Source organism: Fringilla coelebs, assembly GCF_963513975.1.
Source record: "Fringilla coelebs genome assembly, chromosome: 9".
NCBI lineage: Eukaryota > Metazoa > Chordata > Aves > Passeriformes > Fringillidae > Fringilla > Fringilla coelebs.
In genome coordinates this window covers 31,427,905-31,498,600 of record NC_140067.1, presented here as the reverse complement: position 1 = coordinate 31,498,600, position 70,696 = coordinate 31,427,905, and the positions used below count along the sequence as shown (strand labels likewise).

The window sequence follows — 70,696 nt, the reverse complement described above, 5'->3', positions numbered from 1 at the left end:
CTCATTACATCACAGTCTGTTAAAAATCATGTTTTGCCTTGTAGTGCTTTCTCCTAATTCTCAAAGCCAAGAGGACCACACAGTCATAGGCTGGATTTGTATGATTATGCAAAAAGAGTATTTAAGCATTAGGAACTTTAATTATGCAGAAGCTTTGCTGAGGGATTTTAAATAAAAGATTTGTGCACATTATATTATAATGAACAAAGTAAATATATTTTTAGCACTTCTATGAAATATTGCTGTAGTGAGGACAGGGTGATTCAATCAATAACAATACATGTTCTGGGGTTTTTTGTTCCTCAGATATCAGAGGAATTTGTCAATCTCTGCTAGATCCATGTAACTTTTCAGAATTTCTCAGAAAGATTGTGTGGTGTTTCCCTCACTGCCTTAAGAGCCCTGACTACAGCAGGAGAGTTGATGCAGGTAAGTGGCCACATCTGTTTCAGTCTGGTTCTCCATCACCTGCAGCCCTCAGTGAGGTGCCAGATGTTCTGCTCAGCTGGGTAAAACCTGCTTAGCAGCTCAAAAACATTTTGAAGAGCAAAAAGATAAAAAAGATACAAAAAAAAAAAGAAAAAAAGCGCATCTCACTTCTGAAAAAGTCTCAGAGCTTCTCATATATCCCACAGGCATGTTTTCTGTTGCCTTTCCTAGATTTTAAAAAGACCATTTAAAAAGGCCTCTTAGCTGGACTTGTAACCAAGGCAACAGTTATAATATTTTGAGTCCCAGCAGTTATGAATGGACTCAAAATCTGACCAAAAAAAAAGTGCTGCTTATTTTCATTTTGGGGGTCACAATAAAAATATGATTGCAACAGGCAACAATTTAGAAACCATAGATGCAAGGCTCTGGGGGTGAAGAGAGTGCCTCCTTGAAACACTTCACACTTCACATCACAGTCCCTGTTAAGCCCCTGTCTCTTGAAATTTAAATATAAGTAACCTGTATGTGCTTCAATCCTAATTCAGCAATTAATTAAATAATTTTATTTAAATGTTGCTGCTGTGTGTCCCTTTGTGAAATGCATTAGGATTCATTAAGCAGAAATTCTGTGTGTGAAATCCTGTATCATTGAGCTGGGTGAGAAAACCACATTTATTTCTAGTGCGATTTTCAGGCTTAATAAATGGTGTGAATTTCAATATGTGCTCTTGCCTTTTGCATTTGGCCATTTGAAATTTAGATCTGTGAAATGAGGAATGATTGATCTGCAGTTGTCCGGCATTCTGAGCAACTTTAATGAGCTAGCAAGCAACACTTATTTAAAAATTTTATCTCACACATTCTAAAAAGAGACAAAGAGTATATGATGTGTAAGACAGAGAGAGACAATTGCCAAGGGCTGGAGGGACAGGACACAGGGAACGGCTGCCAGTGCCAGAGGGCAGGGCTGGGTGGGAGATTGGGAATAAGGAATTGTTCCCTGGCAGGGTGGGCAGGCCCTGGCACAGGGTGCCCAGAGCAGCTGGGGCTGCCCCTGGATCCCTGGCAGTGCCCAAGGCCAGGCTGGACACTGGGGCTGGAGCAGCCTGGGACAGTGGGAGGTGTCCCTGCCATGGCAGGGGTGGAATGCGAAGAACTTCAAGGTCCTTCAAATCCAAACTATTCCATTATTCACTTCAATGATCCTAAGATATTATAATTTAATATCTGATTGCAGATTGCAGTTTAATAAGCACTGACACTATTTTCCACGTGACTTCCAGAGAGGAGTCTCGTGCCCCAAATCCATTGATTTGGAGGTAGGTCTGGAGAAACAAGGAGGGGGCACACTTGGTTTCTTAATATGCCTTCACTGTGGCACTGTGAAACTATTTTTGGCTAAACTATTCATTAGGTTGTTTGAGTGCTGTCATTCACAAAGGATGACCACAGCACTACAGTTTGCTCCTGTCCCTCATAAAAATACGGATGTGTGCACTCAAAAAAGTGCAGCAGTTGCTTTTCAGCTTTGGATGACAGACACATGAAATAATGACACATTTCCAGTCATGTACTTCCACACTCTCTTCCTTATAAAAGTCTATTTTATAGACCTTAACATTTACAAAAGAAAAAACATATGAGAACAGAAGAGCAAAAGGAAAAGCACTGAAATAAATCAAAAAGTAAGTAGCTCCTTCATAACCGTGGTCTTAACTGGAAAGAAAAGCCCTAATGACAAAGAAACATGCTTTTTGCTAAGTGCAGGTTTTTTCTGAATCATATTATCAAGCATAGCTGTTCACAGAAAAACATAAAATGCTGAAATAACAGTAATGACAGAAGAAATTTGCTTCTAGCTAGGTCTGACTCTCTCCAAGGAAGGAATCAGTAGTCATTCCCTATTTCTGGTTTCCCCTTCTTTACCAGTGGCCAGGAGTTGGGGTTTTTTTTGGTTTGGTTTGGGGTTGGTTTGGTTTTTTTTTTTTGGTTTTTTTTTTTTTGTGTTTTTTTTTTTGATTTGTTTTGTTTTGTTTTGTTTTTGGCAAAACCCCACAAGTGTAACACGAAAGTGGCCTTGTTTTGTCAAACAATTTGCTTTAGTCTGGATGGGGATGAGCAGCATCCCTTGTCAACCAGCATTTTGACTTTTGTGTGCTGCTAATCCTGAGCACAGCAACGGCAGAAAATTGTGGGCTCTGTTGAGTGCTCTTCAAAATGACTGGTTTTACTTCCTTTTTGGATTATAATTTATGGATTTCGATAATTACATGCACAGACTTGAATCTCAATTATCTCATCATTACACTTGGACAACACTAAATATTACAGCCAAAAGCTGAAAACCTTTCTTTAGAAACTACTGCTGAGTTACATTTCAGCAGTTTCAAATTATTTTTTCTGTATTGTGATGAAAATAATATCTGTTTTGGCCCTAAATATGTACAGATAAATCTCTTTTGGGGCAGTACTTCACTGAGGTGTGGAGAGCCTGTGGGGACAGGGTTGCTGAGCATTTTTTCCTCCAGACCTCATCTGCTTCTTCTATTTATTTGTACAACATGGGAAAGCTTTTCTAGGACCAAACATTTTTCAGGAAAATCTATGGATTCAATTTTCCATTGTAGTCTCCTGACACTGTGAAAGGAACATGAACTGATGGATACAGTTGTTTTCTCAACCCTGAAGACTTTAAGAGATCCCAGGCTTCCTCTTGGCCTGCAAGGGATTACCTGGTGTTTCTTCTGGAGTTGTGGATCCTTGTCCAGCCTTTCCACAGCTCCATATGACATTCAACACTTCGGCTCTTGCTTCTTCTGAAGCAACTCTCTTTCGTGAATAATAAAACTCACTGTAGAAGAGATAAATTAGTATGAGGCAAATTGGAGGGGGGCAGGAGGGAGCTGCTTCCATAAGAAATATGACATGATTAAACATGCAGCACATAAATCATGGGCCTGCTTAACAAAAATGAAAAATGTCTCATAGTGCCATATTTGGGATATTGGGAAGAAACTCTAGAGACATGGCCAGGGGCACCTCCCACTGTCCCAGGCTGCTCCCAGCCCTGTCCAGCCTAGAGATCTATACTTATCCCTTATAATTATAAGACAACTATAAATCTCTTCTTTTGCTTCTAGGAGGGAGACATACACCAGACTGAGCATCTCAAGCATCCCAGCCAGTGGGGAAAGACAGAGAGAAATGCAGCAGGGAAATCAAGACAAACAGGAGGCTGTGTCTTCCAAAAATTTGGCAGATCCCAGGGCAAATGCCCATGACCTCTCACTTTATCTGAATAAAGTTACAGACTTCCTCTGTCTCCTTTTTGGAAATAAACCTCTGGTGTTTGTGGGTTAGTCTTCCTGACACTGTGACCCCAGGGAAAGAACAAACCAAGTCCAGATGTTTTTTATCCCAAATTAATGATCCAAGTCCCAGCGGGGAATTCCAGGGAATCAGAAATTATGGCCCAAATGACTGAAAAAGATGAAGAAAACCAGCTGGAGCCAGGAGAGACAATGGCAAACAGGGAATTAAAGGGCTTTTGCCTTAAAATGAAGACATAAAAATGGGGAAACCCTGAACCCCACAGAGATCCTCAAAACCGTCCAGAGACCGAGACCCCACCCCCAAAGTCATACAGGGACCCCCAAAGCCACATGGAGATCCCCCAAAACTACCCCGGGATCCCCTCAGCCCTCTGAACCTCCCAAACCGAAAAGTCCCTCCAGGGAGATGGGTCTCCCTGGAAGGGTTTTGGGGCTCCTGATAAATGACACAGAAAAGAGAAATTCTCAGTTGCCCTGAACATGCTGGATGGAGTTTAAGACAACTGGCAAAAAAAGCTGAAAGGATGCAAAGGCATGCACAGAGGATCTCAAGCACAGCTGGAGCCAGTGGACAAATCAGTAATGAGGAATATAGTGGGTTTTTGTCAAGTTACATAACAAGAAATAACAGTGCACGCTCAAGGAAAACGTTCAAGGAAAGGTCACATGGAATATGGAAGCATTCCGTGAACACGACCACCAGAGACCTGTTCATGGTCCCTCCAGAACCATACCCTGTGGCAAAGTTTCACCACACTCATCAGACTAAAGCAGAAATCCTTCAGTGTGTCCCGTGCAGATAAAGAGCGCCTGCTTTCTAATGCTTCAAATTGTGTTACAAAGTTTTCTTTGCCAGCCAATTTTGGTATCATTCCCTTGGACGGGCTTACGGATCTAAGGGGAGCTGAGAGAGCCCTGGCGGGATTTCGGGGTCCTTGGGAGGGTTTGGAGTTTCTAGGGGAGATTTGGGTGGGTCCATGGGAAGACTGGGGGACTCTGTCAGTGGGATCCCAGCTCTCTGCCACTTTGACCACCCCGAGGGCATCCCAAACCACATGGGGACCCCCTCGACCGCCAGGTCCCTTCTAGGATGCCCAGAACCACACCAGCCTCCCCCCACCCCACACCTTTCCCCGGGGATCCCGAACAACCTCTGAGATACTCAAAACCACCCCAGTGACCCTGCCCCCCAGAACTCTCTGGGCATCTCCCAGCACCCCCAGACCCCTCCAGGGACCCCCATTTATACTGCAGGGCCTCCCTCAGCGCCTCCAGAGCCCCCCAACCCCTCCGCCACGCCCAAAGCCCTCCCGCGGACCCCTCCCCGCTCCCGCCGCACTCGGGGGGCGCCTTCCCCCGCCTCCCATTGGCCGCAGCGCCCGTCCGTCTCCATCCTGAACCAATCAGCGCCCGAGCTCGGAGCGCTGGGGCGAAACAAAACGAGAGGGCGGGCGATGGAGCGGGCGAGGCCTGAGGGGTCCGGAGGGGTCCGAGGGGGGAATTTGGGGATCTCGGGAGGGGACCCGCGTCACTTCCCGCATTCCTCCCGCTGAGGCTCAGCCTGGAGCAGCGAACGGAGCGTCCGGTGCAAAGGAGGTGGGAGAGCAGCCCGTCCTCAAGCGCTCCTCGGGATCCCCAAGTGCCCCCTGGAGGCCCCAGTCTGCTCCCCCGTTCCCTCAGTGTTGTCCCGGACTCCAAGTGCTCCCCAGAGCCCCAAAGTGTCTGCCAATTCCCTCCCTTGCACCAGCGTTCTCCAAGAGCGCCTCGAGGACCCCCCAGCTAGCCCACCCGATCCCAGCTGATGCCCCGGACCCGCCATTCTGCCCAAAAGTGCGTCCCGCAGCCCCTCAAATTCCTCCCGAGCCAGCCAGCCCCGCGGGGTCAGTGCAGGGTCGGCATTTCGGGGATACTCGCCCCTCCCCAAGCCAGGCCAGCTCAGGCCCCGCCCCCGCGGGCCTGGCTTGTGGGCACGTGACTCCCGTGAGGCCCCACAGCCAATCAGGAGCAGTGCATGTGATGCCCTACAGGGGGCGCCATGGCACGAGCCACTGGGTGAGGACCCAGAGGAGCCTATGAGGGCCATAAGCGTTGCTTGAGGGCCATGGGGTCACTTGTGGGCAAGGAGCCCACTTGAGGGCCATGGGGTCACTTGTGGGTCATCGGATCATCTGAGAGTCATGGAGGTCACTTGTCAGCCAGGGAGTCACTAGAAGGCTGGGGGCTACTCAGGGTCATGAGGCACCTTTGTGGGGCTGGGGGGCATTTGTTGGTCAGAGGGGTTACAGGTGGTCCTGGATGTGCCCTTGTGGGCTAAGGTGGTCATTTGTAGGCCAGGGGCAGTCACTTGTGGGGCAGGGGTCACTTGAGGGCCTGAGGGGGCACTTGTGGGTTGGGGAGACACTTCTGGCTCAGAAAGTCCCTTGTGGGGCTTGGGGAACACTTGTGGGACTGTCACCCCCCGTGACATGCAGCCCCCCAGGCCCTCTTGGAGACCTCCTCCTCCTCTGGATGCTGCAATGCCACTGCTGAGATGTAAGTGGACGCCTTCAGTAGGACATCCCCACCCCCAAATTTCAGAGCTCTGCCCCTGTGCCTCCCCCAAGTCCCCCTAACTCCCCATTTGCTCTCCCTTCCCTCCCCCAAGGCCATCGAGACCCTCTTGGAATGCCCACCTGGGCACCCCCAGCCCATGGTGGGACCAATAAAGCAATGATGCCCAAAATTGCACCAGGAAGGTGGGGAGACCCCCAAAAATCCCTCTCTTACCTCCCCCACCTTTGGGATTGCCCCCAATCCCTTCTGCCTCCAAATGTCCCCAAGAGCATTTGGGGGCTTCTGGGAGCTCAAAAGCGGCTGTTGGTGGGGTGCTGGTGTCTCTAGGGGTCCATGGGGGTGTTTGGAGGGGCTCTGGGGCTGAGGAAGGGATTTGGGGGGTTGTATGGGGAGTACTGGAAATAAGAAGTGGTTGGGAGTGCACTGGGTGTCTCTAAAGGATCTAGAAGAGGCCTGTGGGACTTTTGGGGAGACTCTAGGGGTTTTGAGAAAAATCTGTGGAAGGTATTGGGGGTCCAGGTAGGGCTTTGGGAGATCTTTAACGGTCCGTGGGTCTGTGGGACGTTTTGGAGGGCCCGGGACAGCGTCGGGAGATCTGTGGGGACTAGGAAGTCTATAGGGGCACCTCGGGGTTTATTGGGCATATCGGGACGGGGAACCCCCAAACCCGCGGGAATGGGGCTACCTGTCTTCTTCACCTTCACACGGCCGAGGTGGCGCCGGGGGGTTCTGGTGTCCCTCCGCCCCTGAGGGTGCTGGGGGGGGTCATGGGGGCATCAGAAGCTCCCCCTGAGTCCCCCAAAATCCCTCGTGCCCCCCGCCTCCCATTGTCCGCTGGTTCCGGCCAGTTTATTCACTTCCTGGACTACAACTCCCGAAAGACCGCGGGGCCCCGTAGGACGCCCATGGAGCCGGGACTGCGGTTCCCGTCATGCCCCGCGGCCCGTGAGGGTCCCCTCAGAGCCGGGACTGTCCCCCAAGTACCGTCCCAGCTGCTCCCCAAGTGCTTCCCTGAACCCTAAGTGCCCCCCGGGGCCCCGTAAGCACCCCCAGTTTCCCTCTCCTGCCCCTCAAGTGCCCCTCAGGGTCCCGAAGTCCGCCCGCCGCCCGTCCCCTACTTGTCCCCAAAACGCCCCCTGTGTGTCCCCTCGGACCCCCAAGTCCTCTCCAACTGCCTCCGCGCCCCCTAAGCGCCCCTCCAGACCCTTTAATGGTCCCTCAAGCACACCCAGCTGGTCTCCAAGCGCCCCTCGAGTGTCTCCTGGGAATTGGCGCGATGACAACAACGTAGAGAAAGACCCTGATACTATCACAGTATCAGCAACAGTTCAGCCTTTAATTAAACTTTGAATCAAAACTGCAATTGCCGATGTGGAGAATGGACAGGCCCCCGCACTTTTTCATGCAACTGCCGTGGTCTCTCTTGGACCCAGGAAAATTGCAGGAAAAACCTTCCTGCATGTTGCGCACATCAAAATTTCATGGGAATCAGGAATGGAGTCTGTGTGGTGAACTTCCCTGACAGGGGGAGATAAATCCTGTCAGATGAAGAACAGGCCGAGAGGACTTTGGCGACCTGGAGTACACACTCCTGTAGCCCACCCTCCTCCAAACCCCAGAAACCCCCTCCATCCCCTACAGACTCCCCAGTAGATCCCAAATACCCTCAGCATCCCCTCAAAATGCTCCATAGCTGCCCCTCCGTGAACACCCTATAAACCCTGAGGGTCCTCCCAAACCTCCCTCTACAACTTCCTGAGGCCCTCGAAAATAACCCATAGATCTGCCCAAACCCCCAGCACTCCCCTGCACCCCCAGAAGGGACTAGCCCAGGTGGCCACAACAGTGTCAGGAACTGCCTGAGCCGCTCTTTGGGCTGATATGTATGTAGGTGTAAATCTTATAGAGAGATAAAATATAATATAGAAAGGGGCCTCCAGGAGAGCTGGGGAGGGTCTTTGTCAGGGGACAGGATGAAGGGTGAGGGTTTTCACCTGCCATAGGGCAGGGTTAGATGGGATATTGGGAAGAAATTCCTCCCTGTGACGGTGGTGAGACCCTGTCAATGGTTGTCCGGAGAAGCTGCAGCTGCTCCATCCCTGGAAGTGTCCGAGGCCATGTTGGACAGGGCTTGGAGCAACCTGGGATAGTGGAAGATGTCCCTGCCTATGGCAGGGGGTGGATTGAGATGACCTTTAAAGTCCCTTCCAACCCAAACCAGCCTGGGATTCTAAAAGTGGGGGAGGTTTGGGGTAGGCAACCTTGGCTGACCCCAGGTGCCCCCCCCAGGCTGCTCCATCACTCATGTTTCAAGAAGAGACAGCAAGAGAAAACCTGATGAGAAAGATCCTGGGGGAGATGGGTTGACGGGGGTGTGAGTCTCTCAGGAACTGCTCCAGCCCTTTTCAGTCCCTCAGGTGGAGGCACTTGGGCCATGATTCCTACCCAATAGTCATCCCAGTGGGGGAGAAGGCAGGTTCAGCCTCTTGATTCAGACTGTCCTGATCCCTCTGCTGAGCCTTTCTGCTCTCCAGCAGATCCACACTCCCACACAAGTCGGTGTCATTTGTCAACTTAGTTTGACTTCCACTTAATCCCCTCATCCACATCATCAATAAAGATGTTGAACAGGACTGGACCCAGCACTGACTCCTGGGGTCACCCACAAGTAATGGGTGCTATGGAGAGAGTGGCAGCTTCAGACAAGCCCTGTCTTAAGCTAAGATTTTTAGGTACAGCTTGAATTAGGTGGCCTGCACCTAAAGCACTCTGGCTTGCAAGTTCTCAGCGTGGCAGATCAGGTCTATTATGAAATTAGTTATTTATTGAATAGACAGGAGATAACAGATAAAAGGTCTTGAGCAGAGTTACTTACTACGTGGTATAAATCAAAAGAACTACTAGTAGATTACATAAAATGGTGCACCACATTAAGGTACCTATATCAAAGCTAGGTGTTGCAGTGTGATGCCATAGTTTGTCTCAGATATCCCAGTCCTTTCCCAGGTGCCAATCACCTCTCCTTCCCCCCACCCTGACCCCTGCTGAGTGCTGTCTGTCAATCCTGGCATTCCAGAAGGGTGTTGAGTGATTGGCAGAGTTCAAAAGATGCTCTTCATCCCTGGGAGCCATTGGCCCATCCAGGTGTCCCTTTTCACCTGAGACCTGCCCACCCTGCACCTGGTTGGTGGGATCCCTACCCCTTCCCTCTCCCTAGGGTTAAAAAAGCCAGCAACCACACGGTTCGGGAGGTTCTGTTAGAGCTGCTACGGGATTCAGAGGCATGTGGGCCAGAATAAAGCTCTGGATTGGAACCCTCTAGCAGACCCTGACTCCTTTTCCTTCACCTCGCCTTAAAGCTTCTCTCACAGAGGCAAACCGGAGCTCCGGCATGTCTCTAGTGCCCAGCTGCAGTATCCAGCATAGCCAGAGGTGTCTCTGAGGTGAAAACACCGCAGTTGCCGCCTTTTGGTCAAGCAGCAGAGGCCAGTCAAGCCTAGACGTGTCTGGCTATATTGGTAAATATTCCAATAGCTAGGAAAGAAATAGTAGAGATTAGGAGTCAATGTAACTTACCACCAAACTGGCACAGAGTATGCATGGAGTCCTTTCACTCAACCCTCGAGAGAGGAAGCACAAAACCAGCATCCACACTTTAGGGGGAAAAGCCCCACATATTTCCAGGGAATGTGCAGAAGGCTTCTACTTTGTGAAAGTTTAGTGTAGCTTTAATAGATTTTGAAGTTAAGTGCCTCTCAGAAATTCCAGTTTATTTTTCCACAATCTTGCTTGGACAGCAAGATGTTTATTGTCAGCTAGAAGTGTCACTTCCATGGCACCCAAATAAACACGAGACAAGTGGTCTTGAGTGATTTATTTCACCAATTAGCAAGCTCTTGTGGCAGGCAACATGTCCTGCTGCACTGGCCCCACCTGGATTTAGTTCCATTCCTCACCACTCTCTGGGCTTGGGCATCAGCCAGTTTTCCATCCAGCAAACAGTTCCCCTGTCCAATCCATGAGCAGCCAGCTTCTCCAGTGTCAAAGGCTTTACTGATGGCTATAAATATACATCCACTGCCCCTCCCTCACCTACTGAGTGGGTCATTCTGTCACCGCCTGCAGACCCTTGGCCTGGGCGGGAACGACCTGCGGCCCTTGGCAGCCGTGGCATTCCAGGGCCTCCCGCGGCTTTGCCGGCTTTACCTGGACCGCAAGCGGCTGCTGGAGGTGAGCGTGGCCGCATTGCAGCCGGTGCAGGTGGCACTGGGCGTGCTGGAGCTGCGTGCCAATGCGCTGCGCTACCTGAGCCGACACCTGCGGCAGCTGCCGCCTTTCCGCCGCCTGTGCAACCTCTGTGACCTGGAGCTGCAGGTGCAGCAGCCGTATGGGATGCGTGTGGTCCCACAACGCTTCTTCCAGGGCCTCGTTGCCCTGCGCTCGCTCTGCCTGTCTCAGAACTCGCTCTCGGCCATCCCTGCCGATGCCTTCCATGACCTGGCACAGCTGCAGTGCTGCAGCCTGAATAGCTGCCAGTAAAGTCCAGGGTAAAGAAGCAAAAAGGGCCTTTGCCAAATACCGACAGATGTTGAATTCAGCTGTGTGGTAACATATTCGGGTCCCGGGCACACACACACGGAGGGTCCAGGTTTCTGTCTCCCCAGGGGCCCGGGGTCACCCTGGTCTCGTGGCAGTACAAAGATAACGGCCCATCGGGGAATAGGGAGGAAGTGGCTCAGGGATGCAGGAACAGACATAGGAACGGGCCAAGGAGCCAATGGGGTCTTACCGGCTGTTTGAGGGAAGCTTCTTGTGTTTCCCCAACCCAGGGCATGCCCCAGGGTCTCCACTGCAGTACCTGATGCTGGCTGGCAGCAGCGGCGGGATGGGCCACCTGCCCACTGCCATCTTCAACAACCTGAGCCAGCCCTGCAGCCTGAGCCTGGAGAGTGCAGGACTGCGCAGCCTCGGCCCTGAGGTCTTCCGCAAGCTGACACGACTGAAGGAGCTGCGCCCGGCCAAGAAGCAGCTGCGCACATGGGATGTGACTCTGGCCATGGATTTGCTGCTTTAAAATGTTTTACTTTCCATAAGCTGTCTGGGCTGTGTTATGCAAGAGTTCATTGTTTCACCTTTTATAAATACACAGATTATGATGATGCTACTTATTAATTTCCCTTGCAGCACATCTGGAAGACAGATACTTTCTCTCCAGACTAACTTGTGCAGAATTTACACTTCCCTTGCTCATAATTTTCCTTTGCTGGGCTACTCCCAGTGAACATCACCAAATCCCACCAGACCAGTCTTGACTGCATTAAAATAAAATTAAACTCTCAATGTTATTTTTCTCTAGGATTTTAAGGTTTATAAATCCCCTGTTCTGAAGTGATATGAGGTGTGGCAGGCAAGACCTAAAGGGTTTAGAGAAAAAACAGCATTTTTCATATGTTTTTTATGAAAAATAAAATATTTTCACTCAGACATTGCAGGCTCTCCCTGCTGCTGCAGCGTTTGGGGAGGGAATCTGGGGACGTCCAACAGGTCCTGACACCTCATTTTTCCTTAAGTGAAGGTTCTGAAATGGCAAAGGAAAACATTAGAAGCTGAGGAAAACTACCCAAATAGTGGTTGCTGAGGCTCTTGCCTGTGTTTTGGGCAATGAAAAAACAGTTGGGGTTAGAAGGGCCTCTGGAGATCAGCCAAAAAAATATCCTGGTCTGGCACAATCACCTCACCTCAGAATGGTTTGGGACCTCAAAGCGTTTGGGAGGTGAAACCTATTTTGTGTCCCTGAAGGGATGGATGGAGTTTTCTCCAGATTTGAGTTTAAAGGAAACAGAACTGTGAGTGTTTGTGAAAAACACATTCACTCTCTTGTGAAAATTTTAGAAGTTTCATAAAGGACAATAAGGGACAAGGACCATAGAGCAAAGGTTATTATGGCCGAGTGCATCTTGGCACTCAGCCAAGACCACACTGTCACCTTTAGGGATACCCCTTAAATATCTTTTCCCTTACATCAGCCTGTTGCATATTCATAGACTCCTATGTATATCCAATAACTAGTTGACATTTTCCAGGAACTATTTTACATGGCCCCTCCTTTGGTCCACCTTTTTAGAGCATGTGTGTTTCTTGCTGTGATTTTGACTGCTTCTAATCACTTCCAGTTTGGGCCTTGGTCCATGCTTTCTTCAGATGGTGAGTTCTGATAGTTGGCATATCTGTAGAATGTGTCCTCATCCTGTGTTCATTGGATGTTATCCCATCCAAGCAGGCATTTTAACACAAGCACCGCTCTTTCACTACTGTGTCTAAGCTTAATTGACAGTAGAAATACAAACGATATCTTTATAACAAAGTTATTGTAACATCACACGTATCAAATCCATTTTAATATTTGCAAAAAGCTAATATTATCATTTGCCTCTATAGCAGTGTTGCACTGCTCTCAGCTGGTTTTTGTTCTCTCAGCCCTGTGGGATGTGGCAGGACAGGTGAGGTTCTTCCCTGCCCACCACTCCCTCAGCCCACCTGCTGAGTCCTTCTGAAAGGCTGCCAAGGGAGCGACCCACTTCACTCCCCTCATCCATCCGGGAACTCTTCCCCTCATGGAAGGCAATTCGATCGGTTCCGTGCTCTAATTTTATGGAGTCCAGTGGCGAACCTTCTCCCTGCCTTCCTCCTGGTTTATCTCATGCGCCTTTTCCTGGTTTATTCTCTGTTGCTCTGTCCTGCTCCCTGTGCCGTGAGTGTCAGATGGGGTGGGGGGCGGGGGGAAATTGTCAGGAGACAAAGACCACTCACCCCTGAAGTGGCTGCCAGAACTCCTGTGCCACGCCAGGAATGGGGAACGGCCTCGGTGTGGGGATTTACCAGAGGCAGAACCTTTAGAGCCACTTGCTCTAAAGTAGCAGACATAAGCCACGACAGGGAGCAGGCAGAAGAGAAGGGAGGAGGCTGTCTTGAGGTTCCAGAAGGAACAGTTTATTCCAGGGGAAGGGAGCGGGACAAAAAGCCCCGAACTCTCTTGTGCAAGGGGTTTGGTACAGATACAAGTCAGAGGGAGGATACAAACAGCTAACCAACAGGGAATCCTCAGCGGAGGAGTGAGGGAATTACTCAAGTGTCTGGGGCCCATTGGGCTAGGAGGGTGGAGAAGATGGGTCACATGGGCCAGTGGGGCTTGGAGGAGTAGGGGAATTCCAAAGGGGTGTTGCAGGACAGGGACTGGCCTGAGCTTAAAGAGGCAGGGAAGGTTCGGGAATCAAGGGCGGGGTTGCCTTGACAGGTAAGGAAAGAGCTGGAACAAGAGGTGGGGAATGGCATGAGGGACAGCTTTGAGGGAGGGTAAAACCCAGGGGTAAAGCAGCTCGGGGGAACATGGGGGTACAACAGAACAAACCACTTAACAAGGAATCAATAAAATAAATTCAAACTGCTACAACCCCAATGTTCATGTGGCAACAGAGAGCTTTATTTCCCAAGCCCTTGTTTATACAGGGCATTTGAAAAATCCCATCTGGACACTTTCATAGGTCAGAACTATATGCCCCTTCAGGTCCTGGCCAAGGAAATGCCTGCAGCCTTGGGAGAGATGTGACTGGGCGAGGCCCCTGTCAGTCAAACCAGGGGCTGGTTGGTTTGTCTGTCACAAACCAGCTAAAATATGGTAACACTGTGCCATCATTCATCCCTGTGCCATCTCTCCTCTCTGTATCCCTCTGTCCTGCTCACTGTCATTCCTCCCTGTAACTAGCAGAAGGAACTTTCCCCCAGTTGTCCGTGTGCCGTCATCACTTGAGAATTGCTCCTGCTTTCGCAGAATCACAAAATCCGTTTGGTTGGAAGGGTCCAGTGGATCATCTGGTTCAACCTTCCTGCTCAGGCAGGATCATCCCTGGGCACATGGCACAGGACTGTGCCCAGACCTACACTCCCCTGTAGATCCAGATGAGGTTCAGTGGACACAAACCATGTGATGGAAGTTCCTACTGAGATGCCATCACCATATACCAACTCATTGGCAGTGATGTCATGGAAAGGAGAACAAAGAGTTGATAATTTGGTTACCAAACTCTCACAATACGAAGCAAGTATCTTTTCCACCCTATGGGCCTGCATCTTGTCTGTGGAAAAGACCTCCAGCGACTGAAAGAAGTGCCCTATGCCCCACTAGCATAGACTGGACTCTATAGGGGGCAAGTGCCCCCTGCTCAAGAGAGAGGGGCACACCACAAGGTAACCTGTGGTTTTACTTGCCTGGCCATGGTGAAGACATACGGAAGTGGGATGGAAAAGCCACCTCTGCTCTGGCAGCACAGGTATGTGAGTTGAGAGGAAAAATTCACCACCACAACAAACTCTTCAAGGAAAAATGCCACTCAGTTCCCACTGGGCAAGTCCTCAGGCAGAAGTGAAGGGCTGAGGTTCCTTCTGACCCTCTGGAAGGGACCTCCAGGTCATATTTACAAGAAGTGAGCACCAAGTACCATGATCAGAGCTAGAGGGGACCTGGCTCCAGGCAGGTGTGGGGAAAGGACAGTGGGGTCAGTTGGACTGTGTGGATCCATGGCCTGGCACAGCAGAGCCACAGGAGCACAAGGCTTTCGTTGACACCGGTGCACAATGTACCCTCATGCCAACAAACAGGGGCAGAATGCATCTCTGATTCATGCATCTCTGGGATGGCAGGGGATCCAAACAGGGACTGTACTGGAAGCTGAAGTGCTCCTGACTGGGCATGAGTGGCAGAAAAATGCCATTGTCACTGGCCTAGAGGCTCCATGTATCCCTGGCACAGATCACCTCAGGAGAGGTATTTCAAGGACCCGGGAGGACACCATTGGGCTTTGGGAGAGCTGCTGTGGAGACAGAAGAAATTAAGACAGCTGAATCCCTTGCTTGGTCTTTCAGAGGACCCTTCTTCTGTGGGAGTGCTGAGGCAGTTGAAGAACAGCAGGCACTGATAGCCAGCACAACAGTGTCCCATTGGCAACACGGCACCGACTGGGACTTCAGCACCCATGGCACAGATGGGAAAACCAGGGCACTGGGAACAGCCAGGGCTCGGGAAAGGCAGGTACTGCCTGACTCACCTGATCTCCTGCTGTGCCCAGGTGACCCTGCTGGGTGTTGGACACGTGTGGGTGTGTCTGTCTGCAGCTCAGCAAAGCCTTTGGCACTGCCTCCATCTCCCTGCCTCTCCTGGAGCACCTGCAGCTTGCGGCTGGGACAGGTGCCTCTGGCTGGGAACACCTGGCTGGTGTCCAGGCCAAGGAGGAGTGGGAATGGGGCCACAGCCAGCTGGGGCTGGGCACTGCTGGGGTTCCCCAGGGCTCAGTGTTGGGGCCGGTCCTGTTCAACATCTGGCCTGGGTGGACAACTAGGGGCAACCGGGAGGTTTGATGGGGTCAAATAAGGAGTGTGGTGGGAAAACTACTGGGAAAACTGTGGGTTAACTGGGAGGTCTGCGAGGCTATGCCCTCAAGAAACCCCAAAGCCCACCATGGGTTCATTAATGCCCCAATCTGCTGCTCCCAGTGGATTTCATGGACAGTTGTAATCGTTGACTGACCCCCACTGGGTACTGGGAGGCGCAGGGAGCTACTGGGACCATGTTTGGAGCCAACTGAAGACACACTGGGAGCAAATGGAAAATGCTGGAACCATGTTGGGGGTACTGGGACCATAACTGGAGCAACTAAGATCCTACAGGAGGGGACAGCTGGAACCACGCTGGGTTCATAGTGGAACTGTCTGGAACCACACTGGGGTGCAACTGGTATCATACTGGGAGGGACTGGGATCATAGTGGGGTCATTCTAGTAGGGACAGGAATTGATTAGGACCGTTGGGGGTGTGACAGGGATCATACTCGGAATCGTTGTGATTGTCCTGGACTCACACTGGGAGTGGCTGGAAAGCACGAAAATCACACTGCAGGGGACTGGAATCATACTGGGGTCAAGCTGGGAGTAAATGGAGCCATGCAGATGACCGGGAGCAACGGGAACCGACCAGGACGAATAGAGAGCCCGTCCTGGCACCGCACGGGGACGGGAACTGAGAGCACCCCGGGAGCGCCAAGGCGCGGGGCGCCTGGGGGCGGGGCCATGCAGAGTTATGCTAATGAGCCCTCGGGGGCGCGGCACCATCGAGTCGCGGAGTGCGGCGGCGCGGGGCGGTCGCGCGCCCCGATAGGCGCGCGGCGGGAGGTGACGTCAGGAGCGCGGAGGGACATTTGAACGGCGCGGCGCGGCAGATCGCGGGAGTGCCGTGGGGACACGGACGCCTTGGTCCGTCCTGACTCTCCTTTCCGCAGCCGCCGGCTCCGCTTCTGAACTCGGCCTGACTCTGCGGTGGACTCGGCCACGCCATGCCCCGTCCCAAACCCAGCCCCCGACGGCGCGGAGCTCCCCCACCGCCCCCGCCGCCCCCGCCGCGGACACGCAGTGAGTATGGGGCGCTGGACTCCCTTTACAGACACCCTTTATGGACCCCCCACACCGAGCCCCCTTTCAGGCCCCCCTCTAGAGCACTCCTATGGACTCCCTCTATTGTTGTCCTCCGCCCCTAGCCTGTGCCCTCTATATCCCTATATGCTTCCATCACCTACAGTCACTCCACACTCCCTCTCCCCTATAGCCCGCCTACCCCCATACTCCCTGTCCCCTATTGCTCCCCTATATCGGCCATCACTGTAGCTCTCTATAGATCCTTTACACCCACAATGTCCCCACAGACCCTTACAGATCCCTTACAACCCCCACAGCTTCCCCCTTTCCCCCCGGCGCCTGTAGCCCCCCCCATAGATCCCCGGTAGCCCCCTGTGTTCTGCCAGGTCCTATAGATCTCCTGTTCCCCCCGCGTTCCTTCAGAGCTCCCCGTCTGTGCCCCGCAGACTAAATAGATCCCCTAAAGCCCCCACACGCCCCGTTGTGATGCCCCCGCAGGGCGCCGCCCAGGCCAGCGGGCATTGCAGGAGATCCGCAAGTACCAGAGCAGCACCGGTCTGCTGCTGCGCCCCGGCCCCTTCGCCCGACTGGTGAGAACCTCCCTCATCCCGAAAATCCCCAGACAAAATCCTATTTCCCCCACAGAACCTCCCCAGCACCCACCATGGACTCCCAAACTCCCCTGAGACCACATAGATCAGCTCAGATACTCATAAAATCTACTTTGGGACCCCCAAACCCCTCCAGGGACCCCCCCCCAATTTCACCCCAGAACCTCCAACATTGTCTGGGATCTTCCAAGCCACTCTGGATCCCCTCTCCTGGGATCCCCAAATCCAGGACACCCCAGATCAACCCTTTTGGACCCTGCAACTTCCCCCAGAGCCTTCAAATCCACCCTGGGACCCTTCAGCTCCCCATAGGACTCTCCCAAACACCCACTGGAACCCTTCCAACAATCCCTAGGACCCCTTCAAATCCAACCCCAAATCCACTCTGGGACCACTGAAATACAACCTGGAACCCTCCAATCTCCCCTTGGACCCCATCCCAAAAACCCACTGAGGCCCCCCAGGGCCCCCCCTCCACCCTGTTCGAGCCCTCCCCATGTCCTTGTCCTCGCCATCCTCGTGACATGGTGGGCCTGTCCTCCCCCAACATCCTTGCATAACCCCCAATGTCATTCCGTGGTTCCAGACATCCTTTTGTCCTGCCACCTTCAGAGGCTGCATGGATTGGGTGTTCCCTGTGCCCCTCCTGCTGTGCTGGCACTGTCCCCCCCATCCCATCGGGGTGTTCCCATGTTCCCATGGCTGAGGGTGTTTTCAGGATGTTCCCAGAGTGGTATTTCCCCCTTGCCTCCCACCTGGGAAGATCCACGGGTGTCCCCATCTTGATGCTCCCACATCCCCACTCCCCAGTGTATCCCCAGGTTCCTGTCCCCTGTGTTCCTTTCCCGGGGGTGTCCCCAGGGCAGTGTCTCCAGGGTGACAATAAGGGTGTCCCCTGGCCCCTGGGATGTCTCCAGGGTGTTGCCACGGTGGTGGCCCCAGCCCGGAATGTCCCCAATGCCCCCATATCCCCTCCGTGTTGTCCCGCTGTCCCCGCACTCCCTGTGACCCCGCTGCCCCCCTGTGCTCCCCTCCCCGTGCCCTCCCTGCCGCAGGTGCGGGAGATCTGCCTGCTCTTCACCCGCGGCGTTGATTACCGCTGGCAGCGCATGGCCCTGCTGGCCCTGCAGGAGGTAGGGTCAGGGGCCCGGCCGTGGGGCAGGGGGGTCTCAGAGGGACTGGGGGGTCCTGTGGGTCCTGCAGGGGTGTCCAGGGACTTAGGGGGGTGGGGACGGGGCTGAGGGCGATCTCATGGGTGCTGGGAAGATTTCCATGGGGGCTGTGGGTGCTGGGGGTGTCTCTGGGGGGCTGGGGAGGTCCAGGAAGGTCTCTTTGGGCACTTGGATGAGGCTGAGAGGTTTGTTGGGTGTGTGTGATGGGCGCTGAGGGGGGGTCTAGGAGGGTCTCCACTGGCTGGGGGGAGGGTCTGTGGGTCCTGGGACAGGGTTCCATGGATGTTGAGAGGGTCTCTGGGTGTGGGGGGAGGGGGGAGGGTCCCTTATTCCTGGGGTCTGTTGGGGATTGAGGATGGGTCACTGGGCGTTGGTCCCCCCTTAACACATTAACAGGCACAAGGAGCTTCGGTCACCCATGGGTGGGTTTGGAGGGACCCTGCCCCCCGGGTGTGTGTTTGGGGGGGGGTCTCTAACCCCGCGGGCAGGTGTGGGGGTTGGGGCACGCTGGGGGGCTTTGGGGACCCTTCCTCAGGTTTTGGGACACAGGCAGCAGAGGCCTTCATGGTGCGGCTGTTGGAAGACTCGTACCTGTGCTCGCTGCACGCCCGCCGAGTCACCCTGTTCCCCAAGGATCTGCAGCTGGCCCGGCGCCTGCGGGGAGCCGAGGCGGGGGGCATCTGAGTGAGGACCCCTGGGGTCTGTCCTGACAATCTCACACCCATAATCTTACTGGCATCTCCTATGGGACAATCGTGCTGAGACCGCCCACCGTGGGGTCCCCCAAGCCCCCCACCTGGACCTACCTCAGGATCTCCAACAACCCCTTCAGGGACCCATCCCAGGGGGGAGGTCCCCTTCCTTTGTTCGGCACCCCTCAGATTATTGACGACCCCTACCCATCACCCCCCTGGAACTCCCATCACCAGCATGCCAGCCCCAGGAAAACCTACCCAGAACCTCCACCCTAGTGGAGACCCTCCCAGTTCTGCTGTACCCCAATAAATGTTTGTGACCTCTAGATGCTGATGTTGGGGAGGATGGAGGGGATTTGGAGGTGAGGCACCGCAGGGGGGAACTCTGGAGGGGAGGAGAACCTGCAGGGAGAGGGCCTCTGAGAGTATTTTAGGTGAGGGCACAAGGGAAGGGGGACAGGAAGCTCTTGGGGTCTCAGGGGTTCTATGTCTAGTGCTGGTGGGGGGATTCCAGGGGGTGGTGCTCAGGGGATTCGCTGTTTGAGCAGAGGGCAGGGCTGTGGCAGGGCGCTCACAGGTGCCTCGAACGTGGGTAGGGTTGCCTGCGGGGGCCGGGGTTTGGTGCCCCCCGTGAGGGTGGGGGTCTGGCGGGCTCCGTCCATGGGTCGGGCTCTGGGGTGGGGCCTCAAGGGGGTCCCCTCTATGGGATGGGTGGTGGTGGGGAAGGGGGCCCCACTTTGGGGGCGGGGCACGGGGTTCTGGGCGCTCCCAGGCTGCTGTTCCGCTGCTGCCGCTCGGGGCTCTGAGCGGGGAGGGGCGGGCCCGCACCTGAGGACACGGCAGGGACCCCAGAACGGACCCGCCCAACCCTGCCCTGGGACCCCAACCCCCCCTTCCTCATGCCTTGGAGAACCCTCCCGAGCCTCAGAACCCAAAACCTACCCTGGGACCTCAAACCCCCTTAAACCTGCCCATCTATGCCATCCTTGGGGTACCCTCTGAGCCCCCCAAACCTCAGGGACTCCAAATATCCCCCCTAAAATCCCGACCTAGCCCCCACCCACCTGGTTTGGGATACCTCCAGGTTTGGGGGTCTCCTCAACCCTCTTTTTTCCCCAGACAGGCCAATGCTGAGTTTGGTGGGGAATATTTTTGTTACTGAACTTTCAAAGAAAGTTAACAACACAAATTGTGGATGAAATAAATGGGCAGGAGATCTTTCTCCTTTTGATGCCTTTATTGAAAGCAATCAGCTCAGGATGGGGGCACCCAACAAGTCCGCGGTTTCTCCGCCGCCGCTATTCAGGGGTGACTCAGAGAAGGAGCAAAGAGCAGCAGCTTTGTCCCCTGAGGGGCAGAGCTGGGGGTACCGTCCTCATGAAGGTGCTAGGGTATACCCGGGGTCCTCACTTGCGCTGTGGTCTTCTTCAGCTAGGGTGAGGGGCTGACCGAGGCTTCCAGCATCTCTGCAGGCTTGGAACTCTGTTCTTGACATCTAGACCCCGTTCTAATCTCCTAATTTTGATTTGGCTGGTTGCTTTTGGGGGTTTATTAGATGAGTTTGGGGGTTTTCACTCCGTTGCACCCTGGGTCTGGGATTTATTTATGTGTCTCTTGATGTTGCCCTCCCTTCTCAGTCGTTTACCTGGCCCAGGCAAGGTGATACTGATGCAATACAGCGTTATCGACCACATTAGCATATCAACCTGTCGGGGTGCCATGTCCCGGGAAACAGCGGGCTACGCCCAGCAGCTGTCCCTGCAGGAAAGGGGCTCAGGGTTGGTCTCTGTGCCCCCCGTGCTATCCCCGGGGTGCCCCCTCCCCGGCTCAGTTGGGCCCCGTTCCCCGGGGGTGGCAGCCCGCCGTTCCCGGACGGGCCGGTCCCCGCGGACACCGCCCGTGGGGGCTCCCCCGGGACCCGCGCTGGGCAGGGGCCGCTCTCCCGCTCCCGCATCATCCCCGGCCCGGGCGGGACCGCGCCGAAGGTGGGGGTCGGGCCCCACCATTCCCGGGCAGTCCAGCAGCTTTGGAGAATAGGTAGTTAAAAGTATACTGTTAACAGAACATTACAACACGTAATGGGCCAGCCAAGGTGATACTGATACAATACAGCGTTAACGACCATATTAGCGTATCAATCTGTCGGCGTTGCCGGCACTTGGGAGACAGCGGACTACGCCCAGCAGCTGTCCCTGCAGGGAAGGGACTCGGGGGTTGGTGCCTTCCCCCTCCCCGGCTCAGGTGGGACCCGTGCCCCATGGGGGGGGCAGCACGCCGCTCCCGGGATGCTCCCGGGACGGGCCGGTCCCCGCTGACACCGCCCGCGGGGGCTCCCCCGGCCCCGCCGGGACCCGCGCTGGGGAGAGGCCGTTCTCACATCATCCCCGGCCCCACCGGGACCCGCGCTGGGGAGGGGCCGCTTCACATCATCCCCGGCCCCGGCGGGACGGCGCCGAAGGTGGGGGTCGGGCCCCACCACTCCTGGGCAGCCCCGCAGTCACTGAGAACAGGCAGCAAAAAGTACCTTGTTAACAGAACATTACAACAACTTGAAATTATAAACTTTCAATAGGACTCCCACTTGGCAGTTCTGGCTTTTAGTCGTAAACTTTGCAATCTAAAAAAATGGATAATCCTTTTCTTATTCATAACAATTGGTTAATCCCAGCTGTTCACGCGTCTAAAATAGACTGCTGATTGAATCATCTAATTTTTCAAACGTCTTGCTGTGATCATCTAGCCCACCCATGACTTCTCTTTTTTCTCATTTTCCCGAGCTCGAGGACAAACTTGCTGAGTCCTAATGACTCTTCTTCTCGTATCTTTTCCAAGGATATACAAACCCCATTTCTGAATATGTCCATTATTCATTGTTTGGGAACGTGTCCATTGTCCATTATTACCAGCAGGCTGGATTGTGCATCAGCTGAATGTGGCCATCGTCTTGCAAAAACTCCTCAACCTGCAAAAAATCCTCGATAAGGAGGAATCTCAACTTCTACTTTATAAAGTGCTTGTCCACTGCTGTTGCTGCTTCCCATATTTTCAGGGGGGGTCTCCTGAGTTTGAGTACCTCCATGGGTAGGGCGCTCTCCTAATTTGATTTCTGCAAAGTTTAGTACAGCAATGATTGTAGATGTGGTACTGGTGTTCAAATACCAGTAATAATCATAAGCTACAACTGTCTGCTTGGCTCTTTCCTGAGCCAGACCCTAAGACTTGGCTCAGTTGGTTTGAGTATGGTGCTCATTACAGCACAGTTGTTGGCTCAATCTGTGTATGGCCCATTCACTTAACAGTGATGACCTTTGTGGGTCCCTTTACACTCAGAATATTCTGTGATCTGTGACATAATGGCAATGCCAACAGCAAACATTGGCTAAACACTGGCAAGTTCTATGAGACTGGAGTGTGTTAAAATGATCACTGGCCACTATCTCGGACAGGAGAGATAGGAATGTGACTGAGTGTTGGTACCTTTTTTCTTTTAATCTGTCAGCACCCCATCAATGCCCAAGCACACGGTGCTTACGGTGCTTACGTTGTGGCTGTTAGGCTTGCAGTGTTGGGTACTTCAACTCTTAGTGGGGCCAAATTGGCCGGAACTTCAGAAATTCCACTGCTCCCTGGGGCAAATACCCAGCACGGGGACACACTAGCAGTTTGGATCAGGGAGTGCAGGTGCCATGTGGAGTCAGCACAGTCTCTGGATTCCTTTTAGGGTTTGGGCTAATGTTCAAACATTAACATTGACTCACTGCCATTAAGCAGACAACAGATTTAAACATTCAGAACATCAAAATCCTAAATATTGTCATTTGTATCTTTGATTGCAAAGCAAGTAGCCAATATTCACCTCTCATCCAGGACCCATAAATTAACCTTAGTAGCTTGACAGATAACATTTGCTCCATTTACTAAAGTGATTTTAACTCAGCGTCTGGGTCATACACCCAGCTTCTTGGCATCCGGCTCCATTAGAACTGAATGCTGTGCTGAATGTAATTAATCATTAACAAGAGCCAACTGGAATCTGGATGTATGGGTCATTAGTATGTATTGATAGGGTTCCACTTGTTGCATTTCAGTCTCAGTTGGCTTGTCCCTGGAATGGTTTTGCAAATCAGCCACCTGAATGGACTCTGGCACAATACAGGGTGAACTGGTAGCTTGCTTAAGCCTCACCTATGCGGTTTCTTTCAGTTTTCATCTTTTCTCCTTTTCTTCCAGGAGCTGTTTCTGCAATTGTTCAGTTCTCAGAAACAGGGTAAGTTCCTCTCTCAGGTCTTGTTTCTTCTATAATTTTCCCTATTCAAATTCTAAAATAATTGTCTTTCCTTACACTCTGCTAAAGCAAGTACAGTCCTGAGATGATCTTTCTTGGTCTTAAGTGTAAACATTTGGATTCTCAGCTTTTCTCCTGTCTCCATCTCAGAAGCCAGTGGTAACTTTGACACCTCATTTTCTGTGTAAGTCTTATTTTTGGTGAGCTTCATTAAATGTTTGCAGCTGCCAGCCCCCAGCTCACTGAGGATGGCAAAAGTTGTTTCTAAGACTCCAGTTAACAACATTAGCCTGTGGGACCATGGTAATGATGTCTCCCAGGAGTTCCCATTCCTACATCAACATCTTTATCCTGCTTGTGGCAAAAGAGTGCAACTTTCCTCTTCCCCAGGCACTCCATTCCGGGCACTACATTCTCCACAACAGCAGTGGATAATTTATCACATCTCGAGAAATTACTTTCTGCAAGCCTTTCACTCAAACTGCATTCCATCATGCACTGGGACCCTGCTGCTCCCTTTTGGGAAGTCTGCTTCCTTGGTGCAATTTCAATCTCCTGATTGTTATTCTGTTTACTAATTGTTAATTGAAACCCATCCTTCTGCCCGAGCTAATTAGCCCTGAAGATCTCTTTGCCCACCATAAGGGTCTTTTCCCTTGTCTTCCTCCCTGTGGGGTTAACACTTGCTTCAAGTGATCCTGAAATTCTGCCGCAGTGTTTTATCACGTCCAGCAAAACTCTGACCATGGCAGACACATACTTGGTTAACCAGTGATGTAAGTGAGGGCTGTCCTGGAACATCTGTCATTCATCATTTGCAAAAACACTGCCTTCTGTACACTCTCTGTCCCATGATCTATGGTTGGGGTCTCAATCCTAAACCAATCACTCCTCTCTAATGGATTTAACCTCCTGCTCAACAGGCGACACTCTGAGTGTAAGACCACAGTTTTCTCTGGTCACTCACTATTAAAAACACTTCTGGCCTCCAGAAGCCTTGGGCCTCCGCCTCAGAGAAAAGATTTAATCACCCCTGCCAGAGGTACTCTCCAAACATATCCTGTTTCTGATTACTATGTAAGTCTGCTACACTTTTCCTGGAACTTTGCTATCTCGGCTGCTGTGTACCACATTGTTTTAGTAACAGCGTGCAGACACTGATTGTCATAGAAGGTTTCATCTTTAATTTGGGGATGTCATGTGATTTGCTCATTATCAGATGTACTGCTGCTTATAGGGTCCTTAGAGACATCAAAGAACCTTTCTGTCCCGTCCACTGTTATGAACAGAAAAGGGTTATCCATTTTTTTTAGATTGCAAAGCTCACAACTGAAACCAATAACTGCTAAGTGGGAGTCCTAACTATTGATGGTTTATAATTGCATGTTGTAATGTTCTGTTAACAGCATACTTTTAACTACCTGTTCTCCAAAGCTGCTGGACTGCCCGGGAGTGGTGGGGCCCGACCCCCACCTTCGGCGCGGTCCCGCCCGGGCCGGGGATGATGCGGGAGCGGGGGAGCGGCCCCTGCCCAGCGCGGGTCCCGGCGGGGCTGGGGGAGCTCTCACGGATGGTGTCAGCAGGGACCGGCCCGTCCCGGGAACGGCGGGCTGCCCCCCCCAGGGCACGGGGCCCAACTGAGCCGGGGAGGGGGCACCCCGGGGATAGCACGGGGGGCACAGAGACCAACCCTGAGCCCCTTTCCTGCAGGGACAGCGGCTGGGCGTAGCCCGCTGTTTCCCGGGACACGGCACCCCGACAGGTTGATATGCTAATGTGGTCGCTAACGCTGTATTGTATCAGTATCACCCTGCCTGGGCCAGGTAAACGACTGAGAAGGGAGGGCAACATCAAGAGACACATAAATAAATCCCAGACCCAGGGTGCAACGGAGTGAAAACCCCCAAACTCATCTAATAAACCCCCAAAAGCAACCAGCCAAATCAAAATTAAGAGATTAGAACGGGGTCTAGATGTCAAGAACAGAGTTCCAAGCCTGCAGAGATGCTGGAAGCCTCGGTCGCCCCTCACCCTAGCTGAAGAAGACCACAGCGCAAGTGAGGACCCGGGACTGGCCGGCAGGAAGGCACGGGTATACCCCAGCACTCTAGTGAGGACGGTACCCCCAGCTCTGCCCCTCAGGAGACAAAGCTGCTGCTCTTTGCTCCTTCTCTGAGTCACCCCTGAATAGCGGCGACGGAGAAACCGCGGACTTGTTGGGTGCCCCCATCCTGAGCTGATTGCTTTCAATAAAGGCATCAAAAGGAGAAAGATCTCCTGCCCTTTTATTTCATTCACAATTTGTGTTGTTAACTTTCTTTGAAAGTTCAGTAACAAAAATATTCCCCACCAAACTCAGCATTGGCCTGTCTGGGGAAAAAAGAGGGTTGAGGAGACCCCCAAACCTGGAGGTATCCCAAACCAGGTGGGTGGGGGCTAGGTCGGGATTTTAGGGGGGATATTTGGAGTCCCTGAGGTTTGGGGGGCTCAGAGGGTACCCCAAGGATGGCATAGATGGGCAGGTTTAAGGGGGTTTGAGGTCCCAGGGTAGGTTTTGGGGTCTGAGGCTCGGGAGGGCTCTCCAAGGCATGAGGAAGGGGGGGTTGGGGTCCCAAGACAGGGTTGGGTGGGTCCGTTCTGGGGTCCCTGCCGTGTCCTCAGGTGCGGGCCCGCCCCTCCCCGCTCAGAGCCCTGAGCGGCAGCAGCGGAACAGCAGCCTGGGAGTGCCCAGAACCCCGTGCCCCGCCCCCAAAGTGGGGCCCCCTTCCCCACCACCACCCGCCCCATAGAGGGGACCCCCTTGAGGCCCCACCCCAGAGCCCGACCCATGGACGGAGCCCCCCACCCTCACGGGGGCTCCAAACCCCGGCCCCCGCAGGCAACCCTACCCACGTTCGAGGCACCTGTGAGCGCCCTGCCACAGCCCTGCCCTCTGCTCAAACAGCGAATCCCCTGAGCACCACCCCCTGGAATCCCCCCACCACCACTAGACATAGAACCCCTGAGACCCCAAGAGCCTCCTGTCCCCCTTCCCTTGTGCCCTCACCTAAAATACTCTCAGAGGCCCTCTCCCTGCAGGTTCTCCTCCCCTCCAGAGTTCCCCCTGCGGTGCCTCACCTCCAAATCCCCTCCATCCTCCCCAACATCAGCATCTAGAGGTCACAAACATTTATTGGGGTACAGCAGAACTGGGAGGGTCTCCACTAGGGTGGAGGTCCTGGGTAGGATTTCCTAGGGCTGGCATGCTGGTGATGGGAGTTCCAGGGGGGTCATGGGTAGGGGTCGTCAATAATCTGAGGGGTGCCGAACAAAGGAAGGGGACCTCCCCCCTGGGATGGGTCCCTGAAGGGGTTGTTGGAGATCCTGAGGTAGGTCTAGGTGGGGGGCTTGGGGGACCCCACGGTGGGAGGTCTCAGCACGATTGTCCCATAGGAGATGCCAGTAAGATTATGGGTGTGAGATTGTCAGGACAGACCCCAGGGGTCCTCACTCAGATGCCCCCCGCCTCGGCTCCCCGCAGGCGCCGGGCCAGCTGCAGATCCTTGGGGAACAGGGTGACTCGGCGGGCGTGCAGCGAGCACAGGTACGAGTCTTCCAACAGCCGCACCATGAAGGCCTCTGCTGCCTGTGTCCCAAAACCTGAGGAAGGGTCCCCAAAGCCCCCCAGCGTGCCCCAACCCCACACCTGCCCGCGGGGTTAGAGACCCCCCCCCAAACACACACCCGGGGGGCAGGGTCCCTCCAAACCCACCCATGGGTGACTGAAGCACCTTGTGCCTGTTAATGTGTTAAGGGGGGACCAACGCCCAGTGACCCATCCTCAATCCCCAACAGACCCCAGGTATAAGGGACCCTCCCCCCTCCCCCCACACCCAGAGACCCTCTCAACATCCATGGAACCCTGTCCCAGGACCCACAGACCCTTTCCCCAGCCAGTGGAGACCCTCCTAGACCCCCCCTCAGCGCCCATCACACACACCCAACAAACCTCTCAGCCTCATCCAAGTGCCCAAAGAGACCTTCCTGGACCTCCCCAGCCCCCCAGAGACACCCCCAGCACCCACAGCCCCCATGGAAATCTTCCCAGCACCCATGAGATCGCCCTCAGCGCGTCCCCACCCCCCTAAGTCCCTGGACACCCCTGCAGGACCCACAGGACCCCCCAGTCCCTCTGTGACCCCCCTGCCCCACGGCCGGGCCCCTGACCCTACCTCCTGCAGGGCCAGCAGGGCCATGCGCTGCCAGCGGTAATCAACGCCGCGGGTGAAGAGCAGGCAGATCTCCCGCACCTGCGGCAGGGAGGGCACGGGGAGGGGAGCACAGGGGGGCAGCGGGGTCACAGGGAGTGCGGGGACAGCGGGACAACACGGAGGGGATATGGGGGCATTGGGGACATTCCGGGCTGGGGCCACCACCGTGGCAACACCCTGGAGACATCCCAGGGGCCAGGGGACACCCTTATTGTCACCCTGGAGACACTGCCCTGGGGACACCCCCGGGAAAGGAACACAGGGGACAGGAACCTGGGGATACACTGGGGAGTGGGGATGTGGGAGCATCAAGATGGGGACACCCGTGGATCTTCCCAGGTGGGAGGCAAGGGGGAAATACCACTCTGGGAACATCCTGAAAACACCCTCAGCCATGGGAACATGGGAACACCCCGATGGGATGGGGGGGACAGTGCCAGCACAGCAGGAGGGGCACAGGGAACACCCAATCCATGCAGCCTCTGAAGGTGGCAGGACAAAAGGATGTCTGGAACCACGGAATGACATTGGGGGTTATGCAAGGATGTTGGGGGAGGACAGGCCCACCATGTCACGAGGATGGCGAGGACAAGGACATGGGGAGGGCTCGAACAGGGTGGAGGGGGGGCCCTGGGGGGCCTCAGTGGGTTTTTGGGATGGGGTCCAAGGGGAGATTGGAGGGTTCCAGGTTGTATTTCAGTGGTCCCAGAGTGGATTTGGGGTTGGATTTGAAGGGGTCCTAGGGATTGTTGGAAGGGTTCCAGTGGGTGTTTGGGAGAGTCCTATGGGGAGCTGAAGGGTCCCAGGGTGGATTTGAAGGCTCTGGGGGAAGTTGCAGGGTCCAAAAGGGTTGATCTGGGGTGTCCTGGATTTGGGGATCCCAGGAGAGGGGATCCAGAGTGGCTTGGAAGATCCCAGACAATGTTGGAGGTTCTGGGGTGAAATTGGGGGGGGGTCCCTGGAGGGGTTTGGGGGTCCCAAAGTAGATTTTATGAGTATCTGAGCTGATCTATGTGGTCTCAGGGGAGTTTGGGAGTCCATGGTGGGTGCTGGGGAGGTTCTGTGGGGGAAATAGGATTTTGTCTGGGGATTTTCGGGATGAGGGAGGTTCTCACCAGTCGGGCGAAGGGGCCGGGGCGCAGCAGCAGACCGGTGCTGCTCTGGTACTTGCGGATCTCCTGCAATGCCCGCTGGCCTGGGCGGCGCCCTGCGGGGGCATCACAACGGGGCGTGTGGGGGCTTTAGGGGATCTATTTAGTCTGCGGGGCACAGACGGGGAGCTCTGAAGGAACGCGGGGGGAACAGGAGATCTATAGGACCTGGCAGAACACAGGGGGCTACCGGGGATCTATGGGGGGGGCTACAGGCGCCGGGGGGAAAGGGGGAAGCTGTGGGGGTTGTAAGGGATCTGTAAGGGTCTGTGGGGACATTGTGGGTGTAAAGGATCTATAGAGAGCTACAGTGATGGCCGATATAGGGGAGCAATAGGGGACAGGGAGTATGGGGGTAGGCGGGCTATAGGGGAGAGGGAGTGTGGAGTGACTGTAGGTGATGGAAGCATATAGGGATATAGAGGGCACAGGCTAGGGGCGGAGGACAACAATAGAGGGAGTCCATAGGAGTGCTCTAGAGGGGGGCCTGAAAGGGGGCTCGGTGTGGGGGGTCCATAAAGGGTGTCTGTAAAGGGAGTCCAGCGCCCCATACTCACTGCGTGTCCGCGGCGGGGGCGGCGGGGGCGGCGGGGGCGGTGGGGGAGCTCCGCGCCGTCGGGGGCTGGGTTTGGGACGGGGCATGGCGTGGCCGAGTCCACCGCAGAGTCAGGCCGAGTTCAGAAGCGGAGCCGGCGGCTGCGGAAAGGAGAGTCAGGACGGACCAAGGCGTCCGTGTCCCCACGGCACTCCCGCGATCTGCCGCGCCGCGCCGTTCAAATGTCCCTCCGCGCTCCTGACGTCACCTCCCGCCGCGCGCCTATCGGGGCGCGCGACCGCCCCGCGCCGCCGCACTCCGCGACTCGATGGTGCCGCGCCCCCGAGGGCTCATTAGCATAACTCTGCATGGCCCCGCCCCCAGGCGCCCCGCGCCTTGGCGCTCCCGGGGTGCTCTCAGTTCCCGTCCCCGTGCGGTGCCAGGACGGGCTCTCTATTCGTCCTGGTCGGTTCCCGTTGCTCCCGGTCATCTGCATGGCTCCATTTACTCCCAGCTTGACCCCAGTATGATTCCAGTCCCCTGCAGTGTGATTTTCGTGCTTTCCAGCCACTCCCAGTGTGAGTCCAGGACAATCACAACGATTCCGAGTATGATCCCTGTCACACCCCCAACGGTCCTAATCAATTCCTGTCCCTACTAGAATGACCCCACTATGATCCCAGTCCCTCCCAGTATGATACCAGTTGCACCCCAGTGTGGTTCCAGACAGTTCCACTATGAACCCAGCGTGGTTCCAGCTGTCCCCTCCTGTAGGATCTTAGTTGCTCCAGTTATGGTCCCAGTACCCCCAACATGGTTCCAGCATTTTCCATTTGCTCCCAGTGTGTCTTCAGTTGGCTCCAAACATGGTCCCAGTAGCTCCCTGCGCCTCCCAGTACCCAGTGGGGGTCAGTCAACGATTACAACTGTCCATGAAATCCACTGGGAGCAGCAGATTGGGGCATTAATGAACCCATGGTGGGCTTTGGGGTTTCTTGAGGGCATAGCCTCGCAGACCTCCCAGTTAACCCACAGTTTTCCCAGTAGTTTTCCCACCACACTCCTTATTTGACCCCATCAAACCTCCCGGTTGCCCCTAGTTGTCCACCCAGGCCAGATGTTGAACAGGACCGGCCCCAACACTGAGCCCTGGGGAACCCCAGCAGTGCCCAGCCCCAGCTGGCTGTGGCCCCATTCCCACTCCTCCTTGGCCTGGACACCAGCCAGGTGTTCCCAGCCAGAGGCACCTGTCCCAGCCGCAAGCTGCAGGTGCTCCAGGAGAGGCAGGGAGATGGAGGCAGTGCCAAAGGCTTTGCTGAGCTGCAGACAGACACACCCACACGTGTCCAACACCCAGCAGGGTCACCTGGGCACAGCAGGAGATCAGGTGAGTCAGGCAGTACCTGCCTTTCCCGAGCCCTGGCTGTTCCCAGTGCCCTGGTTTTCCCATCTGTGCCATGGGTGCTGAAGTCCCAGTCGGTGCCGTGTTGCCAATGGGACACTGTTGTGCTGGCTATCAGTGCCTGCTGTTCTTCAACTGCCTCAGCACTCCCACAGAAGAAGGGTCCTCTGAAAGACCAAGCAAGGGATTCAGCTGTCTTAATTTCTTCTGTCTCCACAGCAGCTCTCCCAAAGCCCAATGGTGTCCTCCCGGGTCCTTGAAATACCTCTCCTGAGGTGATCTGTGCCAGGGATACATGGAGCCTCTAGGCCAGTGACAATGGCATTTTTCTGCCACTCATGCCCAGTCAGGAGCACTTCAGCTTCCAGTACAGTCCCTGTTTGGATCCCCTGCCATCCCAGAGATGCATGAATCAGAGATGCATTCTGCCCCTGTTTGTTGGCACGAGGGTACATTGTGCACCGGTGTCAACGAAAGCCTTGTGCTCCTGTGGCTCTGCTGTGCCAGGCCATGGATCCACACAGTCCAACTGACCCCACTGTCCTTTCCCCACACCTGCCTGGAGCCAGGTCCCCTCTAGCTCTGATCATGGTACTTGGTGCTCACTTCTTGTAAATATGACCTGGAGGTCCCTTCCAGAGGGTCAGAAGGAACCTCAGCCCTTCACTTCTGCCTGAGGACTTGCCCAGTGGGAACTGAGTGGCATTTTTCCTTGAAGAGTTTGTTGTGGTGGTGAATTTTTCCTCTCAACTCACATACCTGTGCTGCCAGAGCAGAGGTGGCTTTTCCATCCCACTTCCGTATGTCTTCACCATGGCCAGGCAAGTAAAACCACAGGTTACCTTGTGGTGTGCCCCTCTCTCTTGAGCAGGGGGCACTTGCCCCCTATAGAGTCCAGTCTATGCTAGTGGGGCATAGGGCACTTCTTTCAGTCGCTGGAGGTCTTTTCCACAGACAAGATGCAGGCCCATAGGGTGGAAAAGATACTTGCTTCGTATTGTGAGAGTTTGGTAACCAAATTATCAACTCTTTGTTCTCCTTTCCATGACATCACTGCCAATGAGTTGGTATATGGTGATGGCATCTCAGTAGGAACTTCCATCACATGGTTTGTGTCCACTGAACCTCATCTGGATCTACAGGGGAGTGTAGGTCTGGGCACAGTCCTGTGCCATGTGCCCAGGGATGATCCTGCCTGAGCAGGAAGGTTGAACCAGATGATCCACTGGACCCTTCCAACCAAACGGATTTTGTGATTCTGCGAAAGCAGGAGCAATTCTCAAGTGATGACGGCACACGGACAACTGGGGGAAAGTTCCTTCTGCTAGTTACAGGGAGGAATGACAGTGAGCAGGACAGAGGGATACAGAGAGGAGAGATGGCACAGGGATGAATGATGGCACAGTGTTACCATATTTTAGCTGGTTTGTGACAGACAAACCAACCAGCCCCTGGTTTGACTGACAGGGGCCTCGCCCAGTCACATCTCTCCCAAGGCTGCAGGCATTTCCTTGGCCAGGACCTGAAGGGGCATATAGTTCTGACCTATGAAAGTGTCCAGATGGGATTTTTCAAATGCCCTGTATAAACAAGGGCTTGGGAAATAAAGCTCTCTGTTGCCACATGAACATTGGGGTTGTAGCAGTTTGAATTTATTTTATTGATTCCTTGTTAAGTGGTTTGTTCTGTTGTACCCCCATGTTCCCCCGAGCTGCTTTACCCCTGGGTTTTACCCTCCCTCAAAGCTGTCCCTCATGCCATTCCCCACCTCTTGTTCCAGCTCTTTCCTTACCTGTCAAGGCAACCCCGCCCTTGATTCCCGAACCTTCCCTGCCTCTTTAAGCTCAGGCCAGTCCCTGTCCTGCAACACCCCTTTGGAATTCCCCTACTCCTCCAAGCCCCACTGGCCCATGTGACCCATCTTCTCCACCCTCCTAGCCCAATGGGCCCCAGACACTTGAGTAATTCCCTCACTCCTCCGCTGAGGATTCCCTGTTGGTTAGCTGTTTGTATCCTCCCTCTGACTTGTATCTGTACCAAACCCCTTGCACAAGAGAGTTCGGGGCTTTTTGTCCCGCTCCCTTCCCCTGGAATAAACTGTTCCTTCTGGAACCTCAAGACAGCCTCCTCCCTTCTCTTCTGCCTGCTCCCTGTCGTGGCTTATGTCTGCTACTTTAGAGCAAGTGGCTCTAAAGGTTCTGCCTCTGGTAAATCCCCACACCGAGGCCGTTCCCCATTCCTGGCGTGGCACAGGAGTTCTGGCAGCCACTTCAGGGGTGAGTGGTCTTTGTCTCCTGACAATTTCCCCCCGCCCCCCACCCCATCTGACACTCACGGCACAGGGAGCAGGACAGAGCAACAGAGAATAAACCAGGAAAAGGCGCATGAGATAAACCAGGAGGAAGGCAGGGAGAAGGTTCGCCACTGGACTCCATAAAATTAGAGCACGGAACCGATCGAATTGCCTTCCATGAGGGGAAGAGTTCCCGGATGGATGAGGGGAGTGAAGTGGGTCGCTCCCTTGGCAGCCTTTCAGAAGGACTCAGCAGGTGGGCTGAGGGAGTGGTGGGCAGGGAAGAACCTCACCTGTCCTGCCACATCCCACAGGGCTGAGAGAACAAAAACCAGCTGAGAGCAGTGCAACACTGCTATAGAGGCAAATGATAATATTAGCTTTTTGCAAATATTAAAATGGATTTGATACGTGTGATGTTACAATAACTTTGTTATAAAGATATCGTTTGTATTTCTACTGTCAATTAAGCTTAGACACAGTAGTGAAAGAGCGGTGCTTGTGTTAAAATGCCTGCTTGGATGGGATAACATCCAATGAACACAGGATGAGGACACATTCTACAGATATGCCAACTATCAGAACTCACCATCTGAAGAAAGCATGGACCAAGGCCCAAACTGGAAGTGATTAGAAGCAGTCAAAATCACAGCAAGAAACACACATGCTCTAAAAAGGTGGACCAAAGGAGGGGCCATGTAAAATAGTTCCTGGAAAATGTCAACTAGTTATTGGATATACATAGGAGTCTATGAATATGCAACAGGCTGATGTAAGGGAAAAGATATTTAAGGGGTATCCCTAAAGGTGACAGTGTGGTCTTGGCTGAGTGCCAAGATGCACTCGGCCATAATAACCTTTGCTCTATGGTCCTTGTCCCTTATTGTCCTTTATGAAACTTCTAAAATTTTCACAAGAGAGTGAATGTGTTTTTCACAAACACTCACAGTTCTGTTTCCTTTAAACTCAAATCTGGAGAAAACTCCATCCATCCCTTCAGGGACACAAAATAGGTTTCACCTCCCAAACGCTTTGAGGTCCCAAACCATTCTGAGGTGAGGTGATTGTGCCAGACCAGGATATTTTTTTGGCTGATCTCCAGAGGCCCTTCTAACCCCAACTGTTTTTTCATTGCCCAAAACACAGGCAAGAGCCTCAGCAACCACTATTTGGGTAGTTTTCCTCAGCTTCTAATGTTTTCCTTTGCCATTTCAGAACCTTCACTTAAGGAAAAATGAGGTGTCAGGACCTGTTGGACGTCCCCAGATTCCCTCCCCAAACGCTGCAGCAGCAGGGAGAGCCTGCAATGTCTGAGTGAAAATATTTTATTTTTCATAAAAAACATATGAAAAATGCTGTTTTTTCTCTAAACCCTTTAGGTCTTGCCTGCCACACCTCATATCACTTCAGAACAGGGGATTTATAAACCTTAAAATCCTAGAGAAAAATAACATTGAGAGTTTAATTTTATTTTAATGCAGTCAAGACTGGTCTGGTGGGATTTGGTGATGTTCACTGGGAGTAGCCCAGCAAAGGAAAATTATGAGCAAGGGAAGTGTAAATTCTGCACAAGTTAGTCTGGAGAGAAAGTATCTGTCTTCCAGATGTGCTGCAAGGGAAATTAATAAGTAGCATCATCATAATCTGTGTATTTATAAAAGGTGAAACAATGAACTCTTGCATAACACAGCCCAGACAGCTTATGGAAAGTAAAACATTTTAAAGCAGCAAATCCATGGCCAGAGTCACATCCCATGTGCGCAGCTGCTTCTTGGCCGGGCGCAGCTCCTTCAGTCGTGTCAGCTTGCGGAAGACCTCAGGGCCGAGGCTGCGCAGTCCTGCACTCTCCAGGCTCAGGCTGCAGGGCTGGCTCAGGTTGTTGAAGATGGCAGTGGGCAGGTGGCCCATCCCGCCGCTGCTGCCAGCCAGCATCAGGTACTGCAGTGGAGACCCTGGGGCATGCCCTGGGTTGGGGAAACACAAGAAGCTTCCCTCAAACAGCCGGTAAGACCCCATTGGCTCCTTGGCCCGTTCCTATGTCTGTTCCTGCATCCCTGAGCCACTTCCTCCCTATTCCCCGATGGGCCGTTATCTTTGTACTGCCACGAGACCAGGGTGACCCCGGGCCCCTGGGGAGACAGAAACCTGGACCCTCCGTGTGTGTGTGCCCGGGACCCGAATATGTTACCACACAGCTGAATTCAACATCTGTCGGTATTTGGCAAAGGCCCTTTTTGCTTCTTTACCCTGGACTTTACTGGCAGCTATTCAGGCTGCAGCACTGCAGCTGTGCCAGGTCATGGAAGGCATCGGCAGGGATGGCCGAGAGCGAGTTCTGAGACAGGCAGAGCGAGCGCAGGGCAACGAGGCCCTGGAAGAAGCGTTGTGGGACCACACGCATCCCATACGGCTGCTGCACCTGCAGCTCCAGGTCACAGAGGTTGCACAGGCGGCGGAAAGGCGGCAGCTGCCGCAGGTGTCGGCTCAGGTAGCGCAGCGCATTGGCACGCAGCTCCAGCACGCCCAGTGCCACCTGCACCGGCTGCAATGCGGCCACGCTCACCTCCGGCAGCCGCTTGCGGTCCAGGTAAAGCCGGCAAAGCCGCGGGAGGCCCTGGAATGCCACGGCTGCCAAGGGCCGCAGGTCGTTCCCGCCCAGGCCAAGGGTCTGCAGGCGGTGACAGAATGACCCACTCAGTAGGTGAGGGAGGGGCAGTGGATGTACATTTATAGCCATCAGTAAAGCCTTTGGCACTGGAGAAGCTGGCTGCTCATGGATTGGAAAGGGGAACTGTTTGCTGGATGGAAAACTGGCTGATGCCCAAGCCCAGAGAGTGGTGAGGAATGGAACTAAATCCAGGTGGGGCCAGTGCAGCAGGACATGTTGCCTGCCACAAGAGCTTGCTAATTGATGAAATAAATCACTCAAGACCACTTGTCTCATGGTTATTTGGGTGCCATGGAAGTGACACTTCTAGCTGACAATAAACATCTTGCTGTGGAAGCAAGATTGTGGAAAGATAAGCTGGAATTTCTGACAGGCACTTAACTTCAAAATCTATTAAAGCTACATTAAACTTTCACAAAGTAGAATTCTTTTGCACATTCCCTGGAAATATGTGGGGCTTTTCCCCCTAAAGTGTGGATGCTGGTTTTGTGGTTCCTCTCTCGAGGGTTGAGTGAAAGGACTCCATGCATACTCTGTGCCAGTTTGGTGGTAAGTTACATTGACTCCTAATCTCTACTATTTCTTTCCTAGCTATTGGAATATTTACCAATATAGCCAGACACGTCTAGGCTTGACTGGCCTCTGCTGCTTGACCAAAAGGCGGCAGCTGCGGTGTTTTCACCTCAGAGACACCTCTGGCTCTGCTGGATGCTGCAGCTGGGCACTAGAGACATGCCGGAGCTCCGGTTTGCCTCTGTGAGAGAAGGTTTAAGGCGAGGTGAAGGAAAAGGAGTCAGGGTCTGCTAGAGGGTTCCAATCCAGAGCTTTATTCTGGCCCACATGCCTCTGAATCCCGTAGCAGCTCTAACAGAACCTCCCAAACCGTGTGGTTGCTGGCTTTTTTAACCCTAGGGAGAGGGAAGGGGTAGGGATCCCACCAACCAGGTGCAGGGCGGGCAGGTCTCAGGTGAAAAGGGACACCTGGATGGGCCAATGGCCCCCAGGGATGAAGAGCATCTTTTGAACTCTGCCAATCACTCAACACCCTTCTGGAATGCCAGGATTGACAGACAGCACTCAGCAGGGGTCAGGGTGGGGGGAAGGAGAGGTGATTGGCACCTGGGAAAGGACTGGGATACCTGAGACAAACTATGGCATTACACTGCAACACCTAGCTTTGATATAGGTACCTTAATGTGGTGCACCATTTTATGTAATCTACTAGTAGTTCTTTTGATTTATACTGTGTAGTAAGTAACTCTGCTCAAGACCTTTTATCTGTTATCTCCTGTCTATTCAATAAATAACTAATTTCATAATAGACCTGATCTGCCCCGCTGAGAACTTGCAAGCCAGAGTGCTTTAGGTGCAGGCCACCTAATTCAAGCTGTACCTAAAAATCTTAGCTTAAGACAGGGCTTGTCTGAAGCTCCCACTCTCTCCATAACACCCATTACTTGTGGGTGACCCCAGGAGTCAGTGCTGGGTCCAGTCCTGTTCAACATCTTTGTTGATGATGTGGATGAGGGGATTAAGTGGAAGTCAAACTAAGTTGACAAATGACACCGACTTGTGTGGGAGTGTGGATCTGCTGGAGAGCAGAAAGGCTCAGCAGAGGGATCAGGACAGTCTGGATCAAGAGGCTGAACCTGCCTTCTCCCCCACTGGGATGCCTATTGGGTAGGAATCATGGCCCAAGTGCCTCCACCTGAGGGACTGGAAAGGGCTGGAGCAGTTCCTGAGAGACTCACACCCCTGTCAACCCATCTCCCCCAGGATCTTTCTCATCAGGTTTTCTCTTGCTGTCTCTTCCTGAAGCATGAGTGATGGAGCAGCCTGGGGGGGGCACCTGGGGTCAGCCGAGGTTGCCTACCCCAAACCTCCCCCACTTTTAGAATCCCAGGCTGGTTTGGGTTGGAAGGGACTTTAAAGGTCATCTCAATCCACCCCCTGCCATAGGCAGGGACATCTTCCACTATCCCAGGTTGCTCCAAGCCCTGTCCAACCTGGCCTTGGACACTTCCAGGGATGGAGCAGCTGCAGCTTCTCCGGACAACCATTGACAGGGTCTCACCACCGTCACAGGGAGGAATTTCTTCCCAATATCCCATCTAACCCTGCCCTATGGCAGGTGAAAACCCTCACCCTCCATCCTGTCCCCTGACAAAGACCCTCCCCAGCTCTCCTGGAGGCACCTTTCTATATTATATTTTATCTCTCTATAAGATTTACACCTACATACATATCAGCCCAAAGAGTGGCTCAGGCAGTTCCTGACTAGTTGTGGCCACCTGGGCTAGTCCCTTCTGGGGGGTGCAGGGGAGTGCTGGGGGTTTGGGCAGATCTATGGGTTATTTTCGAGGGCCTCAGGAAGTTGTAGAGGGAGGTTTGGGAGGATCCTCAGGGTTTATAGGGTGTTCACGGAGGGGGAGCTATGGAGCATTTTGAGGGGATGCTGAGGGTATTTGGGATCTACTGGGGAGTCTGTAGGGGATGGAGGGGGTCTCTGGGGTTTGGAGGGGGTGGGGGGTGGGCTACAGGAGTGTGTACTCCAGGTCGCCAAAGTCCTCTCAGCCTGTTCTTCATCTGACAGGATTTACCTCCACCTGTCAGGGAAGTTCACCACACAGACTCCACTCCTGATTCCCATGAAATTTTGATGTGCGCAACACGCAGGAAGGTTTTTCCTGCAATTTTCCTGGGTCCAAGAGAGACCACGGCAGGTGCATGAAAAAGTGCGGGGGCCTGTCCATTCTCCACATCGGCAATTGCAGTTTTGATTCAAAGTTTAATTAAAGGCTGAACTGTTGCTGATACTGTGATAGTATCAGGGTCTTTCTCTGCTTTGTTGTCATCGCGCCAATTCCCAGGAGACACTCGAGGGGCGCTTGGAGACCAGCTGGGTATGCTTGAGGGATCATTAAAGGGTCTGGGGGGGCGCTTAGGGGGCGCGGAGGCAGTTGGAGAGGACTTGGGGGTCCGAGGGGACACACAGGGGGCGTTTTGGGGACAAGTAGGGGACGGGCGGCGGGCGGACTTCGGGACCCTGAGGGGCACTTGAGGGGCAGGAGAGGGAAACTGGGGGTGCTTACGGGGCCCGGGGGGCACTTACGGTTCAGGGAAGCACTTGGGGAGCAGCTGGGACGGTACTTGGGGGACAGTCCCGGCTCTGAGGGGACCCTCACGGGCCGCGGGGCATGACGGGAACCGCAGTCCCGGCTCCGTGGGCGTCCTACGGGGCCCCGCGGTCTTTCGGGAGTTGTAGTCCAGGAAGTGAATAAACTGGCCCGGAACCAGCGGACAATGGGAGGCGGGGGGCACGAGGGATTTTGGGGGACTCAGGGGGAGCTTCTGATGCCCCCATGACCCCCCCCAGCACCCTCAGGGGCGGAGGGACACCAGAACCCCCCGGCGCCACCTCGGCCGTGTGAAGGTGAAGAAGACAGGTAGCCCCATTCCCGCGGGTTTGGGGGTTCCCCGTCCCGATATGCCCAATAAACCCCGAGGTGCCCCTATAGACTTCCTAGTCCCCACAGACCTCCCGACGCTGTCCCGGGCCCTCCAAAACATCCCACAGACCCACGGACCGTTAAAGATCTCCCAAAGCCCTACCTGGACCCCCAATACCTTCCACAGATTTTTCTCAAAACCCCTAGAGTCTCCCCAAAAGTCCCACAGGCCTCTTCTAGATCCTTTAGAGACACCCAGTGCACTCCCAACCACTCCTATTTTCCAGCACTTCCCATACAACCCCCCAAATCCCTTCCTCAGCCCCAGAGCCCCTCCAAACACCCCCATGGACCCCTAGAGACACCAGCACCCCACCAACAGCCGCTTTTGAGCCCCCAGAAGCCCCCAAATGCTCTTGGGGACATTTGGAGGCAGAGGGGACTGGGGGCAATCCCAAAGGTGGGGGAGGTGAGGGATTTTTGGGGGTCTCCCCACCTTCCTGGTGCAATTTTGGGCATCATTGCTTTATTGGTCCCACCATGGGCTGGGGGTGCCCAGGTGGGCATTCCAAGAGGGTCTCGATGGCCTTGGGGGAGGGAAGGGAGAGCAAATGGGGAGTTAGGGGGACCTGGGGGAGGCACAGGGGCAGAGCTCTGAAATTTGGGGGTGGGGATGTCCTACTGAAGGCGTCCACTTACATCCCGGCAGTGGCATTGCAGCATCCAGAGGAGGAGGAGGTCTCCAAGAGGGCCTGGGGGGCTGCATGTCACGGGGGGTGACAGTCCCACAAGTGTTCCCCAAGCCCCACAAGGGACTTTCTGAGCCAGAAGTGTCTCCCCAACCCACAAGTGCCCCCTCAGGCCCTCAAGTGACCCCTGACCCACAAGTGATTGCCCCTGGCCTACAAATGACCACCTTAGCCCACAAGGGCACATCCAGGACCACCTGTAACCCCTCTGACCAACAAATGACCCCCAGCCCCACAAAGGTGCCTCATGACCCTGAGTAGCCTGCAGCCTTCTAGTGACTCCCTGGCTGACAAGTGACCTCCATGACCCTCAGATGATCCGATGACCCACAAGTGACCCCATGGCCCTCAAGTGGGCTCCTTGCCCACAAGTGACCCCATGGCCCTCAAGCAACGCTTATGGCCCTCATGGGCTCCTCTGGGTCCTCACCCAGTGGCTCGTGCCATGGCGCCCCCTGTAGGGCATCACATGCACTGCTCCTGATTGGCTGTGGGGCCTCACGGGAGTCACGTGCCCACAAGCCAGGCCCGCGGGGGCGGGGCCTGAGCTGGCCTGGCTTGGGGAGGGGCGAGTATCCCCGAAATGCCGACCCTGCACTGACCCCGCGGGGCTGGCTGGCTCGGGAGGAATTTGAGGGGCTGCGGGACGCACTTTTGGGCAGAATGGCGGGTCCGGGGCATCAGCTGGGATCGGGTGGGCTAGCTGGGGGGTCCTCGAGGCGCTCTTGGAGAACGCTGGTGCAAGGAAGGGAATTGGCAGACACTTTGGGGCTCTGGGGAGCACTTGGAGTCCGGGACAACACTGAGGGAACGGGGGAGCAGACTGGGGCCTCCAGGGGGCACTTGGGGATCGCGAGGGGCACTTGAGGACGGGCTGCTCTCCCACCTCCTTTGCACCGGACGCTCCGTTCACTGCTCCAGGCTGAGCCTCAGCGGGAGGAATGCGGGAAGTGACGCGGGTCCCCTCCCGAGATCCCCAAATTCCCCCCTCGAACCCCTCCGGACCCCTCAGGCCTCACCCGCTCCATCGCCCGCCCTCTCGTTTTGTTTCGCCCCAGCGCTCCGAGCTCGGGCGCTGATTGGTTCAGGATGGAGACGGACGGGCGCTGCGGCCAATGGGAGGCGGGGGAAGGCGCTCCCCGAGTGCGGCGGGAGAGGGGAGGGGTCCGCGGGAGGGCTTTGGGCGTGGCGGAGGGGTTGGGGGGCTCTGGAGGCGCTGAGGGAGGCCCTGCAGTATAAATGGGGATCCCTGGAGGGGTCTGGGGGTGCTGGGAGATGCCCAGTGAGTTCTGGGGGCAGGGTCACTGGGGTGGTTTTGAGTATCTCGGAGGTTGTTCGGGATCCCCGGGGAAAGGTGTGGGGTGAAGGGAGGCTGGTATGGTTCTGGGCATCCTAGAAGGGACCTGGCGGTCGAGGGGGTCCCCATGTGGTTTGGGATGCCCTCGGGGTGGTCAAAGTGGCAGAGAGCTGGGATCCCACTGACAGAGTCCCCCAGTCTTCCCATGGACCCACCCAAATCTCCCCTAGAAACTCCAAACCCTCCCAAGGACCCCCAAATCCCGACAGGACTCTCTCAGCTCCCTTAGATCTGTAAGCCCGTCCAAGGGAATGATACCAAAATTGGTTGGCAAAGAAAACTTTGTAACACAATTTGAAGCATTAGAAAGCAGGCGCTCTTTATCTGCAGGGGACACACTGAAGGATTTCTCCTTTAGTCTGATGAGTGTGGTGAAACTTTGCCACAGGGTATGGTCCTGGAGGGACCATGAACAGGTCTCTGGTGGTCATGTTCACGGAATGCTTCCATATTCCATGTGACCTTTCCTTGAACGTTTTCCTTGAGCGTGCACTGTTATTTCTTGGTATGTAACTTGACAAAAACCCACTATATTCCTCATTACTGATTTGTCCACTGGCTCCAGCTGTGCTTGAGATCCTCTGTGCATGCCTTTGCATCCTTTCAGCTTTTTTTGCCAGTTGTCTTAAACTCCATCCAGCACCTTCAGGGCAACTGAGAATTTCTCTTTTCTGTGTCATTTATCAGGAGCCCCAAAACCCTTCCAGGGAGACCCATCTCCCTGGAGGGACTTTTCGGTTTGGGAGGTTCAGAGGGCTGAGGGGATCCCGGTGTAGTTTTGGGGGATCTCCATGTGGCTTTGGGGGTCCCTGTATGGCTTTGGGGGTGGGGTCTCGGTCTCTGGACGGTTTTGAGGATCTCTGTGGGGTTCAGGGTTTCCCCATTTTTATGTCTTCATTTTAAGGCAAAAGCCCTTTAATTCCCTGTTTGCCATTGTCTCTCCTGGCTCCAGCTGGTTTTCTTCAGCTTTTTCAGTCATTTGGGCCATAATTTCTGATTCCCTGGAATTTCCCGCTGGGACTTGGATCATTAATTTGGGATAAAAAACATCTGGACTTGGTTTGTTCTTTCTCCAGTGTCACAGGGCCAGAGGGTACCAAGGGGACAGCGATTCTGGGAGTTCAGTGATATTGGGATGATTGCTATTGGACTTGCACCTGTTGTGACATCCCTGTGGGTTCCGCACCTGTCACGATGTACCTGTCACTCACGTCCATCAAGATGTCCTGTGAGTTCCACTCCTATTGTTTTCCATCTGTGACACGATCCAGCTGCCTGTTCCCAAATTCTCTGGAAGTGTGAGTCATGCCCCCTTGCCTGCTTCCCCCTGCCCCCATCCTGAAATTCTGCTGAATCTGCCCAAATCTGTATGGTTTGGCTGTGGCTTGGTTTTTTTTTGGGGTATAAAAAGAGTGACTTTGGGACAAACACTCTGTGTCTGAAGGGGCCTGGGAATTCAACTGCCGAGGGGCTGGTGAGTGGGGAAGAGTGGGGAGGCTTCATTCCACATTTATTCCTGGTTTTCCTTATTATTTGGTGATGGGCAGAAATTGTGGATTTTTTCTGCCCAAATTTCATATTTTTTTACCCTTTCCCAATTTTATGACTTTTGCCCCCATATCCCCACAAGTTTCATAATTTTAACACTTTTTCTTTCAAAATGTTGGATTTTAAACACGTCTTTTCCCATTTTTTAAATTTTTTGCCCATTTCCTCCCGAATCTCAGGGGTTTGTCCTTTTGTTGCACTTTTCTCCCAGATTTCAGATTTTTTTTGTCCTCATCATACCCAAAATTTGGTGGGTTTTTTCTTCACCTTTTTGAGGACAAATTGAGCATTTGGAGGGTTTGTGTGGGACAAGGTGAGTGAAGGGTTTTCCTGGATGTTCAGCCCCATTTTGATCTGAATTTGGGGGATGTTGGGCAAAAAAATACCCATTTTGACTGAAACTGTGAGGATTTGGGGAAAAATGAATCCTTTCCATGAAGTTTTAGTGTGGATTTGGTAGAAATGGGGTATTGAGGTGGCATCAAGGGCAGGGGTTATTGTGAAGGCTGTCTCAGCATTTTAACCCCATTTTGATGTGAATCCAGGTGATTTTAGTTAAAAGTTATCTGTTTTTGGAGTGAATCTGATATAGATGGAGACTGATGTGGCCTCAAGGTGGGGAGCAGGATGGGGGGGAGGGATGTTTAATCCCTGTTAATGCCATTTTGACCAAGAAGGGGGTGGGATTGGGGGAAAAAATATATTTTGACCCAAAATGGGATAGTTTGGGAAGACAAACCATTTTGATCCAAACATGGAGAATTTTGGACAAAATTTTTAGAGTTTCAAGTGTTTGGAGTGGATTTGGGGACAGAGGGGGCCAAAATAAGCCCCAAGAGTTTTCCGTGGGCTGAAAAAGGGCCTTTTTGGGTAATTTTGGGGGTTGTTTGAGGCTTCTGGAGACACCCCAGGGCTCACATGAACTTTTCCCATAAAATAACAGTTTTTAGTGATTTTTAGTGTTTTTCATAGGGATGGGTCAACATGGGATATGGTGGCTCCTCCTTCCCTTCTGTGGTAAGTAAAACTCCTGGTTTACACACAAAATCCCCAGATTTCCTGGATTTTGTATCTATTTCCAGGCTTTTTAGCACAGAAAATGAAATCCTAAGTCCCTGGGTTTGTTTCTGCCTGAAAATTCCTCTCTTCCCTCATTTTGCATTTTCTCCAACAACCTCTCAGTTGTAGATTTATTATTTTTAACCAAAAAAAATCTTGAAATATTTTTAAATCCAAAAGCCTTTAGAATATTCTTTTTTTAATGGATGGCTCAGTAATTTCATGGGAAAAATCCCCTTTTTCCTCACTTTCTGCAGGAAAAAAAACCAAATGTGCACTTTGTCCTGATTATTTCGGTTTACTTTTTGGGGTTTTTGTGGGTTTGTTTTTTTGTTTGTTTGTTTTGTGTGTGTGTGTCTGTCTGTTTTTGTTTGGGTTTTTTTTTAGCTAAAATTCTAATGATTAGTTTTAGTGTTTTTCCAGGACAAAACCCCAAGATTTATATGCTAGAACTGTATTTTCTTACAGGGAAAAAAGATCTATTTTTGAAAGATTGTTTTAAAATGAAAAAAAAGTTCTTTTATTTGCTCCTTTTAAATAAAAGAAGTTGTTCTTAAGGGAAAAGAAACCCTTTTATTCCTTATTTTCCTGTCTTTTTTCTAATTTTCACTAAAACCTTTTATCAACCCATTTTTTAGGGAGTGTTTTAAGGAAAAAACCTTTTAATTACCTTAATATTTTCTTGGTTTTTTTTTTTGTTTAATTTTATTTTGAAAATTTATTCAATAAGGAAGAAAAGCCCTCTTGAACTCTATTTTAGGTTTCAGGTTTTTTAAAGAAAAAAACCTCTTTTACTCTGTTCTAATTATTAAAATTCCAATTCGTCATTTCCCTCTTAATGTTTCTTCAAAATCCCCCTTTTTAAAAAACACAGCTCTTATTCTGTATTATTTCCGAAAGCCCCCTTTAATCCAAATTTTTTATTTAAAGTTAAACCTCACTATTCCTTATTTTTCCCCCAAAACACTTAAATTCCATTAAAAAAATCACCAGAATTATTTTTTTAATCCAACATCCCCATTTTCCTATTTTTTAAATTTTAAAAAATCCTTTTGATGGGCTTTTATAAATACACTGAGTTTATCAATTTTCGTCTCATTTTCTGGGTTTTTTTCCTGACAATCTGAAGATTTTTTTTTTCCCTTTTAATTTGGAGAAGATACCCACTCTTTTAAATCTGTTTTGGGGCAAAAAAAGGCTATTTTGTTGTTTTGTAGCATTAAAAAAAAATCCTTGAAAAGATTTTTGATCATTTTAAAGTGTTTTTGTTTAGTCTTCTTTTATATATTTATAGATATATATTATATATTTTAATATATGCCTTTTATCTTATACAAAATAAATAAAATTCTAATTTGCTAATAATAATATTAAATAGTGTAATTGAATAGCATTCAATAGAACAATAATTACTTATTATTACTTATCTATATTTTTACATGTTGTGGATATATTAATATACACACACGACAACAGTTCTATATGAATGTAGAATATAATCTCTACTGTAGTTGTATAAAAACTACAAATTCAGTATAAAATTATTTTAAAGTTTATATGGATGTACAAAACATGTGAACTATATTTTCTATTTCTAATATATTTTCTCTTCATATATTACTGCATTTATTAATATAGCAGAATATATATTGCTATTATATAGAACTATAAGTTACTAAGAGATAATTATAAACTAAAAAATAGATATAATTACTACAAATATAATTATATAATACAATTAATAATTATTTTACAATTTAATATGATTTAGAGTTTGGAATAATATATGAATGACATTGTTATTGTATTATATTGTAACAGTATGTAATTTATGCATGTTATATTTAGTAACATAATTATACATTATATTCTGTGTGACAATGTAATAACTACTATTACAGTTGTTACATTAATTACATATAATGATATATTATATTGCAATATAGTATAATATAATGGTATATTCATTCTATTCCAGTCTCTAATATATTCTCTTCTTTTGTAATTTTGCTTCTTACTGCTTATTTTTGCTTGAATTTTGCAATTTTTTTCCCAAACTGTTTTTATGAAAACAAGAAATAAAATTATTTCAAATCATTATCTGTACAATTTTATAGAGAAAATATAAATCATCTGCTGTTGTAGATGTTACATTATAATTATAAAAATAACGTGTACATTTTTTTCTACTATTATTAATACTGAAATAAATTCAATAGCCACAGTGTTTATTATTGTATTATTTCAATTATTTTTAATGTTTATGGATATGGATTAAATATTTGCTGATATTTCTATCAAAATTAAGTACAAAATAATAGAAAAAATGCTACTATTTATTTAAATGTAAGTATTGTATATCACAGTTTTATAATTAATAGATCTGTAAAATAATAACAGAAAATTATATAACTTAGTTATATAATGGATAACAAGTATAATAATACAGTAACAGGCTAAAATGTAATTGTTGTATTTTCACTGATATATGAGTCCTATATTATTAATATTTTATCAGTGTGCTAATAAGTAGTAATATACTGAAGTATATTACATGATACTAGTAATATATCATGAACACAGGGTATAATAATATAAATATCTAGTAATATTGCTGTATTAAGGAATAGTATTTTATGTAATTAATATTAGTTCATAGTACAACATTATTTCATATTTTTAACACATTTATGTATTTTAATAACTTGTTAATAGAATACAAATGTTCTTTATTAACATAACAAGCTGTAAATAGAATTTCTATTATGATTATATATAAAAATGCACTCTATAAATTGGATACTGCAGTCATACCTTTAATGTAATTTCAGTACAATTCCTACTCTAAAAGAGGAAAATTGATATATAAACACATACAGAACTGATATAAAAATATAAAAGCCCCCTTTATTTGACCCCCTTGGTTAACATAAAAATTAACCAAGGCCCTCTTTTCCCCCTCTCTTTTCCCAGCACTCTCCAGTGGCAGCTACCGGGGCCGGGAGTTCCTGGCTGTGTTCCCACAGAACGACGACGAGTCCCCCAGTGCGTACCTGCAGCTGCTGCTCACCTCCTATGGCCCTGCTGACACCCAGGTGTTGGTGACACTCCCCGGCGGCTCTGTCACTGAGAACATCACCCTGAGGCCAGATGTCACTGTGCCCTTACCCCTCCCTGCTAACCTGGAACTCACTGGAAGTCGCACTTCCCATAAAACCTTGGTGGTCCAGGCCAGCGCTGACATCTCCGTGGTGTCTGTCAGCACCAAGGGCTACACTGTGGGTTCCGCTGCCCTCCTACCTATGGAGAGCCTGGGCACCAGATACTATGTAGTGACACCTGTTGGGAACTACACTTACGGCCTGACTGAGTTTGTGGTGGCCGCTGGCGCCACAACCACCGCTATCAGCATCACCACCACCGCCACTTTCCACTATGCTGGGGCCACCTACATCCCTGGTGCCGTGCTCCGCCTATTCCTGCAGCCCTACCACAGCCTGCAGCTCCAGAGCAGCCAGGACTTCACTGGCACAGTTGTGGTGGCCGACACCCCTGTGGCCGTCCTCAGTGGCCACACGTGTGTCAAGGTATCTGCTGGCTTTGACTTTGTGGTGGAGCAGCTCCTCCCAATGACAGTGTGGGGGAGGAGCTATGTGGTGCCGCCCAACCCACTGCAGACAGATGCTGACTTCGTTTATGTGGTGACAGATGAAGACAACACCATCACCTACAACACCGGGAGTGGGAATGCCACTGTGGCCATGGCAGCAGGAGAGGTGCAGACATTCATGCTGAACCATAACTCCTCTCTGTACATCAGTGCGGTGGTGGCAGTGCAGGTGGTGTTTTTCTTCAGCGGGTCGTCTTGGCAAGATCCCTTCCTCCTTGTTGTCCCTCCTGTCACTGCCCATTGCACTGCGTTCCGCTTCAGCAGTGTGCCAGGCCAGTATAACCATGCCATCCTCATTGCACCCACCACTGCCACTGCCACCACCACCCTCAACCATCGGCCAGACAACACCGTGACATGGCAGGCCATTCCTGACACAGATTTCTCCTGGGCCAGCATCACTGTGAGTGCAACAATGCAGAGTGCTGAGAACTCGCAGGTGCCCATTGGGCTCCTGGTGTTTGGGTTCCAGAGTCACACTGGATATGGTTTTCCGGGGCTCTGTGCTGCCAGTGAGTACAGTTAGTCCATTGTTGTGTTACCCCACTGGTTGGGTGTTGTGCAGTTGCCCATTCATGGGTTTTCCCCTTTTTTTCAGTCCCCACACCACTCTCCTGTGAGGATTTGGTATGCGAGGAGAGGTGTGAGATGGTGGATGGACAACCAGAGTGCATCAAGGAGACTTTCTCTACCTGTTGGCTTGCTGGTGGGCCACACTACCGCAGTTTTGATGGAAAAACCTTTGATTTCATGGGAACATGTGCCTACACCTTGACCACCATCTGCGATCCTGATCCCACCCTTCCTGCCTTCTCTGTTGAGGTCACAAAGAAGGAAAAGGAGAACTCCAAAGTTTCCTCCATCGGCTCCATCACCATCCATGTCGACAATGTCACTGTCACTGCTGTCCAGTCAGAAAATGGGATGGTGAGGGTAAGCAAAAACCATAATAATTTCCCAATTTTTAAAAATTTTACTGAAATTACATATTTAGCAATGATCTTGAAGGTCTTTTCCTAAATAATTCCTGGATTTGCTGGTGTGCAGGTAACCCTTGCATGAAACACTTCTAGTCTTCTTGAACTCTATGCCCAATTTGGATGGATTTTGGTTGTTTTGATGGTTGTTGTTGTCCTCCAGGTGAACAACCACCGCTCGCACCTTCCCATCTCCCTTTCCCATGGGAAACTCCGCATCCACCAGAAGGGTAAATCCATGTTGATCCAAACAAATTTCAAGCTGAAGGTCCTCTACAATTGGGATGATCATATAGTGATCAAACTTCCGGCTGCTCTTTCTGGAAAAGTCTGTGGAATGTGTGGGAACAACAATGGGAATCCCCATGATGATGCTCTCTCACCTGATGGAAAACAAGTGTGGGATATTGTGGAGTTTGGGCAGAGCTGGAAGGTGACCAGTGAGAGTGGCCACTGCCAGGACACCTGTGATGGTGACTGTGGGCGGTGCAGGTGGGACCAGGTGGTGACATACAAGGCAGAGACCTGGTGTGGGAAGTTGTCTCAACATTCTGGGCCATTCCGGTTGTGTCATGACACTATTAGTCCTAATATCTATGAGAAGAACTGTATCTACGACCTGTGTGCCAATGAGGGGCATCGTGACGTGCTGTGCCATGCCTTTGAGATCTATGCTGATGACTGCCAGGAGGAGGGGATCAATGTTTCCGATTGGAGGACAACAGTGGGATGTCGTGAGTAGAGGATGGTTGGGTGGAAATACTCCTTGGGGTGGGCGGAGCCTAAATATTGTGGGACTAAAGATCCATGGGATCATGGGTTGGGAAAGGTTATGGCAGCAGATCCAAGCAGGAAATCCATGGAAGTCCAGGGAGATTCCAGAAAGTCCATGTAGAAAGTCCACAAAGTCCAAGGAGTCTCTAGAAAGTCTGAGCAAGAAGTCCTCAGAGAGTTCAGAACGTCCCGGTGGAAGACCTAGAAGTCCATGGAGACTCCAGGATATCTGCATAGATAGTCAAAGAAGTCTGTCTCACCATGTGCCACCCCACCCTGACTACTGTCTCCCTCCCTCCAGCTCTCACTTGCCCGCCCAACAGCACCTACAGCACCTGTGACCGCGTCTGCCTCCCTACCTGCAACATCCCCGCTGTGTCATCCAGCTGTGCCGCTGTCACCACCTACATGGACACCTGTGTGTGTCACGAGGGCCTTGTCCTTGATGCCAACACCTGCATTCCCCCCTCCGAATGTGGCTGTGTCTTTCGGGGCCTCTTCTATGGCCTTGGTGAGGAGTTTTGGGGTGACCTCACTTGCACCCAACGCTGTGTATGTGATGCGGAGCAGCGGCAGGCAGTGTGCCGGGATTCTGGTTGTGGCACTGAGGAGGAATGCCGGGTGGAGGAGGGGATCCAGGATTGTTATCCCAAAAGTTTTGGGGTCTGCACTGCTGTTGGAGCCACCCACTATGAGACCTTTGATGGCAAGAGGTTCATCTTCCAGGGGACATGTATCTACCTGTTGGTAGGGTTGTGTGAGGACACCCAAAATTTGGTGGGATTCCAGGTGTTGGTGCAGAATGGCCACCAAAGTGACAACCTCATGTCGTCCATCACCGTGGTGACAGTCAAAGTCTACAACAAAACCATCAGCATCAGCAGGGAACATCCTGGAAAAATCATGGTGAGTTTAGGAAACGATGCCTTCTTTTTTCACTACATTCTCTACCTTGTCCCAAACCTCATCCCATTGACATCTGAAATGTAATAAATCTACATCATTTGGCTGTTCCAGATCAAGGAGTGGTTGATCAACCTCCTCTTGGGACTTGGTCCTTCTCATTCTCTTAAATCCAAAATTTAATTAAATTGACACTTTTGGTTGCTCTGGCTGTTGAAAATAGCTTTCTGTCGGTCTGCAAATTCGATCAATATTTATGGTTTTCTCCCCAGATTGATGAGCAGTTGGTCAATCTCCCATATCACTACAGTGAAAGAAAGATTGTTGCCTATCGCCACGGGCAGGATGCGGTGGTAGTGACCGATTTTGGACTCATTGTCACCTATGACTGGTACAGCCACGTCACCACCATGGTGCCCAGTGGCTTCACCAGTGCCCTCTGTGGGCTCTGCGGGAACTACAATGGCGCTGCAAGTGACGACATGATGATGAGGAACAACCATGTGACATCAGACCCAGATGCCTTCGGGAGAAGCTGGAAGGTCATGGATGTCCCAGGATGTGGTGAGATGTCAACAGTGGAGTGTTCCAGCACTCTTGCACCTTCCCGGATGCAGCAGGAAGACTCTGAGATGGGGTGTGAAATCATTTTGGAAGTGGATGGACCTTTTAGAGCATGTCATAGTCATGTTGATGGCCACCAGTACTTCCAGAGCTGCATCCATGACTCCTGCCTGCTCCCTGTTCAGGAAGAAGGGATGTGTCCAATCATTGCCCTCTACGCCACCGCATGCCAGGCTGCTGGTGTGTCCATCGGGACGTGGAGGACAGATAATTTCTGCCGTAAGTTGGGACAATGGGAGGGTTTTTCCTTCAGCAGTATTCAAAGGATCCTCAAGTCTGCTCCAAATTCATGTATGAGCAACCCAGAGGTGTATGGGCATCCAGTGGGAATTCCACCCAAAGTCTTGGTTGATCCCATAATCCACCCAAAATAATTCCTTCCTAAGAAAGAAGTTGTCTCATCTGGAATAAATTTACCCCCTCAAAATCTCCAATTTCCTGGTGTTGGCTAAAAAGTGGATAATTTAGAGGGAGAACCACCAAAAAATGTACCAAAAATAGTGGAATTGGGTTAAAGGGATTCAGCCTGGAGATCAGTGGAGGACCCAGTGTGGAGTGATCCCATTCTTTGAGTGAATGTTACATTTTTCTCCATAGAAATGTGGGAAATCAGGTGGTTTAGTGGAAGAATTCCTATTGAAATGGACTGGGATATTCCTTATGGATGGTCATTGGATCATCATCAGATACTCATTGGATCGTCATTTGACAATGCCCCTTGTCACATGCACAGGGATGAAAATTGAGTTTGTCATGGGCTAAAAAACTCTGTATTTGGTGAAGTTTGCACCTGAATTTCAGGAATGTTTCCAGGATTTGGCTTGGAATTTCCTGATTCCTTATGAATCCCATTGTTTCCTGGCAGATATTCCCTGTCCTTCCAACAGCTCCTATGAGCTCTGCTCCCACACCTGCCAGCACACCTGCGGCGTTGACTCTGCCACATGCCGCGGGCGGTGCCGCGAGGGCTGCACGTGTCAGGATGGCTTCATGCTCAGCGGTGACGAGTGTGTCCCCATGTCCCACTGTGGCTGCAGCCACCATGGAGTCTACTACAAAGAGGGGGAGACATTCTACCCCACAGAGTGGGAGATGTGCCAGTGTCTCTCTGGTGGCACTGTGGAGTGCCAAAATACTTCCTGTCCTGATGGTGGCCATGGGAAGGTCATCAGTGATGTCCTCCAGTGTCCCTTGCAGGTGACCAACACCTGTGTAGCCACAGGTGCCCACACCTATGTTACCTTTGATGGGATGGCCTTCAACATGACTGGTACTTGCTCCTACGTCCTCACCCAGACCTGCACAGGTGACAATGTGACATCATTTATTGTCACAATCCAGAAGGAGGCATGGCAGAAGGGGAAGGTCTCCAGGATCCAAGCGTTGTCTGTGGAAGTCTATGGGGTCACCTTGACCTTGAAACAAGGAAAAAGGGCAGATGTCATGGTAAGGCATTTTATGTTCCAAATCTCATGGGATCCCCTGAAACTGGGTTTCTTTATTGAAGGGACACCTCAGGCCATCTCCAATCCCAGTCCAACTTTTCTTTCTAAGCAAGATCTGTAAATGCATTAAAACCTCGGTTGGAAGTTGTTTTCCCTAAATTTTTCGTTCTACCTCAATCAATCCTGAAACTCTGTTTCCTTGGGGAGGGGAGCCCTCACCCCATCTCCAGGTCTAATCCATTCTCATCCAACTTTTTCTTCCAAATGGGATCCACAAACCTGTCAGAATATTGTTTGGAAGGTGTTTCACCCAAATTTTTGGTCCCACCTGCTCACTGGAGGACTCTTCCTTCTCTCTCCCAGGTGGATTCCATCTCCCACCACCTCCCCACCACCCTGAGCGAGGGACAGGTCCAGGTGTACCCACATGGGACAGGTGTCCTGCTCCGCACTGACTTCGGCCTCCTTGTCCAGTATGACCTCGTCCAGCACGTGATGGTCACGGTCCCCCAGACCTACATGGGCCGCTTGTGTGGCCTCTGCGGCAACTACAATGGCCAACGCAGTGATGATTTCCAGCTTTCCAGTGGCCAGCTGGCTCCAGATGCAACAGCCTTTGGATCTGCATGGAAAACAACAGATACACCTTGCAATGACACCTGTCCCAAGGATGGGTGTCCCACCTGCACAGAGGAGAAAGTGGCAGTCCTCCAAAAACCCAACTACTGTGGCCTCCTCACGGCCCCCGAAGGTCCCTTTGGCTCCTGCCATCGCATCATTGACCCCATCCCATATTCCCAATCCTGCATCCATGGCCTCTGTATGACGGGAGGGGACACACAGGTCCTGTGCCAGAGTATCCAGAGCTATGTCACTGCATGCCAAGCTGCTGGTGTCACCGTGGGGGCTTGGAGGACATCATCCTTCTGCCGTGAGTTTGGGATGGCACAGGGGCAAATGTCCTCTGTTTGGAGTTGGGAAGATATCCAGCTGATACTGGAATTTGGGGGGGTCCAGGTGGGGAATGTTCTGTGTTTGAGTCGGGGTGACAGTGGTGACATGCAGGACATGGGATGAGGGTGATGGGATGAGCTTTAAGGTCCCTTTCAACCCAACTCAATACATGATTCCATGAAAATTCCAGCGCCCACCTGCCCAGCCAACAGCACCTACTCCCTTTGCACCAACACCTGTGCCAACATCTGCACCGGAAATACCACCACCTGCCCGCAAACCTGCACTGAGGGCTGCCAGTGCCACCAGGGTTCTGTCTTTGATGGACTCAGATGCATTCCCAAGGATTACTGTGGATGCTTTAGGGATGGGGAATACTATAAGGTAGTTTTTCTGGCCTTTTTTCCTGTTTTTCTCTCATATTTCTCTGCATTTACATCTGTTTTCATGGTGTTTTCTTTTTTTTCCCTGCTTAATGTATTTATATTTTAAAAATTAATTTCCCCCCATTTTCACTATTTCTTATCCATTTACACCTTTATTTCTTGCATTTTTCCCTATTTTTCTTTATCTTCCCAGCATTTTCCCCTTTCCATCCTCCTATTTTTATGCCATATTTTCCCTGCATTTCCTTTCTTTTCCCCTATTTTTAGGCAGTTACATCTTTTTTTCTTGCCTGTATTTTTCTCTGTGTTCTGCATTTGCATTTCTTTTTCTGCATTTTTTCCATTTTCCCTATATTTATTATTTTCCCCAGAATTTCCCCCCTATTTTTATACATTTATGTAGTTTTTTCCTGCATTTCCCCTTTTTTCCCTATTTATAGGGAAGGTATGCATGTACATCCCTTTGCCTAGCAATTTGTTCACTGTTTTCCCTATTATTCTGCATTTATGTCCTTTTTTCTGCATTTTTTCTTTGTGTCTCCTATTTTCATGGATTTCCCTTTCTCCCTTCTCCCTCCCTGCAGCCCCATGAGATGCTTTTCCAGGATCACTGCCAGCGCCGTTGCACCTGTGTCCCTGGCCAGGGACTTACCTGCCATGACCACGCTTGCACTGAGGATGAATCCTGTGAAATCCGGGAAGGGGTCTTGGGATGCATCAAAAAAAGTGAGGAAAAATAAGGGAAGAAGGGGGTTTTAGATGCAAAGTGGATCTGGGGGAGATTGAAGGGTTGACTGGGGAAAAGAGGGAAGGGGATTTGGAGGGAACAGAATTCTGTCTCTAAGGGTCAGGGGTGGGATAATTCTTTCCGTGGTTTCTCCCAAGGTTTCTCATATGTTTTGCTTCCTTATCCCATGATGTTTCCCATGGTTCCTTCCATCCTCCCATGTTTTCTCCCATCCCATGGCTTCTTCCATGGTCTTTCCCATGCTTTTTCTCATTGTTTTTCCGTGCTATGATTTCTCCCATGGTTTGTTCCATGGTTGCTCCCATAGTTTCTTCCATCCTGTGATTTTTCCTATTCCATGGTCTTTCCCATCTTGCATTTTTCTCTCTTATGTGACTTCCCCCCACTTTCTTCTCCATCCTTTTGCCCAACCCATGGCTTCCCCCAATGTTTATCTCCTATTTCACTCAGCCCATGGCTCATCCTGCTCTCCCTCCCCTCCCAGACCCCTGCAAGTCCCTGCACTGCCGCCCCAAGGAGCGCTGCCGTCCCCGCGGTGCCCAGTCTCGCTGTGTCCCAGTCCTGGTTGCCACATGCTGGGCATGGGGTGACCCACACTTCCGAACCTTCGATGGCCTTGACTTTGACTTCCAAGGAACTTGCACCTACACCATGGCTGAATCACACGGGAATGACCCTGGGCTGGTACCCTTCAGGGTCCAGGCCAAAAACGACATCCGTGGTGGGATCCAATCTGTGTCCTATGTCTCCTTAGTCCATGTTGACGTCTATGGACAACGCATCTCCTTCCACCAGAATGAAGATGGAAGAGTCCGGGTGAGTTGGGTGGAAATATGAGAATGTGGGATTTTCCCAGCTTTTTGCTTCATCCCTACCTACTTCATCCAGCAGTACCAATGTTATTTTGGGATAAATCAGTCAGATTGTGAGGCTGATTGTTGAAATATGGGGATATTTTGGGAACAAAATATTTGGATATGTCAGGAACAGAATGTTGTGATAAGATTGGAATATGATGTTGGAATCTGTTGGGAATAAAATACTGGGATATGTCAGCAAAAAACCAAGAATAAGATGTTGAGATAAACTGGGGTAAAATGTTGGTGTTTCTAGGGAATAAAATATTAGGATGTTTCAGGAATAAAATGTTGGGATGCAGCAGGAATAAAATACTGTGGAGTGTTTGGATATTCTTGGAATAAAATATTGGGTCATTGTGGGAATAGAATGTTGGGGCATGTCAGTAATAAAATATGGCAGGAATAAAATGTTGGGATATGTAAGATGTAAAATGTTGGGATATGATGAGATTTAGTGTTGGAATATGCTGGGAATAAAGAATTGGGATATGTGAGGAATAGAATATTAGGATACATTTTGAATAAAATATTGGTGTATGTTGAGAATAAAACATTGTTATAACTGGGAATGTTGGGCCATTGGCAGGTGAACGGGGAGGTGACGCTGCTCCCGGTGCTCCTGGCAGACGGGAAGGTGCGGGTCCGTCCCAGTGGGCTCCGTGTTGCTCTGGAGACAGATTTTGGTCTCCGGGTCTCCTATGACTGGAACTGGCACCTCCTGATTGACCTCCCCAGCAGCTACTTTCGCCACGTCCGTGGCCTTTGTGGGAATTTCAACCTCAAGCCCCTTGATGACATCCCTGAGGCTGGTGACAACATCACTGCCATTGTCACATGGGCTAAAAACTGGAAAAGTACTGACTCCGAGGTCGATGACCCAATTTGTTGGGATTATTGTGATGGAGCATGCCCAGTGTGTGATGAGAAGAAGAAGGTGCTTTATGGCGGGAACCACTATTGTGGGATCATCAAAAAATCCTTCCAGGGGCCCTTCAGAGCATGTCATGACATAGTGAAGCCTCATGATTTCTATCGCAACTGCCTGTCTGACCTATGTCTGAGTGATGGGGCGAGGTCAATCCTCTGCCAGGTGCTGGAGACCTACGCGGCGACGTGTCGGAAGCATGGGGCCATGGTCCATGACTGGAGGACACCATCAGGATGCCGTAAGGGCTGGGGTTTTCTTTTAGAGGGGAAGGAGCCAGAGTGGGGGAGGAGGGGAATGGAGTGGGATGCATCCTGGGTTGAAGCCTTCAAGTCCCTCAGCTGATCCTTAGAAGTTCTCCTGGTGCTCCAGCTGCTTCTTGTGTCCCAGAACCCACCCCATCTTTCCAAGAATTCATCCTATATTTTCAAGATCTTTCCCACATGTTCCAGGCCTTTATCATTGTGTTCCAGACCTCATCTGTGCATTCCAGACCCCATCCCACAAGGCCCAGACCCTTGCCACATGGCTGAGACATCATCCCACTTGTCCCAGCCTCTTCCATCATTTCTCAGACCTTCCTCGCAATCCAGGCCCTTCTTGTTTTCCAGACCCTTCCCTATGTTCAAGACCCTTTCCCAATCCTCACCTACTGTGTTGAATGCTGTACACTCCCCTAATCCCTCCCTCATCTCAGTTTTCTCACTCTGCAGCCTTACCTTGCCCTGAAAACAGCCACTACGAGGCCTGTGGCAATGCCTGTCCAGCCACCTGCTCCGACTGGGACAGTCCAGCTACCTGTGACCAGCCCTGTGTGGAGACCTGTGCCTGTAACACCGGCCACGTGCTCAGTGGTGGGCAGTGTGTGCCGGTGTCCCACTGTGGCTGCACCCGTGACGGCCGCTACTACCGTCCTGGCGAGGAGTTTTGGGGTGATGACACCTGTCGCTCCAGGTGTAGGTGTGACATGGAGCTGGGAATGGTGGTGTGCGAGGACTCTGGGTGTAAATCGGGTGAGGTGTGCGCGGTGGTGAAGGGCGTGCGGCAGTGCGTGGCCAACAGACGTTCCATCTGTGTGGCAACTGGTGACCCCCACTATACCACCTTCGACGGGCGCCGCTACGACTTCATGGGTACCTGTGTCTACCTGTTAGCTGGGCTCTGCTCCACTGATCCCACCCTCATCCCCTTTGCTGTCACTGTGGAGAACAATCACCGCGGCAGCCACCTGGTCTCCTTCACCAAGGTGGTCACCATGGAGGTGTACAACATGACCCTCAGCCTCAGCCAGGAACATCCCCAAAAGGTCAAGGTAGGGATGAAGGAGATGATGGGGGTTGTTCAGAGTCATTGCACGGCATCTGGTGAGGGCTCAGGGTCATGGTATGGTCCTCAGGTGCACTTCAAGGTCATCGCATGACACCTGGGTGGAGTTTCAAGGTCCTTGTAAGGTGTTTAGGTGGGTTTCAAAGTCATTTCAAGGCATAGTTGGGTTTCAAGATTCTTGCATGGTGTTTAGATGGGTTTCAAAGTCATTGGGGTGGCACCTGGGTGGGCTTCAAAGTCATTGCATGGTGTCTTTGTGGGCTACAAAGCCATTGTGTGACATCTATGTGGGTTTCAGGGTCATTCCATGGCATTGGGTTAGGTTTCGAGGTCATTGTATGGTCTTCAGGAGGATTTCAAGGTCATCATGTGGTATCTAGGTGGTCTTCAAGGTCGTTCTATGACACCTGGGTGGGTTTCAACTTCAATGGGTGACCTTATGCCACCTGCAACTCTCTTGTCAGGTTGATGGTGTCCTGTTGAACCTTCCCTTCACCCACAACCAGCTCCAGGTGTCTCTCCGTGGTGTCCACGGCTTCATCACCACTGAGATGGGCGTCACAGTCACCTTTGACTGGTACAGCTATGCCCGTGTCATCATTCCCAGCACCTACGCTGGTGCTGTCTGTGGCCTCTGTGGCAACGCCAATGGTGACCCCCATGACGACTTTGTCACCCGCGAGGGCCACCATGCTGACAATGACACCCATCTGGGGGACAGCTGGAAGGTCAGCGATGTCCCTGGGTGCTCAGCTGTGTGCAGTGAGGGCTGCCAGGTGTGCACCGACGCCCAGAAACGTGCCTACCGTGGGGACAAGCACTGTGGGCTGCTGGGGAAGAAACGGGGGCCCTTTGCCGCCTGCCACAACATCATTGACCCCACCCCTTACTTGGATGACTGTCTCTTTGACGCCTGCCTGTATGAGGGACATCAGGACACCGTGTGCCAGGCCATTGCCAGCTATGTTGCTGCGTGCCAGAGCCAGGGCGCTGCCGTGCGTCCGTGGAGAACGGCTGCCTTCTGCAGTATGGGGGGACCTGGGGGACTTGGGAGAGTACGGCGGTGTTTCGGAGGGCAGAGAGGGACACAGGGGTTGGGCAAGGAGTTTTGGGCTGTCTGTGGAGGTGTCTGGGGTGTCTGGCAGGGAGGAGTGGGGGCTGTCTGTGGGGGCTTTGAGGTTTCCATGGCAGGTTTGAAGTGTTCCTAGGGGTTTTTGGGTCTCCATGTGGAGCTTTAGCTTGTTGGGGGGGGTTGGGGTTTACACAGGGAGTTTTGGGATGTCCATGGGGGTTTTGAGGTCTGCGCAAGGGGAGGCCTGGATGACGGGTTCTAGGGTTCACACAAGGGAGTTTTGAGATATTCGTGGGAATTTGGGGTGTCCATTAGGGTTTTGAAGCTTTGCAGGGAGTTTTTCTGGGGGTTTTGGTGTTCCCAACCCTTCTCCCTTCCTGACAGGCCCTGTGTGCCCCCCAAACCAGCACTATGAGCTCTGTGGCCCCCCCTGCCCTGCCACCTGCCAAGGCGAAGCTGGACCTCAGGACTGCTCTGATGCCTCCACATGCTTTGAAGGTTGTTTCTGTGATCCCGGATTTTTCCGGAGTGGGGATAACTGCGTGCCCCTCCCCCAGTGTGGCTGTGTTTTGGAGGGCCGTTACTACCCCCGTGGAGAGCAGTTTTACCCTGCACCCCCCTGCACTGAGCGCTGCATCTGCTCCGAAAATGGGAGGCTGGAGTGTCACCCCACTCCAGGCTGCTCCAGGGACGAGGAATGCACAGTGCAGGATGGGGTACTGGGGTGCCACCCCCGCTCCTGCAGACAGTGCCAGGTTTTGGGGGCAGGGACTTACAGCACCTTCGATGGGCACCTGGGGAATTTTGGGGGGTCCTGCACCCTCCTGCTGCTGGAGTTGGAGAGGGGTGAGCCTGAAGAAGAGCTGGAGCCTATCACGGTGGCCTTGGAGCAGGAGGACACAGAGGTGCAGCGGGTGACAGTGATGGCGCACGGGGTGACCGTGGTGATGGACAGGGGACAGCAATGGGAGGTGATGGTAAGTGGAGGCTCTGGGTATTTGGGGTTGCAAGCCCTAGTTTTGGAGGCAAAAAGATATTTGAAGGGCAAAAAAGGGGATGGAAATGGAGTTTTGGGAGGTGCAGCAGTGAGGAAAGGCCTTGTTTAAGGTGAAAGCTCTGACTTTGGGGTGCACGCCCTGTTTTGCAGGTGCAAGCCATGTTTTGAGGGCAGTGCTTTTGGGGGTAAAAGCCTGGTTTCACAGGTATAAACCCTGTTTGGGGTACACACACCCCTTTTGGTGTGCACTCTGGGGTGTACAGTTCCTTTCCGGTGTGCTAACCATGCGATTGAGGTGGAAACCATGATTTTGGGGTTTAAAACTCTCTTTATCTCTAAAAGATATCAATATTTTAGCCCATGTCTTTTGAGAATTAATAATTTTGATGCAGTATTACACATTTGTCACCTAAATCTTGTTACTTGCCAAGACTGCATTCTTAATGTCAAGGTTTCAATATTAAATATAGATTAATTTTGTCAGTTGTGATGCTGACAAATTTAATTGACCGTAATTGTCAAAATTGCTGGTCATTAATTTATTCTCAGATTTTCTGTGTGAAAATATAAACCTGCAAAAGTGTCATCACTATCCCTTTTTGGGATGTAAACCATGGATTTGAGGTGCGCAGAAGGAAGTCCAGACCCTAGTTTGGGGGGTGCAAACCCTGGTTTTGGGGATGCAAACCCCAATTTGGGGGATTAACTCCACCTTTGGTCGTCTAACTCCCCTTTCGAGATCCTCATCCCTGTCTCCCTCAGGTGGATGGCGAGCGCCACTTGCTGCCGCTGTGGCTGCGTGGGGGCGCGGTGGGAGTGGCGCAGGTGGGGTCCCACCGGCTGCTCCAGGTCCAGGGGGGTCCTAAAATCCTCTACGATGGCAACACGTACATGGTGCTGACGCTGCCCCCCCCATCCCGCCGCCCCCGGGGCCTCTGCGGCAACTTCAACGGGGACCCACACGACGACGACCCCGACGGGGACGCTCTGGGCAGCTCCCCCCCGAACTGCACCCGCCTGGTGCCCGCCCCCAGCTGCTCCCCGGACCAGGCGAGGCGCTGCGCGGTGCTCGCGGACCCCGAGGGACCCTTCGCGGGGTGTCACGGAGCAGTGCCACCCCGCGCCTACGTGGGGACCTGTGAGCGCCAAGTGTGCGGGGCGGGTGGAGACCCCTGCCCCGGCTTTCAGGGCTACGCAGCCGCATGCCAGGCAGCCGGAGGCGCGCTCCGGGAGTGGCGGGAGGCCACGGGTTGCCGTGAGTACATGTTGGGCTTGGGAATTTTGGGAGGGGGTTGGGAATTTGAGGTGACAGGAAGTTTGGAGTTGGGAATTTGGGGTGGTGAAGTTTTGAGAGGATGGGAATTCACAGATCAGGATTTTTGTGGGGACAGGAATTCTGCAGGGAGTGGAAATTTTGGTGGGGGTGGGAATTTGGAGGTCTGGGGGAGTGGAATGGAGCAGGGTCTTATTCCTGCATGGAAAAAGGGATACATGTCTGCACTACTAAGCCCCCATCTGGGTATGCCCAAATCACACCCCAAAGGGGACCCCCCCCAAAACAGAAGCCTGTGTCCCCCAGTGCAACCAGTGGGGCCCCCTCGTCCCCAGATGGGAGCCTCATGGAAGCACCCACCCCAAGGATGGGATGCCATTGATCCCAGGAGACACCTGTTGACCCCAGATGACCCCCCAGTAGCCCCACTGTCCCCATTGGCTCCCTTTGTTTCTTCTCTCCTTTTCCCAGCTCTCACCTGCCCTCCCAAGAGCCACTACCAGCTGTGCGCCCGCACCTGTGAGCACACCTGCGCAGGTGTGTCGGCCCCGCCCCCCTGCAGCGAGCGCTGCTTTGAGGGCTGTCAGTGCGCCGAGGGGCTGCTGTTCGACGGGGCCCGCTGCGTCCTCCCGGGGAACTGCGGCTGCCTCCACCAGGGCCGCTACTTCCAGGTGGGTGTGGCCCCAGTGCCTCCCAGTACAGCCCAGTTCCTGCCCTAGCTCCTTCCAGACTCCCCGTGGTGATCCCAGGGCCTTTCAGTGTGCCTCCCACAGTATCCCCAGTCCCTCACAGTACACCCCAAACACATCCCCAGTGTCACCATTTCTGTTTGTGTGTCCCACTTCCCCCAAACACATCCCCCAGTGGATCCCCCTTTAGCCTAGGGTCTCTCCTCACAGTGAGAGAGCTCAGGGTCTCTCCTCCCCTCCAGTCTCCCACGGTATTCCCTGTATTGTCCACAGTCCCTCCCAGGGTAATCGAGTCTACCCCCAATTTCCCCAGCAGTGTTCCCAATCCCTCCCAATTTGTTTCTGTTCCCCCCACAGTTCCTCCCAATGCATCCCAGTTTCTTAGTGGGGTAACTTAGTGTCCTTCGCAGTGTCTCCCAGTATGTCCCAGTGTCATCCTGTGTCTTCACCAGTGTTCCCAGTGCCCCCCAGCAGGTCCCCATGGGAGACATGGGGATGTGTGGGGACATGGGCACATACTGGGGACATGCTGGTGGGCGCCCATTGGGAATATGGGGGGCACACAGGTGATATGGGAGCCGTGGGCCCCCTTCCTTCTTTCCTTCCTTCCTTGACCTCACAGCATCATCATCCCCATGTTTTGGCCATTTTAGGCCACTTTTCCCCACTTTTCACATTTTATCCATGGAAAACAGATTGCTGAGACCATCCTGACCTCTGACTGCTCCCAATCCTGCACCTGCCGGGGGCCCGGGGGCCTCCAGTGCCGCCCCTTCACTTGTCCCTTCGGCCACACCTGCGGCCTCCGTGATGGCACCCACACCTGCGTCGCACACCCAGGGCGCTGCTCTCTGTCCCCTGCCGCCCGCTTCGTCACCTTTGACGGTGTCACCGGGTCCACCCTGGTCACTGGCATCTACGTGCTGGCCAGCGTGTGTGAACCCCGGGACCCTATGTGGTTCAGGCTGCTGGGGGATGTCAGAGATGTTGGGGACCAGCCGGCAGTGGTGGCACTTCACCTCTTCACCCGCCACGGCCTCATCACCGTGCAGAGGAACAGGAAGGTCTGGGTAAGTTGTCGCCACCTTGGCTGGTACCCAAAACTGTTGTGACCACTGCGTGTTGTCACCCTAAATGTCCTTCTGACCTTCGTTTTAATGAAAAAAATTGATTTTTTTTCACCCTAATTTCAGACCCAGTAAGAGTCCACATGGGTTGTCCCATTCCACCAGCACCACAGGATGTTCTTACCTTAATTTTTTCCCAAATTGCTCTATTATGCTCCCAGTTTCCTGCCAGTGAAGTACCTGTGTGGGTCATGGTCACTAAGAGATATCCATAAATTGACACACCCCATAATTTTTGACCGAAATTGCTCTTTATTCTCCCAATTTCATGTCAGAGAATCACCTACATGGTTTGTCCCTCATCCTACCCCCCCATGCCTTGATGCATCCCATCATTTTCCCACAAACTCCCTCTTTTCCACCCAGATTCCACCAACTACCCTTCACCTATGTATCGCCCCAAATCCCCTTTTTCCCCTTAATTTGGTGTTCTCCAGCTCAACGGGATCCCCACCGCCCTGCCCGCGGAGTTCCCAGGACCATTGACCATCACGGAGACGCGCACGACCCTCCGGATCAGCCAAACCCCGGGATTTCTGGTGGAACTGGGCACGGCGGGGGTGATGGTGGAGGTGCCCAGGGAGGCGCGGGCAGCGCTCTGTGGCCTCTGTGGCGACTACGACGGTGCCCCTGGCAATGACCTGCGGGGGCCCGACGGGACGGTGACAAGAGACGCAGGGGCGCTGGCCGAGGCCTGGCGGGCACCCGACTTCACCTCTGACTGTTGAGTCAGAGATGACGCGTAGTCGGATCAGAAGGCAAAGTGGCAAAAAGCCTCTTTTTTTATTTCATCCTCGCTTCTTTTACAGCTTAGTTTGCCACAGGTGGACCTGACTGATCATTTAGTCGATACATTTCACCTGACTGGCTAATTAACATTTGTAAACAATTTGTAAACAATCTTATGAGAAAAACAGATTATTAGAAAAACACCAGCTGCAGGCTTTTTTAATATTTGGCTGTCATTGTTTATACCCCAGCTCCCTAAACCTTCTCAGGATGATTCTGGGAAAACTTATCTAGCTTTCTCTCTCTCTGTGACTAGGCTGTCACATCCACCATCACCCAGGTGGGTGACACCAGGGAGACCCTGGGGGAGGGGGGGATTGGGGTGTCTTGGGGGTGGCACTAGAGGCAACAGTGCCAAAAAAGGGGAGAAAATTAGCCGAAAAAAGAGGGAAAGAATCCCCCAAAGAAGGGAAAAAGGCCCAAAAGATGGGAAAGAGACTGAAAAGGGAAAAGGAGTTCCCCACAAGGGAGAAAAGAGCCCTGAAAAGATGGGAAAGGAGACCAAAAAGAGGGGGAAGAGCCAAAACTGGGGAAAGGACCCCGAAATTCAGGAAAAGAGACCAAAAAAAAGGAGCAAGAGCACAGGGCGTCGGGGAAAAAACCCCAAAGGATGGGAAAAGAGACCTGTAAATGAGGAAAGGAGCCAACAGAGGAAAAGAACTGAAACAAGTGGAAAGTGATCAAAAGATTAGATTAGGTGTGAGGCAAGTTGTTGGTGAGAGATGAGATATTGTAACAGAATAACATTAAGTGAGGGAGTTGAACTACGAATCGAGGGAGGATAACCAAGACTGGGGACTTGGTTTTTTGCTGCCAAAAATGGGTCAGAGGAAGAACAAGTCTTTAGACCCAGGGGTTGTGAATTATGAGGGTAATTTTCGAGAACCTGGGATACTGGGAACAAAGAGGGGAGGTTCTCAGGAAGGGAGCATTCCTCAGGATACTCCACTGGGGATGATGTTATGATTTTGGGATGTGTGGGAATTTTGAAGAGGAAAAAGCAAGCAGAAAATGATCAATTATTATATGTTTGAATGGCCAAAGGAAATGATCTGGAAAGATAACTTATATTGGCCAAAGTTCAGTTCATTTGAAGATTGGCTTTGTCAGGATTTAAATCTGTATGTAAATTCAAAGGACCCTTTGAATCAGGAAGAGAGCAACTATGCTGCCCTGTGGCTTCCCTGGGGGTGGGGTGAATTTATTGCCTGAAGGCAGGAAAGCAAGGGTTATCCCTTGTATCCTTTACAAACTAGAGGGAAAGCAGACAAAAAGGACAGACAAGAGCCATAGGATCCATTAAATCACCTCCCACCCCCTTACAGACAACTTAATCAGCCCGTTCAGCCCTAAGTCCCTGAAGGTCCTCCTGTAAATGCAAATGCACCCCCTGTTCAGGAGGAGCCAGTAGCACACAAAACTAGAGGTAGGAGGGGATGGGGAAAAGAAAGTGATGAGGGAGGCAGGGAAGCAGAAAGGGATGATCAATAATACCCTTTCAGAGAGGTTCTGATGGTAAATCCAGCGTCAGGACAGGGTCTTATTGATATGTGAGTGCTCCCCTGAACACAGGGGACGTTAGAGAATTTAAGGACATGGGCAAGCTGTTAGAGGATCCAATTGTGTGGAAGCCCAGGGCACTGGGAATATTTCTCTGTCTGCTCTGGGGTGCCCTGACCCCCAGGGAAGCACTGACTTTGACTCTCATTCATGGAGAAAGTTTCCTAGACTTCAAGACAGACTGGAATCCACAAAAGTGTGAAATAAATTATAGAAAGTAGTGTAGGTGTATCACTTGGTGGGAAATTGAGGTTTTGCGATTTTTAGTGTGTTGTGGATGGAAGCAAGGTGGAGGGCACAGGGTGTCATCCTGGGTTTCTTATTCATGCTTCTTCTTCCTTCTTCTCCATGGATTTGGGTGGCATTTTGTAATTGGGCAGAAAAGTCCCCACTGGGGCTCTTTGGGATCAGTTATTGGGTTAAAAAGGAAAATAATCCAGGTGTCAGCTCTTAATTAGATAGTTTAGTTTTAGGAGACCTTGTAACAAGAGATTATTAGCCATTTTGTGCCTTCTAATGAAAAGCTGCCGAACTCACCGTTGTGAGACTGTTTTAGTGAAAAGAAATAATAGACACTTGAGTCCGAACATGGATTACTGTCTCAAGTGCCTTCAATCCAGAGACAGAGGAACCAACAACTGGTACCACCACACTATTGGAGTGGCAGAGAGATTAAAACAGTTCTTGGAGCTGAATATATACACCTGGGTGGAACTGCAGTCTATCCTAGGAATCTTGTTTACAGTGGAAGAGAGAGAAATGATTAGACATTCAGGAATGCGGGTCTGGGATAGAGAACATCAGGGGCAGGACAGGGGGGATCAGAAATGGCCTATGCAAGATCCAAATTGGAATAATCAGGAGGCAGAACATAGGCAGAATGTGAGTGATCTCCAGTGAATGATTATCCGAGGAATTCAGGAAGCAGTGCCCAGGGGGCAAACTATAGGAAAAGCTCTAATTGCATCAAGGGAAGGATGAATCGCTGGCAGAATGGTAAGAGAGACTACGAAAAGATTTGCAGTTATACTCAGGCACAGACCTTTATACCGCAGCAGGGCAGGTTCTTTTGAAAACACAATTTGTAGCTAAGTCCTGGGGGTACATCAGGAAGAAACTGGAAAAATCAGAAGATTGGCAGGATAGGGGGCTTCAGGAATTGTTGAGGGAAGCACAGATAGTGTATGTAAGAGGGGATGAGGAAAAGCAAAAGACCAAGATTTTGATAACAGCAGTCAGGGAAACACAGGCAGTCATGAACACAGGGAAGTCCTCAGGAAAGTATAAACAGCAGAAAAAGTCAGGCCCCACTTCTGGGGACACAAGACCCATGTGTTTTTCCTGCCACAAGAAGGGACACTTACAAAATTCTTGTCCTACCTCCAGGGGTACAGGACCCACCTGTTTTTATTGCCTCAAAAAAGGACATCTGCAAAACGTCTGTAGAAAAAGGCAACAGGATGAAAAAATGTTTCAAGAAGATTAGGGAGATCAGCAGCTTTATTTAATGAGGACCAAAACACCAGAAGAGCCCTTGATAAAACTAAAGATAGGTCCTCACAATGAAGAATTCACATTTTTAGTTGACACAGGGGCCTCTAGATCCACAGTTAGAAAATTATCACAGGGTGTGAAGTAAGCTGTGGATGTGTCCCAATAATTGGGGTTAAGAGAGAAGCTTTTCAGGTTGCCGTGATTAAAAATGCGCAAATTGAAATGGGCAAAAAACTTGGATTGAATGATTTGTTACTAATACCTGAGGCTGATAATAATTTATTAGGAAGGGATTTAATGATAGCCTTGGGGATAAAAATAACACCTTGTGAAGGAAAACTTAAAATCTATTCTTTAACTGAAGAGGATAATCTGGATATCAGTGACACTGTATGGTATTCTGATGAAGTAGGAAAATTAAGCATTCAGTCTATTAGTGTTGAAATACAGAACCCAGAAATCCCCGTTAGAGTAAAACAACATCCAATGTCATTAGAGGGTTGGAAGGGATTTAAACTGGTAATTGAGAATTTAATATATCAGGGAGTATTAGAACCCTGTATGTCTCCACATAACACCCCCATTCTTCTGATAAAGAAGCCCCGTGGTAGTTACCGACTAGTTCAGGGTCTCAGAGCAGTGAATCAAAGAACTATTTCCCACTCTCCAGTGGTAGCTAATCCATACACATTGCTAAACTAATTACCTCCTAATTACACTTGGTACAGTGTAGTGGATTTAAAGGATGCTTTTTGGACTTGTCCTCTGGGTGAGGGCAGCAGGGATTATTTTGCTTTTGAGTGGGAAGATCCAGACAGAGCCAGAAGAGAACAGCTTAGGTGGACAGTACTACCCCAAGCTTTCACTGATTCACTGAATATTTTTGAGAGAGCATTAGAAAATCTTTTGAAGTCCTTTGAGTTGCCCAAAGGAATTAACTTGCTACAGTATGTAGATGATTTGTTAGTAGCAGGAAAAACCGAAGAGGAAATTAGAAAGTGCACCGTTAAGTTGTTAAATTTTTTGGGAGAAAATGGGCTGAAGATATTCAGGTCACAGTTATCAATTTGTGGACTCAGAAGTGCGGTATTTAGGACATTGGATCAGTAAGGGAAAGAAAAAACTAAATCCTGGTAGGGTCTCCGGAATATTAAACATGGGACCCCTGAAGTCAAAAAGAGAAATAAGGCAGTTTTTGGGTCTTTTGGAGTATTGCAGGCAGTGGATAGAAGGATTCAGTGGAAAAGTAGAATTCTTGTATGAGAAATTGACAACAAATCACTTAAAGTGGACCAAAAAGGATCAGAAAAACTTTGAGCAAGTTAAAGAAGCCCTACTGCAAGCTCCTGTACTAAGTCTTCCATTTTTAGACAAGCCTTTTCAATTATTTGTTAATACAACTGATCCAACAGCTTATGGAGTATTGACTCAGGACTGGGTGGGAAGGCGAAAGCCAGCAGGATATTATTCCAAATTACTAGATCCAGTTAGTAAGTGTTGGTCAACATGTTTACAAGCTCTAGTAGCAACTGCTTTGTTAGTAGAAGAGGCTTGAAAAGTAACGTTTGGGAAACCACTGGAAGTACACACTCCTCACAATATTAGAGGAATTTTCACTCAAAAGGCTGAAAAATGGTTATCTGATATCCAAATATTAAAATAAAAGTTTCTCTTGATAACCTCCCCTGAATTAGAGCTGAGAGTGACAAATGTACAGAGCCCTGCCCAGTTTGTCTAGGGAGTCCTAGAGGAAGAATTAATACATGACTGCACAGAGGTCATAGAGCTACAAACAAAAATATGTCCAGACCTAAGGGAACAGGAACTACAAACAGGAGAAAAATTATTTATAGATGGATCATCTCAAGTGATAGATGGGAAAAGAAAATCTGGGTATGCCATAATTAGTGGAGAAAAAGTAGATGTAAAAGAATCTGGTCCCCTTAGCCCATCCTGTTCAGCACAAGCCTGTGAACTTTAAGTGTTATTTTGTGCATTGTTATCATTATAGGATTGGGAAGGGACCATTTACACAGACTCAAAATATACTTTTGGAGTAGTGCACACTTTTGGAAAAATTTGGAAAGAATGGGGACTTATAAACACTCAAGGAAAAGAATTAATACACCAGGAATTGGTAATTCAATTACTTGAAGCTTTGAAGAGTCCAAAAAAGATTGCAGTAGTTCATGTGAAAGGACACCAGAGAGGGAGAGGTATTAAAACAAGAGGAAACAATGTGGCTGATGATGAAGCTAAAAAAGCTGCCCTGAGGGAACATAGCAGTGTAATTATGACTTTTCATGAAGCGGAAACACAGAATGAAACACTACACTTTTCCTTAGCAGAGATAGAAGCCATAAAGAAGCTAGGGACAACTCTGAAAGGGGGACAATGGATTCTCCCTGATGGTAGGAATATAGTACCAAACCTTTAGCTCAACAGATCCTAGACAACTTACACTGATGGACTCACTGGAGAAGAAAGGCACTTTTTGATCGCTTTCTAAAATTTTATGGGTGTATAGGAATATTTTAAATTGGGAAACAAATTACTCAGGGATGCCTCACCTGTCAAAATGTGAACAAAAAGGTGTTGAGAAGTCCTCCCTCTGGAGGCTGCCAGACAGCCTACAGGCCATTCGAAAAGATCCAAGTTGATTTTACTGAATTACCCAGAGTGGGCCGGTGGAAATATCTATAAGTTATAGTAGATCAATTAACTCAGTGGGTAGAAGCGTTCCCTGCGGCTTAGGCTACAGCTCAAACAGTAGCCAAGATCTTATTGGAGCATATTATTCCAAGATTCAGATTAGTGCAGGCTATTGATTCAGACCAGGGTACTCATTTTACCTCAGGAATAATAAAAAATTTAAGTTAAACATTAGGAATTACTTGGGAATATCATACTGCATGGCATCCTGAAAGCTCAGGATGAGTTGAAAGGATGAATCAAACTATTAAACGGCAACTAACTAAGTTGATGATAGAAACCAAATTTCCTTGGACCAGGTGCCTTCCCTTGGCCCTGTTAAATATTAGAACCAAGCCCCACTCTGAAACTGGGATCTCACCATATGAGATGTTGCCTGTGCATTTGTGTTATTTGTACATTTTGCTTTAATTTACGGTGGATATTATCCAGAGCAGAAGAAAAATAGAGGCAATTGATTTGTTTAGCTTGCTTGGATCACGTGTGTGAACAGCTAACCTTAGAAAGCCTTTTTAGTCATTTTTTTGGAACACCTTTGAGACAGGAAGATGGAACCTTTTATGCAGCAGTTCAACTAATAGAGAATTCAGACCAATGAGTCCTTGCTGTACTATCTTTTGTGCGGGTAAGAGAGCAAATGATCCATAATATTATAAACCAGTGTGTCATAATTAACAGTTGCTGTGGTGAAGGAATCTGTGTACCATGCCACAGACACGTTCTTGACGCAGATTGGCATTGTGTGTCTCTTAGTGGTGATGAAGACTTAATAACCAACCCCAACTTCAGAGCAAAAAGCAACCAACAAAGTAGATTGTTAGCTGAAGTAGTGTGAAAGCAGATCTTATTGTGGTTGGCACATCTCCGGAGAGATGCTCTTGCTGCCTGAAAAATTAATGTGCAGCAGTTGAACCTCATCTCAAAATGTAGTGATAAGCTATTTCTCTTTTTTGCTATGGAGACCCGCAGAACAGAAGTATTCATGAAGTACCTCTTCTCCAAGCAGTCTTGAAACTGTGCACAGCACACTTCCTCTCTGTATCGTGCTCCTGAGATAGATGTGCCATTGACATTTTTCACTCTCGCACATCATTTGCCAACTTTCGGCAGCTGCTCTCTTAGCAAAAGGCTCTAGAAGTAAAAGCCAGTGCAGGGCAGGACCTTCTGCTTTCCCCAGGTAAGTCATATCAAACTCACCCAATCACTGTGACCATCCTTTCACCGCCTCTCCAGTTGTGTTCTCTAAATCTCAGAGCCTAAAGCCAAGCCTGTATTTTTCCACAGAGGTCTGGAAGAGGAATAGGGCAGCAGCACAAGTAGCTCTCATTGAACTGCTTCCTTACGAATTGCCACTGTGTATTCAGCTGGAAGGGCAGCTGCCACAGCCCGG

At 51.0% G+C, this 70,696-nt stretch overlaps 4 protein-coding genes across 4 annotated transcripts; 3 read left to right on the top strand and 1 right to left on the bottom strand.

Moving 5' to 3' along the window:
• Positions 1–16,698: 16,698 nt before the first annotated feature.
• On the top strand, positions 16,699–19,244 carry LOC311156832 (histone H3-like centromeric protein A; the record flags this gene model as incomplete). Its single annotated transcript, XM_084211100.1, has 4 exons — positions 16,699–16,774; positions 17,276–17,367; positions 18,444–18,521; positions 19,110–19,244. 4 exons carry the CDS (start codon positions 16,699–16,701, stop codon positions 19,242–19,244), a joined length of 381 nt encoding a protein of 126 aa, XP_084067226.1.
• Positions 19,245–27,030: 7,786 nt separating this feature from the next.
• On the bottom strand, positions 27,031–29,639 carry LOC311157103 (histone H3-like centromeric protein A; the record flags this gene model as incomplete). The annotated part of the gene is made up of 4 exons (XM_084211514.1): positions 29,499–29,639; positions 28,906–28,997; positions 27,752–27,829; positions 27,031–27,165 (listed from the first exon to the last, which is right to left on the bottom strand). Exons 1-4 carry the CDS (start codon positions 29,581–29,583, stop codon positions 27,031–27,033), a joined length of 390 nt encoding a protein of 129 aa, XP_084067640.1. The 5' UTR covers positions 29,584–29,639.
• Positions 29,640–42,588: 12,949 nt separating this feature from the next.
• On the top strand, positions 42,589–59,293 carry LOC311156970 (IgGFc-binding protein-like; the record flags this gene model as incomplete). The annotated part of the gene is made up of 15 exons (XM_084211314.1): positions 42,589–42,622; positions 46,975–48,183; positions 48,270–48,604; positions 48,812–49,382; positions 49,724–50,328; positions 50,598–51,168; positions 51,815–52,395; positions 52,758–53,325; positions 53,539–53,732; positions 54,319–54,460; positions 54,967–55,298; positions 55,929–56,508; positions 56,981–57,579; positions 58,058–58,619; positions 59,223–59,293. 15 exons carry the CDS (start codon positions 42,589–42,591, stop codon positions 59,291–59,293), a joined length of 6,954 nt encoding a protein of 2,317 aa, XP_084067440.1.
• A 3,284-nt stretch (positions 59,294–62,577) lies between these two features.
• Positions 62,578–63,479, top strand: LOC311156969 (BMP-binding endothelial regulator protein-like; the record flags this gene model as incomplete). The annotated part of the gene is made up of 2 exons (XM_084211313.1): positions 62,578–62,694; positions 63,189–63,479. The coding sequence occupies 2 exons, from the start codon at positions 62,578–62,580 to the stop codon at positions 63,477–63,479; spliced, it is 408 nt and encodes a 135-aa protein (XP_084067439.1).
• Positions 63,480–70,696: the final 7,217 nt, after the last annotated feature.